The sequence below is a fragment of the Hippoglossus hippoglossus genome, chromosome 9 (assembly GCF_009819705.1).
Source record: "Hippoglossus hippoglossus isolate fHipHip1 chromosome 9, fHipHip1.pri, whole genome shotgun sequence".
Lineage (NCBI taxonomy): Eukaryota > Metazoa > Chordata > Actinopteri > Pleuronectiformes > Pleuronectidae > Hippoglossus > Hippoglossus hippoglossus.
The window spans coordinates 24,277,140-24,329,113 of NC_047159.1; the positions used below are offsets into that span (position 1 = coordinate 24,277,140).

Genomic DNA, 51,974 nt, shown 5'->3' on the forward strand with positions numbered 1-51,974 from the left:
CTGGCTGAGAGGTAGAGTGGTCGTCTTTCAACCAAAAGGTCTACAGCTCAATCCCCAGTCTTCCCCATCTGCATGCCGAAGTGTCCTTGGGCAAGATGCTGAATCCCAAATTGACCCTCATAGAACAATAAAGTGCTGCTAATAGATGCAGTGTGTGAATGGGTGAATGGCAAACTGTACTGTGAAGTGCTTTGAGTGGTCATCAAGACTAGAAAAGTGCTATACAAACCATTTACACTACTTTTAGAGACTTTAGGGACGACAGGTAAGCCTGAATTCTGGGAGCACAGTGTTTTAGTGGGTTTCTATTGTATTAGGTTAGTATGTGTGGGTGTCTTTTAAACTCTGGAGTGAATCAAACAAAAAGTTTTGTTCTGTTCAGGTTCTAATAACTTGTGATGAGTGTTGGTGTTTATAGTGAAATTGTTAAGTGAGCTCAGGCCAGTGAGATGACGACACTGAGACTCTGACACGAAGCCTGTGTGTGAGTGTAATGCTGCGTTCCAGATGACTCGGGCGTCAGATATTCCCTTTTATCACACTGAGAGCAACTAAATGGTCGTTTCTTCTCCTTTCTCCAGCTGCAGCAGAAAGTCTCATGTACCGACACCCGCAGCAGTTACAGGCGCACATGTTCCTCCTTTCTGCGCACTTTGAGTCTCGGGGCGAACAAACAGAGCCAGCTGGCCGGTAAAACAGAAACACCTAGTTCAGAGCGACCCCTGCTGGACTGGAGGACACATGTTAGTAATCAGTTCTGAAGCAGAGAAAAAAAAAGAAATTTCAACATATAAACATGCTAAGAACATACATGTTGTAAAAAGGAAAACATTTAACCACAAAATGACAGAGGAGACATATTGATTCCTGGTTCCAGGACCAATTCTTATATTTAAGCTCTGTCTGGTTGTTATAATGTAAACGATTGGAGTGATATTTACAGATGTGATGATGTAATTAATAATTAGCAACAGTTTATATATTAACAATCAATATAACAATAATATGCTGTGTGTAGTTTCACCATGTAGGAAGTGTCACTATCAAATTCCTGATATCTCCGACTCTGAATTGCAAGACGGAGGCTGATGTTTACATGTTTTTCCTACTTGGCTGCTCATAGTTAGGGTTTAATGAATATGGCTCTTTGTACAGCCTGACAGTGACGCCAGCAGGACTCTGGAAAGTAGCTTCATGTTGAATGAATAAACCTACTCTACCTAAACCGACTCTAGGTAAATCAAACAGGGAATCCCAGGCTGCAGTTGCTGGTCTTTGTGATCTCTGATCAAATATTTCTTGAGAAAATGTCATCATGTGAACATCCTCACTAATGCTGATCCATGGGTGGAAGCTTGTGAGAAGCTAACTTTTGTCTGGAAAGTGTGCTCTACTGGAAGCTGTGTTAGGTTGCATTCTGGGAAGTATTGGATGCTTCTTTGTTAATATCGGCCCAAAATTAGAGCCAGAAATTTGGAAAATCTTGGTCTACACCCTGCTGGTTTGATTTTTATCATTGTTTTTTATTACTTTGAAGGTGATGGCTGGTCTTATATTTATAATGTCCATAAATATTTTTCAATATTTGTATCTGCTTCAGCAATGTTGAAAATTCAGCAAATCTTTAACTCCAGTTGTCTTCTTCACCATGCACCTCAACAGGCTCAGATCAATGTGTGACGTCAAATTGTTTTATTGTTAAACAGAGTCAGATTTTATTTTCATGTTTGCTATTGCTTAGTTGGGTGCGTGGTACTAAAGCCTCATGTCTCAGGTCAGCCAGGCCATCTGTCTCCATCTTGTGGCAATTTAACAAACAGCAATTGAGGGGGAAAGCATCACAGGAGAGCCAGAGAAAATATAATTTTCTTTTATTTCAGACCATTAAAACCATTTAATGCCATGGGCCCCCAGTTAAAGACCCTCAGTTAATGGCATTGTAAAAAAAAAAACTTCAACAGTGGGAGACCTGCTGTAGCTGGAGCCTGTATGAACAGAAACATGAACATGCAGTATGAGCGTGTTAAAAAGGTAATGAGATGTAGATTACTGCACCTTGGAGGCACTGTTAAAAAAGAAAGAAAAGGCACACATTGAGAAATTTGTTCCAAGAGAGCCTCCTTCTCATAACTACATCTAGAAAATGATTGAACAGTAGAGAAACTGAACTGTGCTACTTTTATAATTAATCAATCTGGACTAATTATTAATCCAAAAATCACATACAGCTTCCATTTTGATTTAAAAAGATTGAACAGGAGTAACATAATGCTTTTAATAAATAGTCTCTAAGGAACAGATACTTTCATATACATAGAGGAGAGAGTATTTATGACTATATACAGTTCATAATGGGCATTGCTTGGAGTTCTTTGAAACTAAACTGGTTCGGTAACAGCAGAGCGGGATGGGAGGTGAGAAACAGATGTGTCTGACTTGTTTCCTGAAAAATGCACAATATGTGTTGGGATATAATTTTCAAATTTTAAGGGCCTGTTTGGACCCAACAGGGGGCGCTATGGAGGTGCTGCAAATTGTGTCCATCAGCTGGCTGGCTCGAGGAGCCTTATCCTCAGACACCACAACAGATGGTTTTAGTTTTTTTTCTTTTAAATGAACTAAGTTCAAGTTGCTATATTTCTAGAGTTAAGACACAGCAAAGGAAAGAATGATCAGTTTTAAAAGACTGATGAATCTGCTCAGCATAATTGTATAAATCCCTTCTAAAAGGACCACTTAAACATAAATGCAAATGCAGTGCTGCTTTTCACCTGTAGGTCTTCTCTTCACTTTCATGGCCCAAATCAAACTCAGATGTCTGTATTTTGAAAGATAAACAGGTATTTTGAACCTTAATGCACGCCGTTATGTGATGTTTAACCTACTACAGCTGTTGTTTTTGTGCATAAAAACTGTTTTGTAACTTTGACCTCAAACTAGCGACAGAGCAGAAAAACCTCAAACACCAGTTAAGTAGCTCAAGAACCAAAGCAGGCTTTACATTCAATAATTCTTTCTCTATATGCCTGAATACAAAGAAGCTGGAAGCATTTTTCAAAGGACATACTCGCATAAATATCCAGCACACAATTAAGCCTTTCATTAAATATGTCATGACCTAAAATTGTTACAGATTTCTCCAATGTCAAAAATGTTTTTGTACACAGCATCTTTCCTCTTTTAAACTATACAAACTGTCCTTTGTAGTGCATTTAGGTGACAAACAGAATAACTAGAAATATGGATTATTTCCATCCACACATATTAAAGTGACTTCTTCTTTGCCAGGAGGAAATAACTGCTGGTGGTGAAACAGGGATGGTAACGCGATGAAATGTCCTTTAAGAACAGTGACAAGTGTTTCTTTCCTGGTGTCAGGTGAACGCCTTAGACCTTATAGAGATTTCTGTTTAATTTCACACAAGTTCAATGGCTGGTATTGGGATGGAAAAATTGTGTGTCGTTAAAGTGCCTTAAACCAATGAAGTCCTTGAAATCCAATATTATCATGAAAGTTACCAGTAGAAACGAACTAAGAAGAAGGAAAGGTTTCACCAGACAGCAGTGATATCTATATATCACTTTGTATACTGTACAGTAGGGATGTTTAAGGCTTGGCGGGGGTAGGCTCTACAGAAGACCCTGAAGAACTGATGGGGATGACTCCAGTGGCCAGCAGGATGATGATCAGGACGATGATGAGGACGATCACCACGATGACCACGACCATCTTGGCGTTCTTCCACCAGTAGGAGCGAGCCACTTTCTGAGAAGTCTGTTTGAAGTGCTGAGCCTGAGGTAGAGAGAGATGTCTGTGAGAAGGCAAATGGCCGAGCGAGAGGCTCTGGACCTTCTCCAGAGTGTTTCCTGCCAAGCCCTAGTATAAACTCATAATGATAATGACCGAATGAGCTGATGTGAGAACACAGCAGGAGACCCTCATCAGGATTCAGCGCGAGCGAGTGAATGTGTATATGACGTTCTTTTACATGCAAGACACAAAAATTAAAAACAAGAAGAATACAAATATCTCAGGATGAAATAGCGGTGCCATAAACGTAGAAAAGATAAGGGCAGACACCTCTGTCGATGTGCTGTAAACAAAATGTTCTCCACAGCGGAATTTATATGTCACGTTCTGCCTCCTGCATGCGGCACTACCGCTCAACTGATTGCTGAAGAGATTTCTATGTTGTTGTGAACGTGTCTGACGGGAGAATCTCCTTCTGCATGAAAGACAAACTCTGGATAAAGTCCGGACCCGATTGTTTCTCTGGAGTTCATTCCTGAAAACGGCTTTATTAATAGAAAATGAAGGGACAGAAAATACATCATCACTGTTTCCAGTGGCAAGCTGACGGGATGACTAATATCAAGACAGAGTAAAACATCCTGTTGTAGAAATAGTGGGCAGGTTCTTTCTCACTGATTTAGTGTAAAAATGCCTCTCCACCAAGTGAGATACAGTATATTCTATCACTTCCTGTCCTCGTCTTCTTTGGCTTTTTTTTACCAGTTACAGTATCACAGTTATTTCTGCTACCTGGAGAAAGCTTCCAGTAGCTACTGAAAAAAAAAACAAAGATGTTATCCTCCTCCTGTTTTGGTTGAGCTGTGGCAGATGCACTTCCTTTGTGCCATAAAATGAGCCATTTCATGCCCAGTGGCAGATAGAATTTCATAGTGAAAACAACGCTTATGGGGAACCGATCTCAATGCAGATGGTGTCGTTGTTATGTAGCCATTACATTGTGAAATCAAGATTCACTTCATAATGACAAAGCAAAAAAGGGCAATGTAAGAGGAGTGAATCATGGGCTCACTGGCTTTTACTGAGACAGCTACATGCAACAGACAAATTGAAGGAATAAACTCCCGCTGTGACACTGACCCCTGCCTGCAGGTCCTCAGACTTTCCCATGAGGTCGTCCAGTCTCTCTCCTCGGGCCAGGATCCGGTCCACGTTCTCCGTCATGATGTTTTTCACCCCATCGACCTGATCCTTCAAGGTCTGCACCTTGTCCTGAGGCTCTGGTTCCGCCCCCACTCCTCCCCGCTCCTTGCATTGGACAGAAAAGTAATTTCAGAAAGTTATTTGAGGAACAAAGTAGAGAACATGTCCAAAATGTGTGTTTTAATCAATGTGTAAAAGGCCACTGTGGAATTCAGCTGACAAAACTCTTAATTGTGTTTGTATCAAGTGATTCTGAATAAATGGAAAAACAAAAGGATATTGTTGAGTTTAGACAACACCACAAAATAAACTTTGTCGTCTCTCGGTGGAACTATTGGAGGTTTTGGATTATTACAACACATTGGAACATGTATTTTAGTTTCTGTCAGCACTGAAACTGGTCTGGTATTTAGCCCTTATTGATATATAGTGAAGCGGTGGACAGAACAATAGAAACACCTGTCATTAACACACCTGTACTGTCTTGTTTGTCAGCCTCCAAAATGATCATTAAGTTGAATCAACAGTCTTGTTGCTGGACAATCATTTTGAACATCCTTGCTTTACCAACCTGGCTCCTCCTCATTGTGCTCGATTCACATGTGTAAACTGTGGTAATTGTGACAGGCGATGTTGAAGAGGAAGGCAGAATGGCCAAAGTGGCATCATCTTCTAAATCTCTTCATCTGTGACAGTTTTACCATGAGGCCTCCTACTTGTTATCCCATTGGCTGAATTCATCTGTTTTACAGAAATCTAGAGATGAAATCTCTCACTGAAGTCTTGGATTTTCAGCAGCAGGTGGTGGCTTTGAGATTCCAGTCCCTCGGGCAGCTGCACATGACAGCACCGCCTACAGGCTGTCACACTATTGTTTTTATGTGTGGGAGCACCTCCTATAGCATGTCTGCATTCACCAGGAAGATAAGCTGTGATCTTATAAAGCCAAGTGTTCAATCAAAGCAGAAATGTTGTTCACAGTGGTGTGTGTGTGTGTGTGTCAACATACATACAGTCACCTCAAAGTTCCATAGAAAGGCAGCTGACTGTAAACAAACTGTCTCTAGGAAACAGAGCAGGTTGCAATGTCATCTGCTGCCTTCTCTCTCTCTTGTCACCCTCCCCATTATCCTCATTCCTTCCTTCTTTCTAGTGTTTCTTCCTTCATTCTTTTAGCCCTGCCCCCTTTTTTTGGTAAATTAACTCCTTCCTTTAACTGATCTCTTGTTTACTCTCTTCATTTTTCCAAAGCTCACCTTTTTCATTTTCCTTTGGAGCTGTCTACAGTGTACATGATGGAAATAGCTGCTTTTGATCATGTACACTTTGTATTTTGTTACTTTTGCATTTAATTGAAAACTGTTCCTGTTCTTAATCTCTGTATCATAATGCTACAAACATTTCTGCATTCTTTCCAGATACCTTTCTGTACATAATGACATATGAAGCAGGTGTATTCTCTTTGTTCTCCTCCTGTAACAGATCTAGTAGTTCACCGAGGCCTGTTGAATGGCTGACAGCCATAAAGTATGCACATTCACATAGAGAGGGAGACAGAAACATGCCAAACACAAGATGTTCATGCACCGATGACTACATACAGTATCCTTTGCAAATAATTTAACCTGTTATAAGACTCAAAGAGGAATTCGCCCAAACATGTCTCTGCCAGGCCAGGGAAGTGGCTTCGGTCAAACAATAAAATTAAAGAAAAAAGGAAATATTTAGCTGATATAAGGGGTTTACGTATGATCGTAAGGAGGTGCTCTGTAAAATGTGAGTGTGATAAATCATTTCTGTGGAAATGTTTGAGTGGGGCTGTAAATGTAAAGGATGGATTAGATTTTAATTGGTAGGCCATGCGAAATCCACACTACTCAAACCCTAATCTAGTCAAATGGGAATTTGCCTCAATCTGTGAATGCACACATTGAGGTTAGAATAATCTACAGGCAGGTATTAAATGGTTTGAATATCTTATTGCAAAAGTACCACTAATAAATGCTGCAGGCTACAGAAAAACACTGGTGGTTTAGCACTTGCCCTCAGCATGGCTTGAGTCAGTATAGCTGGAGTTCAAAGGTTTGTCTGGAGCTTCACTGAGCGGAAAGTCAATGTTTCAAAACCACAGAGGACACGGCTTCTAAACTGTTCAGTGGAGGGAGCAACAGTTTCATGTCAATAGCCTCTGACAGATACTCATTAGACCCCATGCACCCTCAGAGGACAACCTTTTGTTACTGATAACTGGCTGAGAAGATCTGTGGTGGAAGTTGAAAACCAAGTCACAGTGCTGAGAACACGGAAGGACAGAAAGTAAATATAGGTTTGCACTGTCTGTAGCTCTCATGAATAATAATAATAATAATAATAATAATAATAATAATAATAATAATAATAATAACAGTTCTTTACTTCACTCATCAAAGATCCTGGGACGTCCTGTTATGTTTTTACTGACGCTGCTTGGAGAAGTGTAGTCAGAAAGATTTCTAAATTCAAACTTGACAGTTTTAAGTAAAATACAGGTACAGTGAACTATAGGAAATATTCTAGAAAAGGAAAGAATCACCTATGGAGTCAGAAATCAAGAACTGAATATCTGAAATAATGGAATAAATGGATTATGTTTATAGGTCACAATTAAATGATAATGTTACAGACATCAATCCTGAAGTTCTTTTTTTTCTGAATATGTAAATGGTTAAGTATGCAACATGTAACTGTACATGTATGTGGGTAAATATATTTACATATGTGAATGCACAAACCTAATTGTTTGTCATTCTTTCTTTTCTTAGTTGTGATTGCTAAATTTAACCCTTTTTCCGTTCATGAAAAACACAATAATATTGTCAGACTGCTATATGTATCATTAACCTGAAATGTAAAATTGAATGTAACATTGTATGAACCCTGGCCCTCCTACAATTAAAGAAAGAAGTTTCAGAAGCATCTTTTCAATTCAGAATAATACATTAAGTAAAACAACACTTCATTCAATAACATGATTCATGACAACTACTTCTCTTAGTGCAGTGAACTCTCCAGTTTGTTTATCTTTAGCATTAATGCTAATACAGGAGTGTGACAAAGTTAAGCTAACAATATATAGACTGGGATGGGATAGTTCACCCAAAAATGAAAATGCACTCATTATCTACTCACCACTATGCTGATGGAAGGGTTGGTGAAGTGTTCAAGTCCACAAATCACTTTTAGACTTACAGGGGTGAATAGCGTTGCAGCCCCGATATTCAAATTCGACTCAAAACAGTGGCATTTACATGTTAATAGCCTAAATGTCCACTGTTATCCTCCTCCTAGTTACTGCTGCAGCTCATGAGTTCTCACAAGACACTTGGATGACATCACAGGAGCAGTATGGAGGCGTTGTCTGTTTTTATACGTTTAAAGAAGTGGCCATCAGTTAATTCAATTATTTTGGATTTGGCTGCAACACTGTTTACCCCTGAAAGTCCAAAAAGGTTTTGTGGACTGAAACACTTCACCCACCCCTCCATCGGCATAGCGGGGAGTAAATAATGAGTGAATGTTCATTTTTGGGTGAACTATCCCTTTAAATAGAGTTGGATATAATGGTGGATAAAAGATATTAGATAATATATAAAGTGCTTATTAGAGAGAAATGTTACAGTATAGGAGAGGCCATTAGTTAAAGTACACTGAAGGGTGCACTGAACTCCGGATAATCTCCTGATACTTTCCAAAGGAGTTTTGTGTGAGAACGCAAATGTCAGAATGAGAAGCTCCGGACTTTCTCCGACAGCCCCCTGGTGATAACTCCGGAGAGTGTCTCTGTCAGTAAGCTTCACGTCTCTACATCTGTCAGCAGAGGGATCGGCCGACAGTTAAGAGGCGCAGGATAATGTGGGGAAACCCGATATTTGATCACGTGAAGAACAGAATAAACATCGGCTGAGTTACAACATGAGTAAAGTACTTTACTGGGAAGTGTCAGGATTAGCTCCAGAGGGGACAACCACTCGTGTAGTCCCAGACTGTAGCTTTCAGCGGTGTGAGGTAATCGGGCCATTTTGTTCAGCGACACCATGGGGACCTCACCATGAAAAGTGAATTCAGGGACTTCACTTGTTTTCTGACAACTTTAAGTGAAATAAAACTGATTATATCCGGATATCCACCTGTTGCTGGTCGTTCAACATGGTGACGGCGGAGTCTTACAGAACAACACAAACAATCTTCAGCCATTATCACCTACCGCATCAATGTCCATGTTGTTGGAGAAGAAGTCCTCTGACCGGTGGAGCCACTCACTTTAAAGTTGACGCTAATGACTGAAATCTTGGATTTAAAAGCCTTTTGGAGACGTGAAAGTTTGAATGTCCTCCGAGTAAATTTGTTTTCTACTGTGTTTCACTTCCTGGTTGTTTCTTTTTCCTTCAGACTGAATTCTGTCTCCTCAAGTGTCAGATCAACTGTAACACAGCCTCAGCTTCCTGAGCACCTTTCCAAAATAAAAGACATTTCTGTGCCTTCTTGAAGAACACATCAGTGTTTACAGATTAGAACAACTATTCAAAAGCCTCATGATGGAAATTAAAGCATTTTTAGTCTTAATTGTATTTTCAGCCATATTTAAGACGCAATGTCAATACATTGAAGGCTACAGTGAGAAAAAGCTTTTCAAACATCTGACCTGAAGTTTTGCTCATAGACTGGGTGTTATGAAACACTTACATTCAACAAAGAAAGATAATACTATGTTGTGTGATTTTTGTGGCGATGTGTAGGTGTATTATCTGTATTTCATACGTATTCCCGGTGTAAAATCAATGCTTTTATTCTGAAGGCATCATGTGAGTCCACCTTTTATAATGGGGATGGCATCACACCAAGGTGTTTCCATCATGTGTTGGACTGAGGAACTATTGACAGTGTTTTCTGTGTGTTTATAAGTGTGTTTAGTTTGTATATATTAATTACTCAACTTGGTTTTATATCATCTTCTGTGTTTATGATCAAAAACAGGAGGTGTGAAGTCCAAGAAAGCAGAACTAAGAATATACTGATTCACAGGGAGGCCACAGTTAGTTTAACATTAGTTTTAGAATGAAATATAACATTGTCTTGAACACAATGAATACATATTTTACAGTAAATAAGGGAAATAGCGTCTTACAAAAAGCAGACGAACAAGATAGATAACCAAAGCATAAAATAAAAGTGATTAAAGCTTAACTAAAATTGTAACACAAATGATTTTATCATCCCACTGACTTTGCATTTAAATATGTATGATATTGTTATAATAATTTCAACAAAAAAGAAATCAGAAGTCATGATATTATAACATGCAACTTTATTATGACCTGTTTAAGATGTAGCCTACCATCTACAGTAAACATGAACTCCCTCTAATGTGCACGTTGCTCACTTTGAATGCAAAACTAATGCTGATTCAGGTATGATACATCCATTTATAGACTGCCCAGTACGTGTTGTAATACACTTCAACATCCCACTCTTCTGGATCTTACATTTTGATTACTAATTTCTCATTAGATTTTTTTGTTTCAATGTTATTTGATATTACATTTTAGACAAATTGTTTATTTTTATAAAAATGTTTTGCTTCTTCAATTTGTCAAGGAGCTGTGGATTCTATACACTTGTTTAATCGTGCACCTTTAGGCCAAAGATTTATCCTTTCATCACAGGGAAATAAAACACATTACTCTGTAATTTCAACATTAATCATTTCTCACTATGTTGTGTTGTTGTACTTTATGAAATCTTGGCCCCATCTGTGCTTTGCAGCTCATTCCTTAACACAATAACTGAGTATCTGTAGATCAGCAGCAATGTCCTGTGTCATCGAATCTGATGAGATAAAGATGTTTCAGTGTCCTGATCCACATGAGAAACAGTTGCCAGTGTGTAGGACTACCACGAATCATGCCTGCTTTTCTCAATAAATCAGTGAAAGAATAAATATAACTGCAGATCACCACAGGACTTCTGGAACTCCAATGTGTTTCTCAGCAGCGACTCCTCCCTTTCCCACAGCTCCTTGACGTAATGATGTTAAGTTGAGTCCCACCCAACCAGCAGCACCAGCCCAGACCAACCGGTTTCACCTCAACCTTGAGAGGCTGAAATACCGATTAACTGCTGTTGTGTCAGACAACTGCTGCAGGCTACGTGAATCATGAGCAGCTACAAATAATCCAGGCCCATCCCATTAAAAAATAATGTCCATGGTAAAAGCACTGTTCATTGCATTCTTGGTAAATTGTATGGAGACAATATTTTGACAAAACCATTTACAAATGTGTGTGGAGATGTTTATCTCAATCTGAGTGTATGTGTAATCAAATCAATAACTGTGTAAAGGAATATTTTAAAAGGTAGGGTTGGTAATTTATTATCTTTTTGAGATCCTCTTCATAAGTCGTCTGAAAAAACAAACATTGTAAACGATTTTTTTTAAGTTAGGGACCTTTAAGGTTCAGTGTGTAGAATTTAGTGACATCTAGTGGTGAAGTTGCATGTTGCAGCTGAATAACCCTCACCTCATCCTCCCCTTCCAAACATGAAAAAGAACCTGTGGTAGCCTTCAGTGGCCATAAAGTTCAAAAGGTGTTTGTTTGTCCACTTTGAATGACTGTAAAAAACATGGCAGCCTCCATTGAGAGGACCTGCTCCCGATGTAAATATAAAGTATTTTAATATAAAGGACCATTCTAGGGTAAAGAAAACAATAATTCGTACAATTTAGATGAATCACACTCGTGAAAACATCACGAGGATTATTTGATATTCAATTTCTGCCACAAGATCCCTTTTACCTAATTCTAACACACTAAACCTTTAAACATGCATTTTAGAAAAAAAAGGCCCAGTGTTTGCAATTAACCTCAACAGGGCATTTTAGGAAAAAGTCTTTATTTCTTTTGACAATATAAATTTTTTTTTGCAGATGTTGAGCAGTTAAATTATCTACACAAAGCATTGATAGTACGAGAATAAAAGGAAAGACGGATCTTTGAAACAATATTCAAGACTCAATTTTTGAATAGTTTGTTCAGTGTTTCATTTAAAATGAATAAAAACATAATACCTAAACAGGATAGCATCACAGGGAAACATCAGATATTACACAGAGTAAAAAGAGATGAATAAGTAGAGAATGGCACAAATAAATAGCAGTGATTCTCCATAAAACATCCCATCATTAATTTCTTCTCAGTGGCCTTGTCTGATGATGATATCTGACATGTCATCAACCTTCACCAACTCCAAATTCTGTTCAAAAAAACAGAAAAACATATTGTAATAAATACTAACAGGTGTAATATGTGCACACATATTGGTTGTTTAAATGTTCATTGTTCATTTCTACATCTTTGGTTTGAAGTGTTTTATGTGATTACATGAAAGAAATGCTGCTATACCCAGCAGCAGATATTACAGAGTATTAAATTAGAGTGACAAACTGTTCATTCAAATGGGATTCATAATTAATACAACATATATCAAACTTCTATTAAAACGTCAACAGAAAAAGCAACAGTTTGACTTTTCAGAAAATATGCTTATTCACTTCCTCATGAGAGAGTTTAACAAGAAGATGATTATCACTCTTTTGTGTGTGTGTGTGTGTGTGTGTGTGTGTGTGTGTGTGTGTGTGTGTGTGTGTGTGTGTGTGTGTTTGAATATGAAGCAATCAACAGGAGGCATTGCTGCATAAAGCAGCACCAACACTAGAAACAGATTGTTAGCCTGATGCTCTCCAAAGATAAAAAAAAAAAACATGCCAGCACTTCTAAACACTATCAGCCAGTGAAAATGACCATTCACAGTTTTGATCTCAACAGTACATTGGCACATAACCCCATTTCCTTTGCCTTCACACTTTGTTATGCCAAGACTAACTGGGAGCTGAAAAGCTTTGTGTTTAATGGATAGATATAAGAATGTTTTCAATATTCTCATCTCACTCCAAGCAAGAAGGTAAAAAGGTGAATTTTCCCACAATATTTGACAATTGCTTTTAATTTTACCTAAACTTCTAAAAGAAGAAAATCATTGTTACATATACACAATATATACAACTGTATAAAAAGTAATGTTTAATATTGAAATTGTATAACACTCACTTTTTCATTGGCAAGATGAAGCAAAGCGACAAACGCCAGAGGGACCGACAGGTTCTGGGCCATCGTGTTAGGCAATCTTGACAGAGACAGACAAGAGACACACACACAATAAAGTTTTACATTGGTTCATTCACCTGGTGCCTCGAAGGAAGATGTAATTTTTAGCTCTGCTGCCAGATATTTCACCACAGGGTTTGAATGATGTACATCTGTCAGGCTATTTCGGAAATGATAACGCAGACACCTACGTTCGCTTCCTGATTGGTTCTTATCAGTCGCGACTCGTCCGCTAGTGGTGAATGCATCATAGATAACGTATTAGCAGCGCCGTAAAAGTTGTGTTAATAACATTTCCACCTTTTCATCGGTCTAAAAGAAGACGCTCCTGCTGTTACTTTTCAACACAGTTCCTCGTTCTGAATGTTTTCTGCAACAAAGCAGCCAACTGCAGATTGGACAAAAGACAGTGCACATGAATGGTCTGGGAATATGTATTTTCTGATGTGTTTGAATGGATGGAGATCAGTTCTGATGTAGGAGCTATCACTTATCTGTACAGAGAGCTTTATTTTTAAAATGAACACAATGAATTAGTGTGGATGTGGCCTCAGGCTGACACACAATAACAAGTGTTTTGGTTCACAGGCCACAAACTATTCACACAAGCTCAACCTAGGAAACGTTTCCTCTTTCAAACCTGTATTTCTCCATGAAGACTGTGTACCTTGGGGGATGAAGTCTCACAGGGGCTGCGTGAATGTGATAATATGCAACTCTGTGGGTGAAGATTATTCTTCACAAAAATCTGGACACATTGGAGAAGACACATAGCTCCATACCCCATTCTTCACCCTAACAACAGTGACTGTGTATAGTTAATGTGAGGAGTGGTTAAAAAGTGGAAACACAGCAAACTACTTTCAATGGAAAGTAGCGAAATCCTGCACAAAATGTGGCGGGTTGATGCCACCTGCAAATTAGCATATTCACAATATAATTGCATTATATTTGCATGCTGCCTGTTGTCAGCTGGTTTCCCTATATTAAGCCATTTGCTGCTCCCCTACCATCTCTGCTTGCATATACAGTATTTTAATATGGCCAAATTAACAAACAAGCTGTTTTCATACATATGTTTTTCTGTTTCTATTGTTACTCAAAGGAACACATACGAATTTGTGACTGAAACTTGGCCCATTAAAAGTAGAGGCTGTATGAACAGTTAATCATATGGCTGGGGTATACTGGGGTTTTCATTTATTATTTGAAATTTGAACATTCATCCGAAAGTGGGTGTAGAGTTTATATTATAACTTTAATGACCTGTTTGATTTCAATATATATTGTAGAGCTGATCAGACTGCTGATTTGCTAGATGAGAAGACCACAAGTGCTTAGGTCTGAAACCAGCAAAGACACTTGCCCAATGCTTGGTTAATTAGTATTTCCTTAACCAGCAGTCATTTCCAAGCTGCTGCTCTGCTAGTTGTTGCTGTTTTCATAACAGCGACTTTGGGGATAAAGAATTATCCAAATACACAGAACTTGACATTTGAGCCAGTTTGGTTCATACCTCAAATGTAAAACATAGCAAGAACACATATTTGCACATAATGCTGTTATGGTGAGTGCAGCTCAGTCATTATTATTGCTCATTAGTGGCGTGCCATGGCGAGGTGGTCTGCTGGTACCTTTGAAGCAACGTCTTTGTAGTTTGACTGAAGACTTTCTCCCCACACACCTCTGTTTTCTCCACAGTCTCCACCACCTGCAGAGAAAATAAAGGCGTAACTAATCACATGGACACGAGCACACAGCATCAAGGAGAACGGAAGAAACAGACGAGCAGCGTTTCAAACATTAAACTGATGAATTTAATATCTACAGACCAGACTTTAAATATTTAGACAGTTACTTATTTTTTTCTTCAGGCTCTCTGCTTCAGCACATCCAATTTGAAATGAAACAATAGATAATACATGAAAGTGCCAAGTCTCAGCTGTAATTTTAGAAGGTTCTCATTATGTATTAAAAACTGAATTAAATAGTATGCTCCTAACACATCGTGTTAAAACTGAAAGGGATTGAAAATAATTGCACACATGGGTATTGTAGCTTTAAATATTAGTTCAAACACTGAGCCAACACTTGGCTTGATTTGAGAATTGTCATTTAGACTGAGGTGGACTTTACCTCTATAATGGGGAAAGAGGTAAAGAAGATAATAAAGAGGCAAAAAAAAGCAAAAATCTATCTGAGAACATCAAAAGGTACAAAGGTAATCGGTTTGGCAAAATTAAGAGTCGGGTACATTTTAAATCAGGATGCAGGGAAAAAAAAAAGAATGGGAACAACCCGACAGTAGACCAAGGAGCACAAGTTTTCTGGATGATTTAAAAAATAATTTGCATGGTGACCTTGCAAAGCAAGTCAAGAATGCTCTGGGAGAGCTTCCCCAGGAAAGATACTAAAGCTGTTTTCAGACATGAATGCAGCACTATGTCCACACAATTGGGTCCAGACTTTCTCCAGAGTTTTCATTTCACATATGAAAAAGGCAGCTGGAGATTCTACGCCCATTCACAACAACCCAGAACTCTCCTGAGCGTTCATGTGAGGGGTGGCGCAGCAGGCAGAGGCAGGACGTAATGATTCATTCCGCGGCAGAGATCACATTTTCTTGACATCTATATTTGTTTTTGGTTTGTTTTTTTACCCTCATTTTTGCCAAACATCCTCAGCACACCCACTAGCTCTCTGTGAATCCTGCGGGGATCTCCTGTTGTTTTCTCACACAAGCTTATTGCGACTCATTATCTGGAGTTTTTACCAGGGGGCTGGGAGGAGAAAGTCTGGAGCTTGTCACTCGAACATTTACGTTGTCACATACAAACTCAAATGCATGTCTGAAAGCAGCTTATGTGTCTTGTGATATTTATAGATCGAAGACTTCAGGCACTGACTGCAAAGGATTTTCCACAAAATATCTTTGATGTTCATGCTTATCTGTCAATTTCCTTTTCAACCCCTAAACTTCAGACACCATTTGTTTAAAGGGGAATATCTCCCACACAGTTCTTTCTATATTGTCGTAAACCTTTTCAAATTAAAGCTGAAAAATGGCACTTTGATGTTATATCCCGTTTTTATATAATTTTAAGTTTTACGCAAAAACAGAGCCTGAAAAACTGAAGTAACTTTCCTCATATTTACAGTCCATAACATAAAAGCTGATACATGGCTCCTTTGTCAGTGTAAAATACCTCTGTGGGTTTTTCCGGGCTCTCAGTGAGGAGAGTCCACATGCTGTTCTTCAGTCTCTTCATGTCCATTTTCTTTGCAGTCTTTGCATAGTTGATCTCAATCTTGTTGACCTACAGGAAAAAGCAAACCTGAATTATACTCAGCCTATGTACCAATAGCTTTCAGACTTTAAACGTGTTACTTTCAGAGTTACTGTCTGTAATTGAGGTCAGGAAGTTGAATTCCATTGTAAGGAAGAACCCTTGACTTATCAAACATTATTAAACAGCTTCAGTTCCAGCCACTATTGTGCCTTGAAAAGATTATTATAGAAGCTTTAGAGCAGAGGGAATCTACTTATAAAAGGCAAAGACCCATATACAGTATACCCTGCACTGAAATCTTGGGTTACTCACCCTGTGTGGTTCAGGTACCAAATCCTCCTCCCCATACGTGGAGATGTTCTCCAGATCTTGAGAGGGCGGAGGTAAACTGTCACTTGAAGGCTGTGTATCGTCTGAACCGGCAAACCCTTCAACATCATCATCACTGTCGCCACCCTGAGGAGGAGGATGGACAAAGACACAAGGATGAACATTTAAGACATGGCTACTATTCAGTTTCTGCTGTGACAAGGACTTGTCGATGTTGACAATTCTCTCTTGTTACTTAGAATATTAGAAGCACTCACACTTGGCAGATTCTACAGTGCAGTATTTGGTAGTTCAATCTGGTGTTCATGCAATGGAAGCACGAGTGTGGACAGGGTCTGACCTACCACAGATTTGATGACTGTTAAGTATCATATGTCTAAAAGATCCACCCTGCTCACCCAATCTCAGTTCCTCTAGTAGGCCGTACCATATACTCAGGCATATGTGATCAGCAAAGGACAAAACCCCCCAGGGAATTATACAGATACCCACGAGCACATCATGTGTAAAAAAACTGGTCATACCATAATGGACATCAGTACAGTGCAGTACAGTAGTAACACACATCATGAGTCATGATGCTTCCTGCTTGAGTTTACACATGGTTTATTTACACACACAAGTAGTGCTGCTCAATCATTCAACAAAGGCTGCATGCAATTTAATCTTTGTCATAGGAAGGTGGTTTCAGACCTGGAGACCTGGACAGAAGTTGGCTGTGTCGTTGGCGTTGTTGTAGTCATAGTCTCCAATACCTTCTCCAAGCTCTCCAGACAACCTCTTCTGGCCTTCTTTACTCAACTAGGGTAATCAGAAACAAATATATCATTCTCAATAAGACACAAATGATCTTTATTTAGTCATAGATATTAATGGGATATCGTAGTTTCTATAGCATGTCTCAATTTTGTGTATATTTCTCGAAGGTTTGCATGAATTGAAGTGATAATGATGCCTTACTCCAACTTACATCTGAGTCATGTGGGATATCAGAGCTGCAGAACAGTAGTGACAGTAGAATCTTATCCCAACCCAAACTATGGGTGTCAAGATATCTCAGTATTGATGATAATGGCAATAAATAACTTATGAATTAGTGATATTATGTTAACAATACACATAGGAAAATTGTGTGTGAATAAATCCAGCACCTCTTAAATCATTTACTTTTCTTTACATCGTGATGCAGTAACTATCCGGTTGACACTTCCAACACTGTAGGTAGGTGATCAATTATAATTATAATTTCTCCCATGTGTTGAGCAAATCCTCCCTTTCTCTCAGTGTGAGTAGTCAGGCGCCATAGCAGAAACAGCTGTTTTTGGCTCACATTTCTGTGAATATGTGTGTGTGTGTGTGTATACCTGTGTTGAGTCGCAATTAAAGTAAGTGGGCGATGCGGATGTGAAACTATAGCATTAATATATTAATGGGAAAATTGGTCTATTTAAAAAAGTTGTAATATTTTCAGTAATTCATATGCAAAAGATAAGAGAAAATAGATTAGAATACTAGTATTTTTAACTTTCTGTATATATCAGATAATAACCTTCGTAAGTGACATTGCATAAATGCTCATGATAAATATAGATATGTTCCTAATAATGTTTATGTTCATGTAAAAATAATTAACTAAATTACTGTGTGTTAAAATGCAAACGTGTGAACTAAATAATTTGTAGGATGATGATTTATTTTTGGTAAACAAACAAAGGAAGCTGAAACGGGCAGTTAATGTTTGTGTTTCATGCCACCCAGAGCTTTTCTAAGCACATCTGTAGTGCCACTAAAGCTCAATGAGGCGATGAACAGGGACGAGCAGATGGCTCATGAGGTTCACGTGCAGCCTACGTTTAGCCACAATTTTGAGAGAATTCAAAGAAGCTGTTAAAGGGTTTCCAAAGGACCTTCGAAGACTTCTTTTTATCATAAGTGGACAACGCAGTATTTTATTTTATTTTACTTGTATATTGTATTTTATCTGATATGAGCACCATGAATCATTTGTATTGTAATTTCTTTGTTATATCCGGTTGATTTATTGATTTGTTTATACTTTGTTTATTTACAGTATAGTTCTCATGGGGTGACTGAGGACGGATGTACCAGAGAAGTGCTCCAAAAAGTAGACGCCCATTGTAAAGAACTGGCCTGTGTCTGCGTTGTTGTGAGGAGAGCTACAACCTTAGTGGATTATTTTGGCCACAATAATTATTTAGTGACAATCTGGTACCTGTAAATATTATACTCTAGAGCACTACAAAGCTACTGCAAACGATATCTTATTCACATTCAGTGATGACGAACTAACTCAATTCCCTGTTGGTCTGCTAAAGTGATGAACCACACTGGTGCTGAGATTCTATAACTGAATTCTGTGTTTATGCATCTCTGCTTTCACTGGCCCCGTCTGCTTGCAGGAGTAGTGAGGTCTCACCGAGCTGGAGGGTTTGAGGCTGAGCTGGGACAGAGTCTCTGGGGGAAACTGGAAGTCTGCTGGTAGAGTCGTCTTCTTATTGCTGGCACTGAGGGCAGACTTACTGTTGGTGGTGGCCGCCTGTGAAGGGAACACAGACGATGTTAGATTCAGTTCAGATACAAAGAGTCTATTTCATAAACTCATAAACTTAAAACTTTAAAGATCTTTGGTCAGTCTCTCATAAACCTACAGACAATGATATCACTTTTTGCAGATTCTGTTTTTGTTTCACTGAAGTGGATTACTAGAGCTAATACTGTCCTGATATAATCTGTATTGTGGAGATGGAGTATGTGCCTAGACAGCACCCGAAGGCCTGTGCTCAGATCAGCAGAAGTGGCTGTCCTGTAATGTTCAGGACAATTTGATACAATTTAGAAACACTTTGCTGGGAGGAAAAACATCATATGAGATCCAGAAGCAGAGGACATACACTGTTCAGAATAGAGCCATGCTGGTTTCATTTATTAGCTTTAATTACCACACCGCTCCTGTGTCTCAAGCCATCATTTAATCAGGCACAAAACAAAAACACAGTTGTTGCCTTAATGTCTCAACTGTAGGCAGTGTTAATATTACAAATTCAGCTCATCTTCATTAAGTATTCATGCTGAGGCACCAACCACGAGATGCAGATTCCAGAAGCCCAGACATAAATGACCCCAAGCCGATAACTGTGACACCTCTGCATCACAAATAATTCCCAAAGTGCTGAACGCCGCGTTGCTATGGCTACTACACGATAGCCTTAATTCCTCTACACGTCGAGACAGAACGCCTCCGACTCTCTGAGCTGACAAAATAAAGCTCTGGATTGTAGAACCATAGAACATAAAACCTTTTGAGTTTCAGTCCACAATCACCACCATTATTTAGACAATGATGATGGTATAAAAAGTACAGTCAGCATCATCATTAAGAGGAATTTGTAATGACTTTGCATGTTTTAACTGTTAGTGCAGCTCAGCCAGCTGGTAATGTCCAGAACAATGTGATGTATTCTGTTTTAACTGTATGTGACAATAAGAAATCCTGAATCTTATGTGATTGTTTGATTACACTAAACATATTTAACAACAGACATCCTAGTTAACATGGACAGGGTAAGTACATTTTCTGATAGTTTCACTGGAATAAATACGAACTGATATTTAAAAGAGGATCAGGCTTTGCCCAACTGTGAATATTAACATCAGTAGGGCCTACTGATATTAATATTCCTCCTCATTCCTTCCAAATAAAAACAACCCAACACTCACAATTCCCATACAATTTTTGTAAAGTTTAAAGATTTAGATCTGCATTGTTGCCATTTTGACTACCAACTAATCAAAGTAATTTATTCTTCATTACTGCAGGATTATGTTTATAAACTGTTAACCTCAGACTTAGTTTAATCGTATATATCAATGCTGTTTAATCTCCCAGCAGTAACAGAAATATGATCAATCATAACCTACTGGTGATTTGTATAAATATGACGTATAAGCATATATCCTCGTAAAACTCAGAACTTCCTTTAATACTAGCAACCAGGTAACACCAAATAATGCCAGTATCATTCGCTGAATATGTAAAAGGTTTTTACCCTTGTGGTGCGGAAAAAGGTTTCAAAGTTGACATCATCATTGAAATCTATTTCAAAGGTCTTCTTGGGCTTCCTTTTACGTGTCTCCTTGTCAGGCAAATGGTCCACTATAGGAGATTGAGTACACGGAAAGACAGACATAAATATTACTCTGCCCAGAGTGCAGGGACAGAGGACAACCAGTAGAATCATCTCAGCTCATCACAGCTTTAAGAGAAAATGTGAGCCAAAAAAAAAAAGACTAATGTCTTTACATTATGCTGCTAGTATAGCATAGCATAGCTTAGCATCGGAGTACAGTTATGCTACATTTGCTGCACCACATACAAAGGGATGGTTACTCTTCATTCTCCTCTGTTTATGATAGACAGTCTTTTCTAATGAGTGTTGTGCATAACATTATTTTGTTGATTTGCTCTTCTGTATGTCCTGGCAGAGGGATCCCTCCCATTCAGCTCTCTCTGAGGTTTCCATGTTTCTACCCCAGTTAAAAGATTTTTTTAGTTTTTCTTGTTGAGGGTTAAGGGCAGAGGATGTTGCATCTCGTTCAGCCCTTTGAGGCAAATTGATGTGTGTAAATATGGGCTATATATAAACACAATTTTATTTATTGATAACTGACCAAGACTAAAATACATCCCGGTTCCCTCCATAAAAACAAAGAGGAAAAAAAGAATAGAATTACAGTACACTGAGGCTTATTTATCGCTTACTACAACAAATAAAAGGGCAAAAATGTGTTTATTCTCATGGAGTTACAGTACTAGTATACCTACAAGTACATGCATAAATAACAATAAGTAACTTGTCTTTCTCAGTGATATTTCAGCTCTACTGTGACACCACTATTGTCTCTAGTTATGTCTTGATACATGAATTTCACTCACATTTGTGCTTTGGTTTGAACTGCCAGTAACCTGGTCCAGCCCACGTGGCCATGGTCTTGGGGCTGAAGTATGAATACTCCCTGGGCTGAGAGGACAAGTGCATACACATGGTGGCGATGTCTCCCTCTCCGATGGGAATTACATCTCTGTAACACAACCACCACAAAAATCATTCAAACACACACATCCTTCAGTTAAGAGACACTCAGTATTGGCTTTGATCCAGTCGGGCTACTACCCTGCAGCAGAGTATCTTACCTTCCTTTGCCAGAACCAGAGGCCTCACAACCGTCTTTGTGCTCCTTGGATCCTTCCTCATTGTCGCCAAATCCTTCCTCATAATCGGCATCAAATTCTGGGCAATCATCATCTTCTGGTTCAGGCTCGGGCTCAGCATTCACATCAAACACGTGGTCGCCTTGGTTCATCTTCTCCAGGAGCTGATTCATGGTCTGAAAAAAGTGCACAGTCAGACAAGTGGCACACAGAGATCTGACAGTCCCTGCAAACCCAACTCACACAGCTGATTTAGAACCATATGTGTATAAAGTAGTGGATCCTAAACTGGAGTGCCAGAGAAGACTTTGAGTTCATCATCAGTGTAGTCTTTGGATTATGTTGACAAGCACGTTAAGAGAGAATATTAGGTGATGTATCAAATGGTTGTTGACAAAGTTCTTTGAGGCTAGCTTGGTGTATCAGAGCCCGAACAGGGAGCTTATTGAATGGACACCAGGGTGGAAGGTTGGGAATCATGATTATTTCTCAAAAACGTTTACCAAAATATGCTCTAGTTTCCTGGGGAAATATCAAACTAAAACATTTGATTACTCTAATTACTGCTACAACAGACACAAGGAAACTAAGGTCAGCACATGTTGAGATGATATCTCTAACCTGCTCAGGGTTCCAGCTAGTGAAAGAGAAATCCTGCAGTGAGGGGCAGATGGAGCTTTTATCCTGGGAATGCTGCAGTCCGGCTGGCAGAAATACACAGAACAGAAATATGAGCTTCAACATTTATAGTGAGCAACAGATTAAAAGATTAAACATGATTAGGTGACCCTAAGGTTCAGAAAAACACTTAATAGGACAGTGTTCAGAGGCGTTTTTGGGGTTGGTAAATGCTTTTACCCTTGAACGGAGAAGCAGAGACTCCCTGTGGAAGTGGAGGAGAATAAGAAGGTCTTGACTGTAGGAGGGTCATGTAGGAGGGAAAGAGCAACTCGCAACGACTGTTCTCACTGAAGAGAACTGACAGGAAGACGCCGGCTGTGCTGCTCTCATCGAAGGATGAGGCCATCCTGTGAAACATGGGGTCCACCTAGAAAAGAAGGGAACAGACATCTGATCATGTTGATGTTCTTAAGGTGACCAAACTGGGGTCAAGAATAACATACACAATGCACTGAAATATAGATTAGAGCTCTATGTCTATATCTATGTTACTGTCTTTTAGTTATTTGAAGATAAGAATCAGCATGGGTCTGGGAAAGTGTTGCAGTAATTGTGGAGAGAAAAAGAAAAAGACATTTGCAGAAATAATGAATTGCTTTGTGACCCATGTCAAATAATTAGTCTTAATGATCAAACATAAAATTATCAGTCATCAGTCAGACTCTGGATATTAGAAGATTATTAATATTAAAGTTCAATTTTATGACTGCAAGGAAGTTGCCTCGGTATACAAGTAAGTAAATTGACCATTGTACAGAAACAAAGCTAAAGAACCTATATCAGACCAATGACAAAAACTGGCTAAACAGCAAAATGCCACAAATCTGAGGTAGAAAATTCAAAAAACAGAGGAAGTACACTTGTCGATTGTGCCCATCATCTGACGAGTTGTGAGGATTAGGTTAATTAGACAGATGATGGATTAAAAAGAATTATGATGGATTTAAAAATGTAAATTGAATTTTGTTCCAGTTACTACTTATATTTGCTGTTGCATGAAATGTGTCTGAGTTGATTAAACGAAAGAGAGAAATAGAGAGGTGGATTAAGGAGATTGAGCTCTCTACAGCACCAGTACTGATGATGTGCTTTGATGGTTATTGGTTACTGCTGTAAAACATAAACACCATGACATTACTTAAGTTTTATCTGTGTGATAGATTCACTTTGCTCTCTCATCATGCTCACCCTCTTTCGTTTACGGATTAGCTCTAACTTGCTCCCCCAGTTAAAATGCAGGAGTTGAAACATTTCGACTGTTAGCATGTATTAAATTAACACCATGCTGCTCTGGAGAGATAAGATATGTGGAGCAACTTTTACATTCGTCTTTTTCTATTGAAGTGCCATAGAAGACAATTAATGGAAATATTAGGTATATAACTCTCCTACTTGCATTTTGTCCAACAGGTCAACTATCACCCTCTGAGAATCAGGGGTGGGTTTCATTTGAATGTGTATTGTTTGGTAAAAATGACACCGTACCTCACACTTCCTCTCAGACTCAGCGCTATTGATGCTGCTCAGGTTCTGCTCCACCGTCCTCTTTGGAGGCCTCTTCTTCTTTGGCTGTTTCGCAGTCACTTCAGCTCCATCATCATCTCTGTCCCCCTCATTCAGAGCATGGTCTGTTATTAGACAAAAAGCAGAGATAGCGTTTTAAATTCTGAAGGACAAAGCCAGAAAACTTTCTTACTAGCTCCCTACAGAGTATTGCAATGAAAGAAAGTCCAGTGCTGAGGCTCTCACCCTCTCCAGGTTTGGTCTCAGCTCCCAGGCCACCCAGCACCCTGTAGGCATCAGCATGAACAGCATCCACCCTCACAGCATAGATTTTTGTACTGGCATCCAAAGTGCCAGCTGCAACCTTTAGTGAGGGGACACACACGCACACAAATACACTACTGTTTGGCATAGCAGTCACTGCAGGATAATGTGGTCTTTATCAGAGAGTAAGTGGATAGATTTGTGATCAGACCTAATACAACGCTAGAGAGACAGTATGCTTTATCAATACATTTAAACTGAGCTAAATGTGAGCCAGTTAACAGGAAATATAATAAAACTTTAAAGAGGACCCACAGGCACAATATCAAACCTAGGTATCTTCAAAGTAAATCACTTAGATGGTTATCACTGCTGCAATGTAAGATACATCTTTCATACTTAAGTATTTTTTCGACACTTTTTATAACTACAATGTTAACTGGGCTCATAGCTACAGCAGATACAATATGATTTATGTGATTATATGTAATTAAATCAATCAAAACAACTCAAGACCTTTTGAGAAACTGAGTTATCTAAGGCTCCTCGAGTTGCTAAAAACAATTCATACCTTGAAGTTTGTGAGCTCAGAATCCTTCTGTTTGAGAATATCAGCCATATAATCAATCAGATGCAGACCAAAGGCATTTTTGGTGGTGATTTTCTGCGACAAAGAAAAACAAAATTGATACATATTAAATATACAGCAAAAGAAAAACATTGAATACATTTTTCAGAGTGATTACACTTAAAATGCACACTGTGGTTCAGACGCTATTCCTGCACAGTGCAGGTATACTCACATTCTCAGTGGACAGTTTTATGCAGGTGGAGTAATGCTCCGAGATCTGTGCATTTGACAACTTGGGCACGGCAGCAGGAGTCCCTGCAGCGCTGCATACAAACATGAGATTATCTTCAAACTCTTAAGATACATATTACAGGGCAGACGGAAATTTGTTGTGACAGCTGCAGATTTTAGAAATGAAAGACAGCGAACATTTATACTTCTCTATACTAAGTATTACATGATAAGATGATCAGTAAAGTTGTGCAGATTTGCTAACCTTACTCTCTCTTACCTATGAGATGCAGAGTCATTGATGGAGGAGTCACAGGCACTTTGAAGGTCAATGACTCTTGACCTTCGGCGTTGACGACGTTCCTGCTCGTCATCGTTGCCGGGGAAGGCTGCCAGCAGCGGGGTGCTGCAGGCCGCAGGGGACAGGCCCTTGTTCACCACGGAGGAAGTCGACCATCCTGCGCGTACCCGGGAGACGGGTGTGGAGGCTGCACTCATCTTGGCTAAAGACAGAGAAACAACTTTAACCTTCCAGAAAATGTAATGCTCAGACAGATAAAGGTAAAAAAAAAAATTGCAGAACATGCTGAGAGGTATGTGAATTTCAATAACGATTTATTAAAATTTGAATGTTGCACAAACTTTCACTTGACTACATACATTCTAAGTTGTGAAAAGAAATGATGCTTACAGAAACATGCAATATTTTGAGTGTTCAGTACATACATATCATTTAACAGTTTTCAATCAGACTGTGAAAAAGTGGATTTGCAGAATTTGGTCACATGTAAACAAAACGACTTGGGTGGAACTTGCAATAGAACCTCAGATGGAAACAATCATTTTTGCTGGTTGAATGATTCTGTATTTATACCTCCGAGTACAGTTGGTTTTAATATTATCTGTTCTAACTTTGTGCCTAATTTCATCCCAACAGCTCCCAAATGCGAGGGCTGCACTCTTTATTAGAAAAGACTTAAGTCCCTTATGATTTATTATAACTTCACAGGCGCCAATGTTTGCTAGAACTTTGTAAGGTAAGTGACAAAGTTCTAACAAACAATTCCCTTGTTTCTTTCTGAATGTGTTGTGCGTGTTCTACGTGTGCAGACTTCGTGACTATGGCTTGAGTCGTGTTTTTCGATTTGAATGAGACTGAGCCTGAACGTGACATAAACAGAAGGACTCCGCGTTCTTCTGAAAAGTGAAAAAACAAAGAGGTACTGCCAATGCTAACGTTAGTAAGTTCACTGACTAATAACAAGTTGAACCTGAACTGAACACCATGAGGAAACCTCTGCAGCAGCTCAATGAGGGTCGCCACCTTTACGTGCGGCTAAGCATAACAACGCTAGCTTCGGTTAGCATGAGCTAACGTGAACGTGTTCTCTCTGTAATTTTCTGCAATCTAATACACAGAAGCTTCACAGTCACACTTGGTTTATCCACTTAACGTACCTCGGGATGTCTAATATCCGACGTGACTTGACTGCGGCTCCTTACAAGCAGTGATGTGTGAGGGGAGCGCAGAGCAGGCTGCACTTTGTCTTCCTGTTCAGCGTTTGAATTTTTGCGCCGAACGGTTTACGTTACAACGTTTACGTCATGACGTTAAGCCGCACCCACGCTGTTTTTTTCTGACTGAATCACAACAATATAATGAAAGAGAGATCACAGTCTACAACCGCAGAAAACGGAGTTTTATCAACTAAATTCAGCTTAAGTTTCACTTTATTATCAGACATAGTGTTTTGTTTCCACTGCACACGTGTGTGTGAAACAACAACAACAACAAAAACAATAAAATAAAAGAGATCAGAGTCTACAGCCCCAAAATACTGAGTTTTATCAATTAAATACAGCTTAAGTATCACTTTGTTATCAGCCACAATGTATTGTTTAGCGCGTGTGTGTGTAACAACAACAACAACAACAAATGAATTGATTAAAATGAATGGAAATGATTATGCTTTGTGTATCTGCTCTGCATTTTGGATGTAAAGATCTATGTTAAGAAAACATTATACAGACAATTACATATCTGGTGTAGGTGGAGGACACTCTGCTGCGAGTTAAATGAAACAACAGTGTCACATGAAGTTCAATGAAAGTGGCATTAACCCAGCATATATTGTATACGTAAATTGACATATCATCAGTTTAAGACTTAACACTTAAACTTTAAGTGCACAGTGGAAATGTGCAGATCTGATGTTTGTAACTGAGTTTAATGATGCCTTTCCCCAACACAATCCCCCAGGGCAAACTCTGCAGTTTCCCTCCTTCTTGCCTCCCCCCTGACATTACATTCCACATTTGGTTTAGCTTTACAGACGGTCTCATCACTGCCACTGAGCTATTTCAGCAAAGACAGAGACCAGTAGGATTTAGCTAAAAATAGTATTGATAGTAATTCATTTGTCAATAATGTGTTTTCAAAAAATAATAATAATGTGAACCATTCTAAATTATGAACTATAAATTTCGTTTTTTTCCCTTCATTATAAAAATCTTACAAACTTGTCATTTAAATTTCTACATTAATACATTTGCAATTAACATTAATTAAAGGCTCAAATTACTCAAAACTTGTATTCAGTTCAAGTACACAAAAGTTATTGAATTATTTACTTTATTATTGTAATCACAATTAGTTTTTGTTGACTGAGACCTCAGACTAATCAGTAGATACATATTGTATGTGCATCATCAACAAAAAGTGCACTTCGATTTTTGCCATTAGGGGAATAGTAGATACTGAAAATATATTTAGATTGCTTGTTTGCATTTATGCATGCAGACAAGTTTCAATGTTTTTTTCAACCCAGCGTCTACAGTGTCTTCTCTTAAACTGCAAGTTCAATGCTCTGATTAGACAATCAGTTATTAGTGTGTATCCCAACAGGCCAAACTCACATGAGGGTTTCAACATTTTCATCACTTCTTTTATTTCATCTGGATTTGAATAGCTGGACAGTGATAAGATAATGCTGACATAGGTTTACTTAGCATGAAGGGACAACAAATATTTCTCACCACCCACAAAGGTTCATGTACTGTAGCACGTAGGTCAGTGGACGCTGACACTTCTGTAAGCTGCTGTGCATATACCCTGAGCAGCATGAGCACAAACAAATGACTTTATAACATTCAGTTAACCTGATGTATTAAATTAATCCTTTGGTTTCAATTATAGCACATGCAGGCAAACTTTAATATACATACATGTTTGTGTGTGTGTGTGTCTTTGTGTGTGTGTGTGTGTGTGTGTGAAATCTGCCTCCAAAGAGAAGCCCTTCAGTGTGATATATGGTTGTGGCAATAAAACTGAAATGGCAGTGTGTGTGTATAATATATATGCACACTCACATATTAATGTAAACATGCAGTGGTGCCTGACAAATGAAAATCATTTATCTCTGCAGCAGAAGCTTCGGCTTGTTTGAACTATCTGAAACCATCTGATTAATTCTTCCTGACTGGTCGTTTATGGGAGATGATGAGGTTTATTAAGACACTGACTCTTTTCTCTGCCCTCTATGCTCCTCGGTATCCTTAATACTTTTTATTCTGTATTAATCAAATTCATTTAAAATGTGCCTTCGTCGGATCTTGTTCAAGTTTCAAGTAAGCACATGTTAAGGACTTAATGCTCTAGTTAGCTCAGGATCAATGGCGTTTTTTTAGCACTCAGGCACTTTGCGTGGGGAGAGCCTACACTGGATTATTCTGGTGACTGAAGTCTGCTTGGCAGGAGAAGGCGAGGAATGGCTAAGGTCCAAGTCATTAAAGGAGATATATATATGCTGTAGTGCTCCAACACTTTATGGAATTATGAAGCAGAGGATTGCTGTAAATGAGGAGACAGGCTTGTTAAAAACAGGACCAGAAACAAGCAATAGGCCAAGGTCAGAGGATATAGAGTGTCGTCCATTTGTTTTGACATGCTGGGAACGACAGATGGGCGAGGGTCAGGAAGGAGAAGTGTTATGATAAAAATCATATATTATCATTTTTATTGCCACAGCTTAATGCAATTTCCCAATTTTAAGGTGTAATGCACTCACAGTGGAGGGGCTGATGAAACTTTGGCTCGCTGATACAGCGAGAAGCTAATTCCCTAAACTTCACTGGGGTTTTTGTCGGATATTTCGTCACCCATTCACCTGGATATTTGACATTTCTAGAGACTGTCAAATAACCAGCCGGGGACGGTTGGTTGACCTGGAGCGAGGGAATCATGATTGACAGAGAACAACACATATTTAAGGCACAGCATGTCCATTTTCATCATGTCTGTGTGTGCCTGTTATACAGCCACAGAAATACTTGGACATTACCGGGGACTCACATGTAGAGAACATCAGCAGATATGCAATTAATCAGCACGTGCAATCAATTTCCACAATATTTATGCAGTGTTTACTCGTGAAGCGGCTTTAATCCATAAAAATGCAATGACTTCCATCAGATGCACAACCCCCTTCAAATATTTAGCTGTGTACTACCGAGTGGAAGTGGAAGATGAATCGGGCACAGTCTGTAATGGCCCCAAAGAGTCCCATCAGCTACATCTGAATAACACCAAAGTGGTCCCATGAATACTGATGGCTCATATCCAGGGAAGCAGGTGGCTGCAGTCCAGATATTGATTTGATTTCTCAATTTACTGATTAGACTTTAAAAAGACTTGACTTGCAAGACTGACGTGAGATCATTTACTGTCCATCCTGGGTGTTCGCACAGAAAATCTGCCAGTCTGTCGATTTTTGTGCCAGTCATGCAGTTAGAATCAATGACACACCTGTGTGATTGTAAAAGTCTTTTCAAAAATGGTCCAGTGCTGCCTGGCATTTATTGACGATGTAATTTGTCCTTTCCTCTGTGATATCAGAGAGTAAACACATGCAGGATATAATAAGCAACACTCCATCCAGACTTGTGCTCAGGAAACGTGTCTGTACTTTGCTGCCCAGACAACCAGGCTTGTTCTATGGTCGCAGTTACTTGTGGTCCCACTGAAAGGCAGATATGGAAAAATGCCTTGAGTGTAAAATACAATAAAGCTAAATTACATCTCCTATAGAGGTCTTCTCTAAATCCAGTGTGTAACAGAGAGAGGCTTTAGCTCCCAGGCAACAGTGAAAGAGGAATAAAGGCCATCCCATTTCCTTGAGTGTGTGGGGCAGGCAAGTGATGGAGCATTCGCAGTTTCACATCAGAGGCGGAAGGTGGGAGATAAAGAGGAGCCCTATAGGCACTGTCTCGGATGTAATGATGCAGAGAAAGAGAGGGAGAGAGGGAGCAGAACAATAGGTCGGTGAGCAGCCTCTCACCACAGGAAGCTGCTGAAAACCTGTTATCCCTGATAAATGAAGCAACCCTGTGGTGCAGTCCTTTTAATTAAAGGATGAACGGACTCAGGACATTGCCAAACAAAAAATCGCTAGATTTCCTGATTATAACAAGCATTGTCCAGGTGTGACTTCATCTCCAAGCACGCTCTTTCCCATCATGTGGTGATGTGGAGCGCTAATGTTCAGTGTGTTGTCTTTTTCCTCCGTTGGGAGGGTTAGGAATGTGGGTAAAGTGAACAGACAAAGGACAAGAGCGAATGCAAACAACAGCACAATAGCAGCCATGAGATAAAGATGAAAACAAGTCAATAATCAGCGCACATGCCAATCGGAAGCAGTGCATGCTTGTCATATGCTTGTTATCACTGTGTGGGGGTGATATGTTCAAAAAATCAGAGGGTGTTTGTGGTTTAAAGCCCTTTGGCCACAGTCTACAGTGGAGGTGCAGCTTCATGAAGACATGGGAGTTTCAGTACAAGCTCAAGTTGTATATTTCTGTTTTATTAATGCTTGTTTTATTAAGGGATGAAGTTGATGCTGATGTTTCTATCCCATTCATGAAAACCTGAATTCTCCAGCCTTATGTAGGATTTAGAAAAAAGACCACAGCAACGCATTTTCATTCATACTAGCATGCTGTGTTCATGCTTCATCTTCCTCCAAGGCGATGGTAAGGGTCCAGTAGAAGTAATCCCACTGCTGAGGTTCAGTGATTTCTGGATCCAAGTGCACACACTTTCTCTCTATCTCTCACTCTCTCTCACACACACACACACACACACACACACACACACACACACACACACACACACACACACACATACACACACACAGACACACACACACACAGACACACACACACACACACGTTTTAGTATAGATAAACAGGCGTACAGATGGATGGGTGGAGAAACTGGCAGGCAAGATGACAGGCAACCGTAACGGCTCAGGAGAACTAACGAGGTGATTATAACTACAAAAAATTCTGGGGACGTCTGGTGGGCAGATGGAAAATGACAGGTGAGGGAAAAGGAAAGCTTTTCGAAAATCTGTTGCTGTAGAAATTCTCAAATAAATAAAAGTGTAAAAGTGCAGCTTTCCTTGTTAGGCCTTTGCATTGACTTCCCTTCATTATGGACAGCTGAACAAAACCCACAGTTTTATATTAAAGCACTTATTTTCTTATACAAACTTTCCAGCAATTGATCCACAGCATTTTACCCATGGTATGTGTATCTAATTTTCTTTATTTAACAGCTGAGGAGGAAGCCTTGTGTCATGATTCTGCCGTTGTGGCTCTGAACTTTTAAAGTGTGAAAGAGCACTTTGGTTGTGTTTTATGGACTCTTTGGTGTTTACTTGTGTTTAGTTTTGTGTTCAGTTGTTTCCCCCTGAGTTCTCTGCTTTCTGTTTTATTTTGAAATGATGTCCCTTGTGTGTCTGTACTAGATGCATTTCCTGTCTTTGTCCTGTTTCCCCGCTCCTGTGATTGTCTGCACCTGTTCCTAATGTGTTTCACCTGTATATAAGTCTCTGTGCTTCCCTTTGTCTTCGTCAGTTTGTCATCTTTCGCTCGTCATCGTCTTTCGTTGTCATGTTTCCAGTGTCTTCTTGATATCAGTGTTTCTAAAGTTTTTTCAGTTTAGCCTTTTTGCAGTCTATTCTGGTTTCCAGTGTTTTTCTGTTTGTGGATTTTTTTGGGACTTGTTTTCTGTAAGTACCTTTGCCGTAGTTAAAATAACCTGAACCCTGCTTCTGTGTTTTGGATCCGCCTGCACGCCTCATTCTTGACACCTGTGGAGTCGAGAGAGATTTTATAAGAACTATAACTCTGCCTGTGGTCTTTTAAATCTTCCTTATGTAATGATTTGATTTAGTTTTTAATTTATTGTTATGGAAGGACTTTAACCAATCAAAAATGGTTTTAATTGGAGACTTTTAACATTTCTTTTAACACTTATTGTCCCTGCGTGCCGTGCCCCTCGTATATCACTTACTCAGAGTGCTGCATTTTAACCCCAACCTTACCCAAACCATGACGAATTCATGCCTAAACCAAACCTTAACCCGACAACAATTTACAAGGTCAATTCTTATGCTGGAAATGGTCCTAGAGAGGCCACAATAATCAGTACACACACACACACACACACACACACACACACACACAGTCTTGACTCCATGACTTTGTTGATTTGAAAACTTACTCCTTGTTACTAGTTGCCTGAGCTCAACCTTCACCTAACCTAAACCTACGACGAAACCAACTCCTGTTGCCATAAGTGGACAAAAGAAAATAAATCTTCTTTTGTTGAGGTTACCTTAGCCAGTAGCATTCCACTGTCGACACACATGCAAACCAAGGTAGCTCGGATAATGTATGATAAACAATTCACCCACATGTATACATAAGGTTTCTATATTTATGAAAAAGAGAATCAGAATTGAGCACTAAAGGACTCTATATGCACTTAGCTGTGATGTCTGGATTTTTTCCATTTTCCACACATCTATCTCCTCTTCGCATTGCTAAGTGGCTTCTTCACGGCTCAGGATGTTTGTTTGCACCATGTTTAAAAAGCATATGGTGTTCTCCACCTTACATGTCACAGGGGGCATTATTACTGACAGGATGTATGCTTTTCACAAACAATGTGTCAGATTAATCATTATATATTCATTTCACTGTCTCATGGTTTGAAACAGAGTCAGAGGTCAGGAATGTGTATGTGTCATGTGTCTTTAGCTTGTCATTGTCATTGCTTTTTTATTTACACTGATGAATGTCTTGCTTATCTCCCTTCATAAAAAAAACAAAGACCATGTGTCACACTGTGAATGTGCCCCGTGTCTAAATTGGCGAGATGCTGATAATTACACTAGACTACATGCAGGATTAATTGAAGCGTTTTGGGTTTGCGTCGAGGGAGGGAATACAAATATTTTGCATCTCTCGTTCCCACTGTTAGAATCAGGGTGCAATTCGTGTCAATCATTCCCTCACTATTGATTTTGAGGCTGAAGAAAGTTGTAAAACCTCACAGCACTCGCTGCAATATTTAACTTCGCAGCCAATGTCAGTGTGCTCGCTTATCTTTCTAGAGATTGCTGGAGGTACATTTTCAAATGCAGTTTGATTCCAGAGGGTGTGGAGCTGGCCTTTCTCTCCTCAATATGTGATCAAATGTATGGAGATTAGTCAGACCGATGGGATATATTGGTACAGGTTTGCAGGCCGTGATTTTACGTCTTCAAAATCAATTGAGAGCAATCATCACTTACCTGTCAGGCTCGCCGGGCCAATCAGCTGCCTAACAGGCTCTCAAAAGGCAGTGGGAGCACCATGTAAAAATCAAGAGTGTCTCTGGTGTTGAGAAGTCGGGCAAGTGCAGGCTGAAGTGAGTGGCTGTGCAAGTACTTGATCATCTTTAGATTTTATGAGTAGGTCATAACTTTGTTCCCTGTTTACGAGGCTTTTCGTCAAACCTTCAGACAATCCAGTGGACTTACTGTGCTGTGGTGTCTGGCTATGATGGTCGTTCACTTTCATATACTAACCTAACCATCTTAATAAAGCAAAGATGCTTTTCGTCTACATTACAGAAAGTGCAGAGGTGAAAAAGTAGATCTTGAACTTCTCTCTTATAATACTTGTTTTCTGTGTCTTATATTATAATACTATTGCTCTGCCTTTTCATGCGAATAACAGAGTGACTATGAATGGCTCCAGCAGAAACGTGTGCTTTTATAGGCTGCCTATTTATATCTCTTCTCCCTTCGTTATATCTCTTGTCCCTCCTCTCTATGGCAACAAGTACTTGATGTGGTGTGTTTATGACGCTTCGAACACGCGGCAGATACAACAATTTATAAAACAAAACAATATAAAAATAAATGAAAAATCTCCTGGTGAAAAAGCAGTGTCATTCACGAAGAAGACACAGACGAAGATGTCTCGAGAGTTTGTGGTGATAAGAGCCAACACCAGTGTTTTTGTGTTGTGAAGAAAATCACGTGATCTCCGCAACTGAATTAATATGTTACTACCTGTCTCTGTCTGCTGCACCCGGCTGCACCACATCTTGTGAACACGTCTGTGCAGAGAGCCTCCCAAGTTTGTGAAAAGTGAACTGCGGGTAAAGTCCAGACTCAATTCTCCTGACTTAATCCGCAGGTCATGTCAAACGGCTCAAGAGTGTGAAAATGTTAATAGTGCTGAATAGGGCTTTTCCGAAACAATTTAAACTGGTAGTGCCAATACAGCAAAAGTACACAGTTAAGCTTTATCACAAATTTAAACTAATGTTGATTTACTCAGACGATGCCCTGCCACATGCGCCCTGGTCAGCTGAGCTTTGTCTCACTGTTTACCACACATTGCAGGGATGTTTTAAGGCATTTTGACCAAACTGGGCTCAGTAACCACAGATATTGCCTATCTAATTACTTAATTATGAGTAAAGTAGTGTCATTTCTTTTTAGTGAGTAACCAGCAATTAGTAATATATCTGATTTTTTAATTTTTTATATTCGTTCCTCACTGGTCATAAATGAGGAAATATCACCAAAAGACAATGAAGAAAGAATGAATAGTATTGGGCCGAGCAGTGGCCCCTGGGGAATCCCACAGTTAAAAGTAGAGGCAGGATAAGTGATACAAACAACATGCTAGATTTTGTCTGGTTGATTGGAGTGTACGGTCTGACCCATAAATACTTGTGAGCGACTGGGATGTTACAGGAGACTAAAAGTAAACAACACAAGCTCCCCTCTTTTCTCATTAACTGATAAAAATTGCACAAAGGGCAAAGGCCATCTTGTTGCTTCAGTGGAGATGTTCAGGCAAACTCCCAGGTGTAAGATATGTGTTTATGACCCTCTCCCCTGGTCCCTGCAACAATGCTTTCATAAAGTTGTTCCCATAAATAAAAAGGATCCTTTATCAGCTTGTCAAGTTGTAACTGCGACTTTGTAATTGCTGATATGTTGACGTTTTTCTTATCTTCCTAATCCTCCTCCGCTTCTTACCGCCTGCATCCTTCATTTATCACAGTGCTTTGCAGACACACACTGTGCTCCTGTTATTAATTGGGGAATATTGCGCCCCTCCCTCCTGACATTTAGGCAGGCTTCATGAAAGCAAAATCGTTAATCCATCAATTTCCCTTTTCCTCCCTCCATGTCACCGGGTCTATCCTCAACACTTGTGAGAAGCTTTTATTGTCTTCATTTGTCTGGTGTCCGGGAAACCTTATTTTTAGAAGGACATTCTTTACGGCATGGCACAAAGGCACATAACTTACTCTGGCTGAGCTGTTGTCGACATATAATGCCCACCATGAAATGAAGTAGCTCCCTTCTTTTGTCTAGTATTATGAAACATTGCATGATTGTATCCTTACCCTTCGACATTGAACTTTCCAGAGGGATTTAAGCTTAGATCCCACCGACTGAGACAGATATACCATTTTAAGGTGCATTTAAGGGTCATATTGACATTTTACTGAAAAATAGGTGAATGCAAAGACCTGGAATGGAACCCAAAGAGGTTCCAAACTGGTATTGTGTGTGGGTGTGGGTGTTGAAGGTGTGGAGGTGGGTGTGTTGTATGACCAATGAGGACTAAGTACTCATGTAATAATGACTATTACAGTATTACTGCAAGGGAAAATATTTCATCCCATTGCTATTCTTGAGGGATATATATATCTATATATAAATGTAATACTATGTGAAATTACATTAAATTACATAGCTATCTATGCAATAATATGAGGGACACAATTGCTATTCAGTGGATGAAATCCGCCCCTGTACAGCAGTAATGACAACTGTTCTCCTGAGCTATAATGTCAACATGTTGGCGGGCATCATTGCTGCTGATCCTACTGCAAGATGAAATAGTTTTCTTGAACAATAGTCTCTGTTTTTTGTGTCAACACAAAATGTCACATGGAAAATCGTGTAACTTTCATTCATTCATTTTGGATGCATTCATTTTACACAAGGCAAACATTTTGTATTATTTTTACAGCCTTATATCTTACTACTCACAACAAGCAAACATCCCAACCAACATTATGTTTTCTTTATCTACAGGTCAGACATCATTACTAATTAAGTCAGAAGGTGAAAGACAGAAAGCTCAGTCTCTGCTCTGATGAGATGAGCAGCACATGCAGACAAAGAGGATAATAATGGATGTCAAGGCTGGTTGTTCATTCTGACAAAACCCAACTCCAGGCCGCCGTTTCTCTCTGACCCCAATTATCACCTAACTCAAGCGCTGAGATGTAATGTCACAATGAAGAGGTTTACACTGCAGCATACTGTATCTTCATCTGTGCAAGTCATTGCATGTTCACTCTTTCACTCTCAAAAGCTGAACACATGGCACTCAGTGAAAATCAGTTTTTAATCATGTGAAATGTTCCGGATAGTACTGACTTGGTTTCCTTATGCACATGGAATCACACTGAAAACCCTGAAAAATGAAAAAAAGCTTTAACACAGCAGTAAACTACATTAGCGGTAATAAAAGTAACAACGTGATTTGAGAGCGTTGGCTGCTGGTAATGTCACCAGAGAGTTCAGCCCATGTCAGTTCTGCAGTGCAGCGTCTTTTAGGTGTTGGTTTTATGCGATCCAACATTACTATTTTGGTTCAGTGTTTCTACACAGCCGTTTTCAGAGCTCTTATGGACGACTCTGTACACTTCCTTCTCAGCACAACTCAGACGCAGTTAGCAGCTAGCTGGTGAACATGGTGGAGCATTTCTTACTGTAAGATAAAGATAATTCCCTCAAGGGAAATTGTTCAATATGAGTAAAAGAAGAGTTAATATTATTGATATATCAGAAACATGACTTCAAAATAAAAGTTGAAATCCTGAAATACTTAAACACAAAACAAACTGTATGGGACTGAATCAGTAGCATATGTGTTTTTTCTTCCATGTCAAATTGTCTGCCGTGGAAAAAAAGCCTAAGGCAACCATCCTCCTCGCACATTATGGGCAGTAAGAGCAAGACTACCTCAGCCTTCAGCCACAGTCATTCACATATAACACCTTTTGGGCAAAATTATCTCTTTTAAACTGGAATTGTGGAAGTCATAATCTTCATTTTATGGACATTTGCAATTTGTTGATCTTAAAGTCCAGACTGAATTGGGAAAGAAAGCTTTTAGGTTTAGGTTAGCTCTTTGCGCAAGTGTTTTATATGAAGTTTGAATCTCTGTGTCCGTCTCAAAAACTCCTGTCTGTGTGTAAGGTAATTCCACTAACTCACTGGTTTTGCCTCATTAATGAGAAATACATTTTTAACCCCTAAGTGAAAGGAGAAGGTTTCCAATTTAGGTTCTTTGCGGATCATTCTTTCCTCCTTATACTACAGCATGACATTTTTCAATTAGCCATGCAAGACTTTCCCTATTGCTCTGGCTCCTAACTTCTGCTTAAAGCCGTTTCCCTTTGAACTGCACTTCTTTACTTGCAGGGATGGATCCTGCAGTGTGTCCACCCACAGACTCAACGAGTAAATCCATTCCAAGTCATACAGGGGCCAAGTGTTGTTAAACGTTGTGCCACTGCATTTCTTTGGGGTTTGGATTTGGAAAAGCTGCGGCTTTGACGGTCCACCGCTCAAGTCATGTTCGCCCCCCTAGACCTCAAATCCATTGCATCGATATTTCCTGCGCTGTGTGTGCTTCAGTACTGCCTTGGGTGACTGCAGATGTAATTAACAGGCCGTGCGTGACCTTCTCTTGAGAAGTGCACAGTGAGGATTTGTACAACTTGATAAGACCTGCATTTTTATTTACCTGACAGTAAATCACACGTTTTTTTCCTCATTGTATTCGTTTATTATTTAATTTTCTTTGTAACCACACAAAGAAACCAGGGGAAGACATTCGGCTGACACACACACATGGGGTTGTAAGCTTACTGTATGGTGTGATGAGTAGGTGAAAAGTAAACATCCAGCAATTAATACTGGCCTTTTAAAAACAATTACATTGATCGCTCCCTTCCTGTATTTTCAGATACCAAACCCTACCCAGTTGGGGCAGTGTGCCTTCAACTCTTCAGGCTGAGTTGAACATGTCTTCTTCTATGTCCTCTGAAAACCTATTGCAACAGTTGGCAACTGAAATCACCACCAGATCATTTTGATCATTAAATTTTTTTATTTCAACTAATGTACTGACCCATTTCAGCAAGAGCTCAGTAAATTATTCAAACTTATATATAAACCACACACGTGAACGGTAATAAAGCAAATTCAGTTTCATTTTATGAAAAACATTGACTATAAAATCTGCTTTATGGACTAGATTTTAGCAAGCTATTATAGGCCTAAGAGAAAAATAATTAAAAAAGCTGTTTCCTCAGATAACAGAATAACTCCTGGCAATCCTTTTACGACTATATGAAAGAATTCTATAATTTGCATATTAGAGTTACGTTAACTTTTATTTTGTTATTGCTTGCATGTTTTATGGTTATTTAGGTTAATAGGAGTTGTCATTCTACTTTCTTCACAACCATTAGCTGTACATATTTCAAAAATGTTCAGTATGTTTACCGTGTAACCACATTTCATTGTAAAACTGAGACTGGTGAAACTGCTACAGAAAAAGTTAAAGGATCACAAACATTATTAAAATTCATCCTGAGGGAGACATGAATGTAGCAAATTAACTGAATGGTGATCATTTCAATTTTAAATTCAATAAAACTGTTAACTTCATTGTGGCATGAGAGGAATAGTCAGGAGATCAGTGACGTCAATGGAGTTCATCCTCTGGGCAACAAGAATTTCTGTATTAAATTTCATGGCAATGCATCCAATACTTGCTCAGATATTTATATAGAAGTGGGTCCACAGACAGACCAACAGTGCCATCAGAAACATGCCTCAAATGTTATCTGCATCTTAAACATGGTGTAGTTTGAGTGGAAGGATCATGATCTGCTGCAAAATTTGTATTTTTCTTTTAATTTTGCTCTTTCATATCTATTAATCAGAAGAGAATCAAGAATAGAATCATTTTATTGTCATTGCACAGTGTACAACGGAATTCAGCAGCAATCCTTAAGGTGCATAGTATAAATAGAAAAAAAAACAAAAGACCCAGCATAAACAGGTACAAAAGGTGCAATAAAAAATAATGTATATAAGGTAGAATTTAAATTGAAAAACAGTGCGGCAGATAAATCTGTATTTCATGGCTGATAAATTGAAGCTTATACTGAAATGTTCTCAAAATGAAGCATCTTCTTTAAGCCAGAAATATCAAATACGAGTGGAACCTCAGGTTAAACCAATCTGTTCCTCTGAGAATTATTTGAAGGAAAGTCGAAAATCAATAGAGGTAGAAAATTATTTCCCTGCAAGTGTCAAGAAAATATCCATCATATTTCGAACTATACTGGAAAGTATAAAGATGAAAGCTGTACATGATTCTCATTTCACAGGAATAGAACATGTGGCCATTTCTGAAGACATTTTGTGTGGGGTTATTGGTAAACTACAATTTTTTCTTTTACTTTTACTTGTGTTGTTTAATCTACTTTGTGAATAAAATGTATTTGACAACCGATAGGAAAGATGCCCCAGGCTTTAAAAACCTGGATTTTCCTTTTAAATATATTCAGACGCAGCTCATAAAAAAAACATAGATTTTTGATTTTTTTTTAGCCCCCATAGGAACTCGACACACATAACCATATACAATACAAATCACAGACGTGTTCTGATGCCTTTACAGTGAGTCTGTAAAAATTGCATGAACCTGCATCCTGCCCCCCCCATTAGTGTTTAATAGGCTTCACCTCCACCTGGTCAGCTGACCTGACACTCCATGTGGGCCTGAGGAGCCTCCTCTCATTATGCAGTGGCATGCAGAGCCTTGGCAATTAACTTCAGTGCACTGACTGATATGACTGGCAGGGCTTTGGTGACATCTCGAGTTGGGGGCGGTGTGTGTGTGTGAGTGTGAATGTTGTCCACTGAAATGCTCATTTTAATACACTAACCAGCAGCCCACCTTATAGTGATAATCACTGGTGCATCAATGCAACGGAGAGTAAACCCACCATGATGATATGGCCGGAGGTAATAGTTATGTGTTAGCATGGTGTTTTCCATTCAGCACTGATGAGAAATAAAGGGAACAGCCCTGCAGACTTGTTTTAGGCTGAGTTTAAGCTAATGTGACCTGTTCGTCTGTGACCTGGTATGTTTGGAGGGAGAATCTCTCGATTTTTGTGGTAGTCATTACAAAGAGATCACACACAGATTCAGGTTTCATTTATGAAGTCCAGGGCTTGGGGTCATCACCCACTGGCTAAACGTATGCAAAGTGATTGACAGATACACTATAGAGAGGAGAAGACTTCTCTCTCCTCATTGGTTTAGCTTGTGCCATCACCCCTTGATCCAGTGGCTGGATGTATTGTTGAAAGTGTCAGCAGAACTGGCTCCCTGTGCCAAGCCCCCACAGAGCAGGCCTGATAAGCCAGTTTAGCTTAATGTTGAATTCAGTTAACTATAACTTCTGTCATTCATGTGACATGCACTGGCCCTAAAAGCATTTTTCTCACACACAAACACAAGTAGGCATAAAATGATGAATACATTTTTAGTGTCACAAACCCCTGAAACTGACTTTTTCATGATCAGAATTTGAGCTTTTTGGCCCAATAACATTTGGAAAGTCTAGAGGAACTGTAAGATTAAATATTTGTATCCCATTAATGTGTGCAGTGAGCCATCAGGAAGTGAGAGGTCAGAAGTCTCAGGGGCGCAAGCGACTGAAGAAGGTCTTTAGTGGAGAATTCTCGTTGCGGTCATACACATGGTCCTTTGCTTCACACATTCATGTTGAAATAATTGAACTTTAGCGAAACAGCGGCGTGTGAAATTCCCCGAGCTGTGTGCGCCTCCAGATGGTCTTGTGGACCCACAAGAGCAATGACAGTAAACATAAAGGGATCCTGCGCCAAACTTGTGCGAGTAATGTGACAATAAAATTCGCTTTCCGTTTGGTGTGAATGCAGAATATTTTACATGCTCGACTGGCCCTAATAACACAGAAGCGTGAGGAACCCCACAGAAACAAGGTGAAGGCTTTGTGTGAGCAGGAAAGGGTGCCATCTTCAGACATGATTGTTACGTGTTAGATAAACCTGCAAGACAGTAGTGAGACCCTCCTTAGCAGCTGGGCTGAAAGGAGAATGGCTGGAAACCCTCATCTATGCACAGCACGTTTCCTCAAGGATCTGGCCAGTGATACAATTCCTAAAAATAAGGTGACTCAGAAATACAAGATATTCAGAAATACAAGATATTCTCCTGACACTAATTATTTTTTACTGTTATTAAAAAAAAGAAAGAAAAGAAAACATGTCCCTCAAGGTTATCTCTTCAGCTTTATGCCTCTTTATGGGCAGGGTGAATAAAAAGTGTAAAAATGGAACACCAATTAATTCCTCGTTGAAGTAAAAGATAAGCCATTGTGAGTGGGGTTCGACACAGTGATCATTAGAACTGGAAACATGCCGCTACACCAGATGAGTTGTGAGCAAGTCGTTTTGACAAGAAGCAGCTGTGGGTGGCTTCATCATCATCACCTCCATCAGTCTCAGCAAAGAGGCAAGTATGATATATGAGTTCAATAATTTAGAAAGGCCCTTGAAGGGTTTTATGGTCCTTGATGGGAACAACACCAGGAATACACCCTGGCTGGCTGCCAATCTGGTGACAGAGATGAATTAGTTTCTGATTACAAATAGTGGCTACAAACCGGAATAGCCACACAACTATGGGACTGATTGAAGGGTACTGATTGCACACTTTGCTTAAATCTCAGTCAGCAGGTGTGTGTTTTCTATTTTGTTCTACATCTTTAAATATATACTCTTGCAAGATATCACATCTATGTTTAACCACATAATCGTACCCCATAGCCATCATCATGCAAGTAAAATAAAATAAAAATAAAATCCACCCTAAGACATTCTGATACTAAGCATGGATGACGTTCCAGGTCAAGATTTTATCAGATGACAATTCTTTAGGAAAAAATAGGCTTTCTATACAACTTTAAAACTGCCTGTTCCAGCCACCTCCAGATAAGGTTTCAGATGGATTCTAGATGTTGACAAGGTGTGAATGTGTCTTTCTAAGATGCATTTGTAGTCTTCCCTACTCTAATAGTGTTACTACAGTAAGTAATCCAGCCAAAGATCTACCTTCTCTCTGGTTTTCTTAATACATCTATGGTCTTGACACTTGGTAGTTCTGGGTCAATCTGTCACTGTTATTAGGTCGGGCTGGCCCAGAGACTGTGTTTATAGATGGACAACATGACAGCCCCGCACAAGTAAAGCCACAACAGCTTCATCCCTCCCTGGTGGCTGACTGCAGTATAGGTCATAAATCATGCCCCCTCTATGTTAGCAGATGGGACACAAGCCAAACTAAAAAGTCAAAGTACTTGTCAAGTAGACATTTTCCACATATGGAGGATGTAATTTTAGGTTGTTCTCATTACACTGTTCAAATGCTTGATTTTAATTAGCTAATTCATGCTATACAAAACGTGACTGACTTAGCTGTCGAAATGCCTTGAGTGTTGACTTCGATACGACATCTCCTCTGCATGAACCACTCAGACTCTGGCTCCAAATGATGTCACCAGTGCAGGTCTCCAGGAGTGGAGACTCATTGCCAATCTGTATGTACAGTCACTGGGTTGGCCTTGCAAAGCAAAAAGAACAGCTCTGGGAAAGGCCTTTAGATCTAGTTCCCTTCAAAGAGCTCTTACTCCCATTACCATTACATGGGTCACGTGTTACCATGTAGTAATCTGTAACTAGTTTGGTAGGATTTGGATATATAAATTACCTCTGCACCTACATACAGTATATCAGTAAATGAGAGACACAAACTAGCACGTTGGTAAAACCTAGTATTGCTCAATATATTACATAAAGTTTGTTTTCCAATCAAAGCTTTATATATTCAAAACAGTTATAGCGATAGTGCGGTGTTGTATAACCTGAAAAGATTATATTAACTTATAAAACCCTAACCTGTATAATGTGAATGAATAATATACATTTATTTTGTGCTCCTACGGTGCCCTTGAGCAATGTGCACACACTCCAGTGCATCGGCTGCAGCTGGTTTGAGGCCAAGTGTTAATGTGATTCAAGCAAAACTCAGCTCATTGTAAAAAATACTGTATTGTGCACTTTTTATTTAGTGCAAAACTTGATAGATATGGTAGCTGATATGGGTTCTTTTTTATAATAGAGCCACTAATTTAGATAGGCTGCATTTGTATGTCATAACATTTTGTACAGGCAATATTCACAGTTGATACTTTAGGGAATATTGATTAAAGTTTCAGCACTAGGAGCTGCCTCATCTTGACTGTTTGGTCAGATCTAATTGTCAAGAGGTCTGGCAAAAGAGAAAAACACAAATACTCAAAGCTCTGTCAAATAACTAGAAGTGTTTACAGAAAATAGTGTGTTCATGTAGAAAGCTATCACTCATGGGTGGATTGTTGTTCTTTCTAGCTCCAAGCCATCTTTCAACTTTACTGTTCAGTTGAGTCCCACAGCTCTTATCAACCACTTTCTGAGCTCTAGCAGGAAACTGTCAGGCCCATACTAATTCGCCTGAGGTGATGCAAACTTGAACAAAGGGTGCTTTATAAAAAGTATAGAGATGTGGAGAAAGGGCTTATAGGTTATAACAATCACTTTGATTAATATCTTAAATATCTTAAAACATCCTAACAAACCGACCGGCCCAACACCAAATGGCAGACAGACAAAATCAGTGGTTAAAGCCAGGTTTTTAAAACTCATGTAAACCTGCTCAAAATGCAATTAACTCCTGTTGTCTAATTGATACATTAAAAGTGACACCATTAAATGGTGTGCCTTTCGGCATTCAATAAATTTGGTTATCAGAAAAAATATTGAATATTAATATTAAAAATATTAATATTAAATAATAACTTTAATTGATTAAAGTTACCTCGGGGCACCACCCTTCAAAGGAAGGGAAAAGATAGCCAATTTATTGATTAAGTCTCATAAAAGTACTAACTACAAATTTGGAACTCTGATTAACAATTAAATGAATAACTATAACCAAAATTACCATATAGATAGTTTGCAAAGTTGAAGGATATAGAGTTCTTGACAGTGTAGAGGTTGGCAAAATTCACACTTATGCAACATTAATGAAAAAACATTTGTGAAAGAAAAACATTTATTATGAAGATAATAAAGTATAAAAACACAAATTACTAAAGATGTACTTACTATATAAAGATGTGTATGTGAGTATGCGTGTGTGTCTGTGTGTCTGTGTGAGTGAGTGTGCTTTCAAAATGGCGGCTATGAAGATAACGGATTCCCCCCCCTTGGAATGTTTACGACATGTAGCGGGGGTCAGATAGATGTGTGGGGAGATATGCGTGTGTGTGTGTTGGTGCCAGGTTAGAGAAAGTAGCTAGTTGCATGCAAAGAAAGACTGTGAAGAGCATAACATAACTAACATTAACTTTCAAATAACTTATAAACAAAAAATCACAGCAACACAAATCAAACTTATAAACATCACACGGAATCGAATAAACAGTCTTTGCTTAGCCTAGTATAATTATTAAGCCCAGTTGTGTTACCCGTCCATGAAAAGGGAAAAAGATGTGCTGTTCGAAGTCCAGAGAAGTCGTCTTGCTGGGTTGTGGCTCCTGTTGTTGTGGTTCTGCTGTGCGATGCAGCTCTTGTGCTGAAGTTCTTAGGCAGGCTCTTGCATCGCTGCCTTTTGGAAGGTTTAGCAGTCTGCTCCAGGCAGGCCTGCTTGAAGTTTGGTAGAGCTTGGGTAGGGAGGAAGATTCCCTCGCTGGGTGAGTGGAAAGCTGCACCTCTCCTCCATTGAAGTTGAGCAGAAAGAGAGGTGAGCTCCTCTCGGAGAGTTGAGTAGAAGAGATGCTGAGTCGAAAGAGAGTGAAGACAGGGGGGACTGGGCTTATATTGGCCTGGTGACCTCATGGGTCATGGAGCCCAGAGTGACCAACAGTGGTTGAAAGTTGTGTCCAGGGCGCGTTTTAACAACTCGGTGTGAAGTTGAAGCACCCTGGGAGACTGAGTTCTGGAGGCTCTGCTTTGTCTCCAGAACAAAGAAACATGTGGTGAGGATGTAGGCCGAACTGTAGTTCACAAATACCAGGTCCCAACACTCCTTTCCTATTTACCAGTAGAGAATTGAGCTTTTCTGTGTTTGGTCCAACGGTGTATCATATTCAATGTTATGAATGCACCAACAACTGAGGCTCTGTCTCAACTCGTTGTTTAGCAAATAGCGTGTTCACCTTGGTATATCTGCTGATCTTAGCAAGAGCCGATAAAAACCTGCGTTTACTGCACAGTCATTTGACCCGAGAATGAATGCCGATTTGGTCTATTCCCATTGCAGATGAAAGCCAGATGTTAGTGGGTGTTTTTGTTTTTGTTTTTTTTTACTAGTGGAAAAGGCGCTAAAGCTAGTGATAAGCTGTTGAACACATTGGCTGTGTCCGAAATCATTCACTCATTCACGAACCCCCTACTTTACCAGAGTCACTATATAGTGAGCTCATCAGTCAATAAAAGAATGCTTTCGGACACTACTCGATAATAACGTCATTGCAATGCAAGATTATGATGTACAACAACAATCACGTCGGCAGCTGGAAAATCCCACAATAAATATTAAATGTTTATTTGACAATTAGTATTATTACATAAATGTAAAAACACGTTGAATGACAATATTTAAATATAGAAATAAACTTGCTCTGCTCTGCCCGTATTTACATTTGTACGACAGGCCGGGCTGTTCCTGCTGTCCTCTCTCCTCTCGTCGCTCCACCGCGAGCGCAATGCATGATGGTATATATTGCTTGGTTAGTGACCATTGGTTGTACACTACTTTCCACGATGCATTATGGCAAACAATGAGTGCACTTTATAAAGAATGTCACTAAACATTCAGACAGCACTACCACTATATGACTATATTAGTGATTAGTGAGGGATTTCGGACACAGCCAATGTTGTATTCAACACCTAACGAGAAGACTATCTCCCTCAGAAGTTGGTGAAGAATTGAACTGACAGAAGAGTGAACAATAAATTAACAATATAGCAACAAATGCACCTCAGAATGGATGTAATTTTGCTATGGTGTCTGCTGGATGCGACTTATTTAGGTCTGACATCGAGAATCTTTTCCTGATCTCAGCCGCTGGGGGCTTGTAACATGTGATGTGCGGATGAGGAAACAATGGGGCTTTAATGACTTTAATTAACCTAATTAGTATAAACCTAAGACTCAGAGGGGTTTTCAGTCTGAGCATGGTGCAATATTACACACTAATCGTCACACATTTCCAAGCCCAGAGTGGGTTTATTTTGCCTTGATGTGCACCTCTCCCTCATGGAATAGTGGATCAAGAAGTTCTGGGATGAGGGATGACAATTTTGGTTGATTTAATATTCCACTTATAAAGAGGGTCTACTACATTTGCAAAGCCCCTTTTTGTATGAAAAATACTCTGCCTCTAAATAGCAGGAGCTGATCTGTCTATGTATAAAGGAAGATTATGGTGGGCGAGACAAATGTTTCAAAATGTGTATGAGTCTCAGTGATGACAGACAAACGAGTGGGTGTGTGATGAAAAAGGAAGCCTCATGAAATCACTTGAGCAAATGCGTGACACCTCCTTTGAAACAAAAAATGGAGCAACCAGTAATTTATGAGGAGAAAGTACAATTTTACAACCCAAACACAAAGAAAATGGACAGTTATCTCGATGTGGCCATTAAACTTAAGCTTGTAGTTCTTTGAGTGGCTTGTTTACAATAGCACATATTTCATTAGTATAATGGTGGGTTGTAGTTTTTATTTTAATGAGCAGACTTTTCTTTCCCTGTAGCCTTGGTAAATATTTTGCTTTTGTGGTGTATTTAGTTAACATGGATCATTTTGACACGTGTGTAAAACATAATGACAGGTTTAAAGCTAGCGGCGCCTGATTTCTGGACTCTCAGACTCCCTAAGTATTATTACAATATGTTACTTGTTAGTTCTCTCCTCCTGAGAATGCTCTTTGACCTGTTAGATGGAGAGGTTCCCATCTTCAAGTAGGAAGCATGTTTTGAATTAGATGCCCCTATGTATGATGTCATTTTATCTCAAGTTTTGGGCGTAAACAAGTTCCCTATATGAATGCTTGTCTGACACCGGCGACTCAGACTTCTGCATTGGCCGAGAACGTCTCCGGGTATACCTAGGTACCCGTCCTGACCTGTAACTTCTGTGTAATAAACCTTATTATACAAGCAAGAACGGTGTCCGCGGAGATTCCTTCATCATCATCTTCAACATCACTGCTGCTTAAATATACGACACTTTCATTCAAATAACATTTTGACTTCATCCTTGCTGATGTACTGCTGAGTGTGCTGCTGTCAGACTAATGCCACCGCTGCTGCTCTCAGAAATGAGGGTCAGCAAACACCGACATCGACACCATTGTAATTCATGGACAATAATGCAGTTTGTACACAAATGTTTTTATATGGCCTGTAATCAAATGTGACCATATTTTGACTGCTTAAAATATTTTTTTTGCCAATTGATATGGGACAGTAACTGATCTACCTACTAATTCCACAAACGTCTGTCTGTCTATCTGTATGTGGAAAACAGATATCCCAAACTGTTCCTCTTATCAGCTTCACACTTGTCTATTGCCAGAGAAAGTACAGGGCCAAGTTTGGTGAGATTTGGACATGAGGTATCTTCAATATTAATACAATTTGAATAAACAGGTGACTAGCACTCTGTAGCAGTCAGTGGGGGGGTTGTCTTCTTCTAGGTCCTCGGATAACCTACAGCAGCAGTTGGCAACTTTGTAAAACAGCTGGTCAAAACCGCTGCCAGATCATTTTGATAATTTCAGTATTTTTATATTACCATATCAGACTGACCTGCAGCAGATGCTGATCTCTGTCATTGCAACAACATTCACAGATTTACTTCCTGTTTGGCAATCTGTCTTCAAAGTGTTGCTGCAATCCTTTATATCATGTATACTTATGTATAAACCACTCATATGAACAGTAATTAAGCAAATTCTGTTTCATTTTATGAAAAAAAAGTTGAGGGTTCGTGTCCACGACGGAGCGTAAATCTGCCTTAAGAAGCGATAGCAGCCTGTGTGGGGAGTAAAGTGACTGTGTAGCCAATCAGAGCTGATGTTTGTTCACAATTTACTTGATTTGTTATATCAAGAAAATGTGATGTTGATATTTTTAAACTCATGTTTGTTGTGATCTTCTGATTATCTTTGCAACTGTACATCCTTCAACTGTGGAAAAAAAATAAAATCCCACGTAAACTAAAATAAAGCTTATACAGACTTTAATTTATTAAATAATGATTGTTTGGTCGTCTTTTAAAACTTGGTCATTTTGTCTTTAGTGTTTTCAGTGTTTTAGCTTTGAAACTTTAAAGGAACTATAAAATCTTCATTGCAGATAAACCAGGTAGCATGAACACAAAGAAAATGTCCAGCACACAAACAATAAACAGTGACAGTATATTGTAGAACTGTTTGAGGAGGACTCACTAAAGACAAGGAATAATTCTGAAGTAGCTCTGGACGAAAGAACAGTAGATTCCAAACAGGCAGGTTTAGAACGGGTTCTGCTCTACTAATTATAAAGTAATAATTATTAAAAGCCCCTCGGTTTGGAATGACCTAGACTTTCTTTTATGTGATGTCTTCTCATCATAATTTTTTTAATATAATTTTCTTATCACCTTTTATTTTATTAATTTAATTATTATTATTTGTCAGTATTCACTCAATAGCTGAGATATTGGAGAAAGGTTTTTCAATTATTTTTCTCTCTGTTGGAACTATATGGTTAAGGTAAATGAAAATAATGTTTAAGGTTTGGGCAGGTTAAAGGTCTCAAACATGACTGTGACTCTAATGGTCAAAGAAAAGGCAAAAAGAGTGCACTACTTCCTGCACTAGGACTGAATGTTGATTTTGAGATCATGAGGTGAAGAATCTCACAACAAGCCAAACTTAAATGGATAAATAATTTTTTGGGGAATTTACTTAGATGGTTATTTACATTTATCTATTCACATTGACTTTAGAAATGTACATACAAATAAACTCACAGACATCTACAGCAACGAAAGCTTCTCTTTATTCCAGATTTTTCTTTTCTTTGTATTTTTGTAGACAGAGAATTGTGAGCCACAGGTGGCCTCACAGTGTGTGGAGCAGATTGGTCTCACACTCACTTTCATGACTGAAGAGATCCTGCCTAATCGATGGCATATCATTATTATGAGGCGCTCGCTATTCAGGAAAGATGGCAAGGGGAGGGGCGGGAGCTCTTGCTCTGGCTTTGTTCCCAGATCGCATGCTTGGTGTGAGAATGAGAGACGTAATAGCAGCTCACATCAAATGTGCACAAAAATGTGTACAGAGCTGCATAATGACACACACATATGTTTACTCTGATGCGTAGATGACACCTTTCTCGCACATAAAACCTTCTCAATTTGCTTAATGGATGTGTTTACGACTGAAGAATACATTTCAGCCTCTATAATGTAGAACGCAAACTCCATACTTGCTGAGAGAAAGGTTTGATTGTCTAAATAAATTGCTTCTAAACCACTACTGAAATACTATTAATTGCTTTACTTACCCATTTCAATAGAGTTCTTAGAAGTGTTGAAAGTTGTGGAGGAGACATGAAGCATGACTTCTGATTCCCTCATGCCACGGGTGATCCAGTGATCTAGATGCTAAGTAGCACTCATTATCTTTGTTTATATCTACTTTGCGCTAAATTAACATTGAAAATCTGGAAATTACCTCTATCTTTCTATGACCCCAAATCAATTTCAATATCCATCTCACCTCCATCACACGTGTTTCACAGTCTGGTTCTCAGGGTCTGCATTTGATATGTGTGTGCTGAAGCAAATCGGTACTTGATTTGTGGCTGATAAAATGGTTATAATAGGCCAACAGACAAAAGGTATTTTGGTAACTCTGAAATCATTAGCTTTTATTTGATATGGCCGATTGATGAGAGCACATTCTCATTTACAACACAAAAAGGAAGGTTGGCTGCTAGCAGCAGTGGGGTTTGAATCCATAAATCAACACAAATCCCTGAATATTACATGTCTCTTGCTCATCTGCTAAAACGCTTTAAAAATATCAAGTCAAGCGCTGGGGAAAACTCTGCATATCACATCCATCTTAAGATGCCATTTTTTTTTATCAATTTCAACTCTAACATCCTTATATCTGTGACGCAACGACAAGAAGCCTGATCTCTCCATTAGTAACACGATCGTTCATCTTGATTCAAGAGAGCTCTTGAAATAAATTAATTTCAGCATGCAATCAACCAGAGCCTCACCCAATTACCAATAAAGTTTGTGGAAAATACAATAAGGAACATAATTATTCAATGAATCACACATTACACGACTTATTATGGCTGAAATTTGCAGTGAATAAAGATGGAGTGAGGGAAATAAAGGAAGTAAGATCAGTTATTTCCTGTCTGAATAGTTTTTGTCACATCTTTTTGTTGAGTTGACCCTTTCTCAGGACTTTGTGGGTAATAGTCATGCACAATCTGTTCGCACTTTTAAGTGATGTCACAATGGCCCCTGAATAAAACTTGTCTCTGTTATGTCACAGGTCGAGAGAGGGTAATAAGAAATACAGAGGAAAGTGACCACTCACTGTAAACTGTTTGTCAGCACATAGTGTTCTGATTGTCTACTCGGGCTTTAGAGACATCACTGCCCTGGTAAATTATCAAAGGCCTCGATCGGACTGCTCTCCCATGGATGTTGACGGTTTGGGGCAGCTTAGCTAGCAAAGCAGGGCCTCACATTTCTGAAGAAAATGGTACAAATAAGTAGACAAAATACACAACCACATATTAGAAATCTTGAAAGTTGATTTCTTGTTAAACAAAACTCCAAATGCAGAGTTTAGCGAGCTCACATAATTCTGGAAACAGCTTCTTGCAAAAATAGGCCATATAGCCTAGCATAAAAAATATTTTTTTCTTTTTAGAATGATTATTATTAAAACAAAATGTTACAATCAGGTTTCAATAGGCAGGGCTCATCAGGGCAAAGCCTTTTACTCGCTTTTATGAATGAAATGTATTTATAGTCTTTATAAAAAGTATTAGGAAATTCAGCCCAAGCGACATTTATTTTCAGTCAAC

General features: G+C 39.1%; 2 protein-coding genes across 2 annotated transcripts; both read right to left on the minus strand.

Moving 5' to 3' along the window:
* Window positions 1–3,127: 3,127 nt before the first annotated feature.
* Window positions 3,128–9,417, minus strand: vamp8 (vesicle-associated membrane protein 8 (endobrevin)). The gene is made up of 3 exons (XM_034596076.1): window positions 9,198–9,417; window positions 4,892–5,059; window positions 3,128–3,793 (listed from the first exon to the last, which is right to left on the minus strand). Exons 1-3 carry the CDS (start codon window positions 9,210–9,212, stop codon window positions 3,608–3,610), a joined length of 369 nt encoding a protein of 122 aa, XP_034451967.1. The 5' UTR covers window positions 9,213–9,417; the 3' UTR covers window positions 3,128–3,607.
* A 2,469-nt stretch (window positions 9,418–11,886) lies between these two features.
* Window positions 11,887–26,836, minus strand: ncaph (non-SMC condensin I complex, subunit H). The gene is made up of 18 exons (XM_034596075.1): window positions 26,714–26,836; window positions 25,536–25,758; window positions 25,257–25,347; window positions 25,025–25,117; window positions 24,436–24,553; window positions 24,172–24,314; window positions 22,864–23,053; window positions 22,627–22,709; window positions 21,988–22,181; window positions 21,730–21,875; window positions 20,843–20,949; window positions 19,213–19,332; window positions 17,469–17,576; window positions 16,758–16,901; window positions 16,362–16,472; window positions 14,790–14,866; window positions 13,099–13,174; window positions 11,887–12,244 (listed from the first exon to the last, which is right to left on the minus strand). The coding sequence occupies exons 2-18, from the start codon at window positions 25,751–25,753 to the stop codon at window positions 12,185–12,187; spliced, it is 2,079 nt and encodes a 692-aa protein (XP_034451966.1). The 5' UTR covers window positions 25,754–25,758; window positions 26,714–26,836; the 3' UTR covers window positions 11,887–12,184.
* Between the last annotated feature and the right edge of the window lie 25,138 nt (window positions 26,837–51,974).

Coding starts and splice junctions, on each gene's coding strand:
- vamp8 (XM_034596076.1), bottom strand. Junction 3,794..4,891: donor CTGAGGACCTGCAGGCAGGG/GTCAGTGTCACA, acceptor TCTCTACCTCAG/GCTCAGCACTTCAAACAGAC.
- ncaph (XM_034596075.1), bottom strand. CDS start 25,753: ATGAGTGCAGCCTCCACACCCGTCTCCCGGGTACGCGCAGGATGGTCG. Junction 24,554..25,024: donor CTGAGCTCACAAACTTCAAG/GTATGAATTGTT, acceptor CCCTCACTAAAG/GTTGCAGCTGGCACTTTGGA. Junction 24,315..24,435: donor TGAGACCAAACCTGGAGAGG/GTGAGAGCCTCA, acceptor GTCTAATAACAG/ACCATGCTCTGAATGAGGGG.